This window comes from Oncorhynchus keta, chromosome 34 (genome assembly GCF_023373465.1).
Source record: "Oncorhynchus keta strain PuntledgeMale-10-30-2019 chromosome 34, Oket_V2, whole genome shotgun sequence".
Lineage (NCBI taxonomy): Eukaryota > Metazoa > Chordata > Actinopteri > Salmoniformes > Salmonidae > Oncorhynchus > Oncorhynchus keta.
Window position 1 is genome coordinate 53,978,051 of NC_068454.1, and position 72,089 is coordinate 54,050,139.

Here is a 72,089-nt window from a genome sequence, read left to right on the forward strand (position 1 = left end):
GTACATTTAAAACCAATTACTTTTAGACTTTTACTCAAGTAATATTTTAGTGGAGTCATTTTCTTTTAAAGGTATCTTTACTTTTACTCAAGTAAGAAAATTGCCAGCACTGAACGTTCCCAGTTTCATGAATTAGATTTGTCTGTGTTTTAATTACTGGCAGCCAGTCCGTGTACTCTGGGTCTCCCTAAACTGAACTGACAGAGGTGTTCTCCCGGCCGCCACATGTTGCAGTTAGAGTCCTTACGGTGTCTGGGTAATTTAAGGGCGGGAGTCTCAGCTGGATCCAGTGTGAGAAGCAAAAGCCTTTAGCCTCGCTGCTGCCCGTTTAATGAGGTCGCTTCTCTCCCGCTCGCTGGGAAATGGTTTAAGCAGACTGCTCTAGTGTTGCTGATTGCTCTGCTGTTGCTACTGGTGGGATAGAGTGGTGAGAGTGGCTGGGAGTCAATTACCATACATTCATAGAAGATTTTACCATTATCATAAAAGTAATGAATCCGCCGTTATCATTAACAGTTGTGTCAATGTACTGATAAGAAAGATTGGCCCTATACACAAAAACCTAATAGAACCCAGGAAAAACACAGAACACCAAACCCACTGAAATTAGAAAATTTGCTCCAGACCGCAAACAATTCAAGCCTTTATTAAGACATCTGGATGGACTGACAGAGAAAAAAACAATAGTTATGATAAAAACGTTTTATTTTTTTTCTCATTTACAGACATAAGGAAATGTTGGGAGGGCCTAGCTGCATACAGACGGACCTGTCTAAGCCCTCTCTTTATATTAGTATTTATTACAGCCTCTTCTCTACTCACATCTTAGTCCCTGACAATGCGGGATCTCAAATGTCACCCTATATCTCATATAGTGCATTATATTTGCTTAGATAGGGGTTAAAAGTACTGCACTATAAAGGACAGACCTGCTCTAAATCATCAAAAACAGAGGGAGGGGAGGTGGTGGTCGAGTCTGGGGGGTGCACAGCATTGAGCCAACAGAGCTGCCTTGTTGAGCCATGTAGAACGGGGGGTTGGGGGTTGGGGGGGGGGCCTAGGACATGGTGATCTGCATGGACTCCAGCATCTCCTCCACGGCCTTCACGGAGCATTTGTTCTCCTTCGTCCCGCGACCGGCCAGCTGCATGACAGAGAGAGGAGAGAGAAAACATCAGCTCATAACATCTTTAAAGAGGCCAAAGCACAGGGCTGGCTGAGGGAGAGCCAGCCAAGCCAAAACACTATCGCACACTCAGAATGTCACGATAACCGCATAGCCCCGTCTCACACTCCAACACATCAAGTCGAAACAGACTAAACTTCACAAAGTATACCAAACCTTCCTAATATTGAGTTGCCCTCAGAACAGCCTCAATTCGTCCGGGTGTGGACTTTACAAGGTGTTGAAAGCGTTCCACAGGGATGCTGACCCATGTTGACTCCAATGTTTACCACAGTTGTGTCAAATTGGCTGGATGTCCTTTGGGTGGTGGACCATTCTTGATACACACAGGAAACTGATGAGCGTGAAAAACCCAGCAGCGTAGCAGTTCCTGACACAGACCGGTGCGCCTGGCACCTACTACCATACCCCGTTCATAGGCACTTAAATCTTGTCTTGCACATTTACCCTCTGAATGACACACATCCACATGCTGTGGACTAATGGGGCCAAGAGAAGAGAAGCACCACCTGGAGTCAGGGATGTTCCTGGCCTGTTGCAAAAAAAGCTGTGTGTCTGTGTGAGGAGGGGGAGAGGTGAGAGAGAGAGGGAGGGCCAGGATGTCCTGATGACTCATTGTCTCAAGGCTCCTCACCTGGACAGCCCCAAACTAACCCATAAACTAGGGATGAACAATATATCGGTGAACATATCAGAATCGGACGATATTAGCTAAAAATGCCAACATCGGTATCATCCCGATGTCTAGTTTAACGCTGATGTCTAAGCTACCGTGCATACCTATATAACGTAGGTACATGACATAATGACGCCACATAAAATGTTGTGCTACACGTGCAACACAGCATTCCTAACCTAGTCCACATAACGTCTGCTGTGTGGATTGAGCAGACAACAAGTCGAGCAGCCAGCTAGCTTCATCTGGATAGTGAGGCTCGACCGGACCGGGTTAATGTGTTGTGAAGCTAGCCACAATAAGGATTTGGCACAATAGTGGAATTTGTGGTTTGCCTTCAAAATAAAAGTATGTCATTAAGAGTGATGCAAACAAATACAAATAGTAGAATTATGCCATATTTTTATTTTGAAGGCTAACCGCAAAGTCAACTATTGTAGCTAATCCTTACTGTGGCTAGCTTCACATAGATGGGTCCGAACACCATTAATCAAATAAGAACTCTCTTATAAATTAGGGTTATTTTAGATGACACCTAGCTAGCTAACTCTTGCTACTGAAACAGATTGTCGTTTTGCTATGTTTTTGGGGAAGAACATTGTTTACATCCATGAGCTAGCTATCTAGCTTTTATTATGACCAGCACTGTATGTGCGTGAGACAACTTTTCCAGCATCATAGCATATGTATCGATGAATCGTTGTGACATACGAAATACGAGTGAGTGTAATCAATATGTAATAACTACATTTTAAAAAATGAATGAACGCGTTAAATTATTATGTGACATGCTGTTATATTTCAGATCCTGATTGGTCAACAAATGGTGTTATTTGACATGTATCTTTTTTGACAAGCAAAGACCCAAACGGCGTTCCATAGAAATCCTGGTTGAGAATGAAGTGAAATAAAGAAGTTTTGATGATGTTTTACTGGTAATGGGGACATATGTAAATGCCAACAAAATTTTGGGTCAGTGTTGTGTGTATGTAACATTTATTTAACTAGGCAAGTCAGTTAATAACAAATTCTTATTTACAATGACGGCCCGGACGATGCTGGGCCAATTGTGCGCCGCCCTATGAGACTCCCAATCATGGCCGGATGTGATACAGCCTGGATTCGAACCAGGGACTGTTGTTACGCCTCTTGCACTGAGATGCAGTGCCTTTGACCGCTGCGTCCATGTGTGTATTAACTACTTAACTCTACTAGAATGCTTAAAAGGCTGTTAAAATGTTAAATTATCGGTATCAGGCTTTTTTTGGCAAGGAAAATATTGGATATTGGTATCGACCAAAAATGTTATATCGGTGCATCACGACCATAAACCACTGCTCCTAATCTCTTCCTCCCTCCCCCTCTCTCTGCCCCACTCTCTCCCTCTGTATATGTGTGTACACGGGCAAGACTGGACTTCCTCTGTGACTCACACACACAGCCCCTCAGACCTCTCTATCTCCCAATTAAACCACAATCAGCCCTGCTATTATCTGAACTCAGGAGGGGGTCCTCTCCTCTCGGCCCTGTCCCCAAACTACAGAGACTAACAGATAACCTAATTTAACCACGCTAGGAGCTACGAAATGTGCCCCCTGCAACAACACCCACAGGCACTTGGCATTAGTGAGTTGTACGGTAGACTACTCCTCGGTTCTCATTATAATAACTGCTATTTAGGCACAGGGACAGCAGCGTCGGGGCAAGCTTCCTAAGATTTGAGAGCAGGGTTGGTGTGTGTGTGTGTAAGGCCACATCTGTTGCTGGGTGGAGAGCACACAGACAAGTCAGAGCAACGCAGCGGAGGACATCTTTGGCCTTTTCTCAATAAAATCATTATGAAACCCACTATATAAACCCACTATAAACTGGGTGGTTCGAGCCCTGAATGCTGATTGGCTGAAAGTCGTGGTATATCAGACGGTATGATATGGGTATGACAAAACATTTATTTTTACTGCTCTAATTATGTTGGTAACCAGTTTATAATAGCAATAAGGCACCTTGGGGTTTGTGATATATAGCCAATATACCACGGCTAAGGGCTGTGCCCTAGCACTCCGGTATATTGCCGTGGTATATATTGGCCATATACCACACCCCCTCTGGCCTTATTGCTTAACTAACCCTCTGTGCTAAAACAGAGATTGTGTTTCTTTCTCCCACATACATGGCTGATGTGCCATTTCTGTCCGGACACAGAGAGGAGCATATTCGGCCTGTCCTCAGGAATGAGCGATAGGTCTCCGGAGATGCTCCGACTCCTCATTACAGACCAACATTCAATCCCAAACTAACCCTCTTCATCTGGCTTCTACCAGCTTGCTAAATAGCAGAAGGTTTTACAGTAAATGTGTATATTCCAACACAAATCCACATGATACAAGGTGACTTTCCCAACATACAAATGTAAAGCGCTGCTGCTTGGAGAACCTGGAAAAGCTATATAAATATATTCCATTATTATCGGGAATAGTGACGCAGGGCTTGCTGTCAACCATTTATGAACCTGTTCACATACAGTATACACACACATGCATAGCCAATATAATGTTTCCATATGGGGGGAAACTGTTTTCAGAGTGTCATAGAGAGGGCATTTGGTGAAAATGTACCTTTGGCAAAGAAGTAATTTCCGAGCGTGACTCATGCAGACGTATTAAAGCAGTGGTGTGGCGGCGGTGTGGTGTGGCTGAGGGGTCAGCGCGTTTCGCTGTGTGCTTCCCTAATTTCCCATTATCCCCAACCAAAGAGCCAGGCAACCAATTATCTCGCCTGCCTAAGGTGAGGGGACTGTATTAACTCCAGCCCAAAAACCGAACAATCCGACTCGAGAAAGACTAATCGACGAGCGGAAAAAAATAGACTAGATTCCATTAGTTTATGTAACTGTAGAGTAAATGTACAAACGAAAAAACACCACAATTCAAGTGTTAAAATCCATTAAATAAACACCACCACAAAGATCATTCATTATTCATTCGTTAAGGACAGATCATAAGGACCATGAATGTAAGAAAATGCATTTCAAAAGAACAGAATTACATATTTTGAGTTTAAATATATTACTGTGCGTTGATTGTTGAGAATGCACGCTAGGAATTAACATGGGTAAGCGGGATACTGGGACCGTCCCATATTGACTAATGAGGTGACACCAATGATGTGCCCTGTGTGCAAACGAGCTATACGTCCAAGCTCATAACATAAATGGAAAAACCAAAACCTGTAACACCTTCCCTCTTCAGACAACAAATATATCCTATAGTTGTCACCACCAAGAGAAAACAACTTCCATTGCACAACATAACCAACTTAAATGCATCGCTACTTAAAATGAGTCGCCTTCTCCAATATAAACATGGCGTCTACTGGCTGTCAACAACTAAATACAAGACAAAACAGAAAGCTCAATTTTTTTCCTTCATCTTTTTTCTATAGTTGCCAAAAACTCACAAGATTTCAAAAAACTCACATATGCTTCTATAACTCTCATCCCCTTCGAGCGCAACCAAAACAAAAAACTTGTCTCCAAAACGGCAAAATGTGCAGTCAAAATAAATTGTGAGGCAGGGCTACACACTGGCTAAACCAAAAACGTGTTGACTGCCCATCCTTGAAAAGACAAAATCAGCAACCACGGACATTTCAAGATGAAACTCCTGTAATATAGATACCAACTTTCATCTCGTGATTTTCCTTAGTGGAAAAGAGTGGCAGCACACATGATCAAAACAAAATGGATTTGCCACATGCTCTGAATACAACAGTGAAATGCTTACTTTACAAGCCCTTAACCAACAATGCAGTTCAAGAAATAGATGGTTGAGAGAAACTAGTTACCACTCTTTGCTTTGGGCAAAGGACCCACAAAAGACAATCTGGAACCTTTCTTTCTAAAATTATCTGCTGAAATTGTTGCCACCCCTATTACTAGCCTGTTCAACCACTCTTTCGTGTTGTCAGAGTCCCAACGATTGGAAAGCAGCTGCGGTCATCCCCCTCTTCAAAGGGGGGGGGGGGCACTCTTGACCCAAACTGCTACAGACCTATATCTATCCTACCCTGCCTTTCTAAGGTCTTCGAAAGCCAAGTCAACAAACAGATAACCGACCATTTCAAATCCCACCGCACCTTCTCCACTACCTCAGCCACGTTCAAGGTCCTAAACGATATCATAACCATCATCGATAAGAAACAATACTGTGCAGCCGTATTCATCGACCTGACCAAGGCTTTCGACTCTGTCAATCACCACATCCTCATCGGCAGACTCGATAGCCTTGGTTTCTCAAATGACTGCCTCTCCTGGTTCACCAACTACTTCTCTGATAGAGTTCAGTGTGTCAAATCGGAGGGCCTGTTGTCCGGGCCTCTGGCAGTCTCTATGGGGGTGCCACAGGGTTCAATTCTTGGGCCGACTCTCTTCTCTGTATACATCAATGATGTCGCTTTTGCTGCTGGTGAGTCTCTGATCCACCTCTACGCAGACCTCTACTTCTGGCCCTTCTTTGGACACTGTGTTAACAAGTGGTTGGCCCTCGCTTCATATTCGTCGCCAAACCCACTGGCTCCAGGTCATCTACAAGACCTAGGTAAAGTCCCCCCTTATCTCAGCTCGCTGGTCACCATAGCAGCAACCACCTGTAGCACATGCTCCAGCAGGTATCTCTCTGGTCACCCCCAAAACCAAGTGCTCTATTGGCCGCCTCCCCTTCCAGTTCTCTGCTGCCAATGACTGGAAAGAACTACAAAAATCTCTGAAACTGGAAACACTTATCTCCCTCACTCGCTTTAAGCACCAGCTGTCAGAGCAGCTCAGATTACTGCACCTGTACATAGCCCATCTATAATTTATCCCAAACAACTACCTCTTCCCCTACTGTAGTTATTTAGCTCCTTTGCACCCCATTATTTCTATTTCTACTTTGCACATTCTTCCACTGCAAATCTACCATTCCAGTGTTTTACTTGCTATATTGTATTTACCTCGCCACCATGGCCTTTTTCTTTGCCTTTACCTACCTTATCTCACCTCATTTGCTCACATAGTTTATAGACTTATTTTTCTATTGTATTATTGACTGTATGTTTGTTTTACTCCATGTGTAACTCTGTGCTGTTGTATGTGTCGAACTGCTTTGCTTTATCTTGGCCAGGTCGCAATTGTAAATGAGAACTTGTTCTCAACTTGCCTACCTGGTTAAATAAAGCTGAAATAAAATAAAAATACGCAAGACACATTTCGCTTGAATGCATTCAGTTGTGCAACTGACTAGAATTCAACAGAAATGTGTCTTGTGCATTTAAACCCAACCCCTCAAATCAGAGAGGTGCAGAGGGCTGCCTTAATTGAAGTTCATGTCAACTCAAGGGTAATTCTTTTTGTTGTTTGGCAAGGATAGGTGATTTGGAAACTGCATAATCTGCTCTTTTTGATACTACGTCGGAAGTTTACATGCATCTTAGCCAAATACATTTTCACAATTCCTGACATTTACTCCCCATAATAATTCCCTGTCTTGGGTCAGTTAGGATCACCACTTCATATTAAGAATGTGAAATGTCACACTAATAGTAGAGAGAATGATTTATTTCAGCTATTATTTCTTTCATCACAATCCCAGTGGGTCAGAAGTTTATACACTCAATTAGTATTTGGTAGGCCTTGAAATACGTCCACAGATACACCTCCAATTGACTCAATTGATGACAATAAGCCGATCAGAAGCTTGTAAAGCCATGGCATAATTTTCTGGAATTTTCCAAGCTGTTTAAAGGCACAGTCAACTTAGTGTATGTAAACTTCTGATCCACTGGAATTGTGGTACAGTGAATTATAAAGTTAAATAAATCTGTCTGTAAACAATTGTTGGAAAAATTACTTGTGTCATGCACAAAGTAGATGTCCTAACCGACTTGCCAAAACTATAGTTTGTTAACAAGACATTTGTGGAGTGGTTGAAAAACAAGTTTTAATGACTCCAACCTAAGTGTATGTAGACATCAAAACATCTGCTTGTGACTTTGTAGAATTTGCAAAAGTCACTTTCTGGCACTCACTTTCATTTCCCTGCCCCTTCCAAGCTGCACTGTTCCATCAATCTTCATATACAATTTAACAATTGATACTATTATCACACAGACTATATTCAATTTAACATGGTCTTTAAGGTAACTATTATTATATGTGTGAAATTAGTTTAGCTATATACTGAAAAAATATATAAAAGCAACATGCAACAATTTAAATGTTTTTACAGTTCATATAAGGAAATCAGTCAATTGAAATAAATTCATTAGGCCCTAATCTATGCATTTCACATGACTGGGCAGGGGCCTGCGAGGGCATAGGCAAACCCACTTGGGAGCAAGGCCCAGCCAATTAGAATGAGTATTTCAGTTTCATCAGCTGTATGGGTGGGTGGTCTTAGACGATCCTGCAGGTGAAGAAGCCAGTGGAGGTCCTGGGCTGGCATGGTTACAAGTGCTCTGCAATTGTGAGGCCGTTTTTTTTTTTTGTTGTTTTTTTTTTAACCTTTATTTAACCAGGCAAGTCAGTTAAGAACACATTCTTATTTACAATGACGGCCTGGGAACAGTGGGTTAACTGCCTGTTCAGGGGCAGAACGACAGATTTGTACCTTGTCAGCTCGGGGGTTTGAACTCACAACCTTACTAGTCCAACGCTCTAACCACTAGGCTACGCTGCCGCCCCCGGTTGGACGTACTGCCTAATTATCTTAAACGAAACGATGCTGGAGACGGCTTATGGTAGAGAAAATAACATTCAAATCTCTGGCAACAGCTCTAGTGGACATTCCTGCAGTCAGCATTGACAACTACACGCTCCCTCAAAACTTCAGACATCTGTGGCATTGTGTTGTGTGACAAAACTGCCTTTTATTCTCCCCAGCACAATGTGCACTTGTGTAATGATTGTACTGTTTAATCAGCTTCTTGATAATTCAACACCTGTCAGGTGGATGGATCATCTTGGTAAAGGAGAAATGCTCATTAACAGGGATGTAAACACATTTGTGCCCAAAATTTGAGAGAAATAAGCTTTCAGGGATCTTTTATTTCAGCTTATGAAACCAACATTTTACGTGGCGTTTATATTTTTGTTCAGTATAGTTTCGATGGGCCATCAGCTGTGCAGGCTGACTGCCAGTGAATGACGGGCGGTGAATGATGGGCAGTGCCTATAACACAAATTCTGTTTGCGATATTAAGATTCTAACAACGACAGAGTAATATAAAAAGTGATTTTGTTTTGAGTCATTATGACGCTATCAGGACTTCTCTTCTGGGTCATTAACATGTCAAAGTCGGGACCTTGCTTTCAGTAATAACATTTTTAACGGCCTTGCCCCAGTCGCTTTGACCCCATTGTGACGTCTGCTCCCACAACACCACTCACCTGTCGCCTTTTCTCGCACTGAGGTATGACAATCACCAGGTACAACGGGTCATAAAAGCGGGACGACTGACACGAGTAGCCCTTTAAAGCCCCCATCAATCAGTCAGCACAACCACACAGCAGCCAGGCCAGCCCTGCGGAGGCCCACAATGTTCCACAGCGGCTCCCTTTCAAATAGCCCAGCACCCATTTAAAAAGGAGGGGGAAAAAAGTCAGAATTAAGAGTCAAGTCAACCTTGCGCCCTGTCATTTTTCCTCTCACACGCAGGGTGGGGTCCCGCTGCTCTGCTGCCCCTGCCATTACTAGGCAACTTGAAACAAACACAGCCCAACAGGTTGCTGGCCGGGCCCACCGGGAGCCTCTTCCTGTTCCCTGGATAAGGGTGTGGCTCTGGCTCTGTCAGAGTGGAGACCAAAAACACATGATATTTTCCCTTGTGCATTTGCTCAAACACCAAATAGAAATACTTAAAATGTTACACTTTCCACAGCCACGTTGTTGAGCTTAACATTATAAAGTGTGCCTGATTGATTGACTAACACAGTTAAGTGTTCTTGATTAATCAACACCCAAAGCGTTAGATACCCAACACCCCTGCTACTACTACTAACAGAGCCATTCCGTGCCTCTGTGGTGGAAACCCTCCCAGCACTCCAGGAGGGAAAGACAGCGCTGAGTGTGTCAAGACGTGGGCTTTAGTGGCTCAGCGTGGTTCCACTCTCCCAATAGAGCCCGCACATGCAGAGCAAGGCACTGCTTATTGCATGTTTAACTGTCAACGCCTAAATAAGCAATGTATATCACCCCTTATGGCAGCAAAGAGTTATATTAAACACACATTTATGCTCAAGGTGCCATGGCAACAGCGTAAACCGGTTTAGTGATGCCATCTGAGCAGCTTTTCACTTTTTCCGCTCTTTCCCCACGTATCCCCTTCGCTCTTTGCCGCCCCTTTTCTCAGAAAGGTAGACCCATCATACCTCCCCGTGCCACCACTAGTCATCTTTGTTCCACTCAAATCATACATGATTCATCTGTGTGTGTGTGGGGGGGGGGAATCGATAGCCCAGCAGCACACTTAAAGGCACAGTAAAAAAAGAAAAATCAGAGCAGGCCTTGTGGTCTCAAGTCAACACATTAGCTGAAATCTACCCAAACAGTAAGACACTGAATTGAAGGCCTGGGTCTAGGACCTTTAGGTGGACAGGTCTGGAACTCAAGAGTATATGCAAGGCATTCGGTTCTTGCGTAGCAGGGGTAGGAAAACCTGGTCCTGAAGTGCCACTGCAGGATTTTGTCCCAAACAGTCATGCACCACTAGGGCTATGGTGGTCATGACATTTTGGCAGCTGGTTATTGCCTTAGGAACATCTACAAAAAAAAAATAAAAACAAAAGATAGTCTAATAGATCCATTTAATATACACCAACACAATATATCCATTATTTATTTGATGGCAGGTCTAAAAGAAACATTATGATATGGATAAAATGTATTTCAGAAGAACCGAGTCGGATAGGAGTCAGCCTACTGGATGATGTTCTGATTTTATTGTAAGTATAATTGAACTATAATTGAAAGGACAGTACGCATATGAAGTAGCTATGTTGGGCGTAAAAGTGATCATTTTAAAACAATCATTTTTATACTCTAGATTTAGAGTTATTTGGCTAATTTAGTTGTGAATGATTCAAACCTTAGAATGTCTTAGAAATTAAAAACATATATGGGCTGCATGATGCAACAATAGGCTATTGACTATTTGAAAAATGTGCTTTAAAAAAGCTTGAGCTCTGTTCCTTGCCTCAGGCTGCACACCCTGTTCTCTCATCAAGCGATCATATTTTACCTATCACTACTACTCTCAATTTAATCTTGTCTTTACTAATATGTCAAATTGTTTTTTGACCCAGAATGGCCCATTATCAAATGGGGGCAGCTCCTCACCGAAGAGCTATTTGATTGGTTCAGTTTAGTCGTTCAGAGCTGAGTAGTTGGTAGCCGTGATCACTGTAAGGTTCAATCAATCACTCAAATGTATTTATAAAGCCTTTTTTTACATTTATTTTTTACATCAGCCGATGTCACAAAGTGCTGTACAATGCAGATGCACTTGGATGGCGAATGGAGGACGCTTACCCGGAGTTAAATCCTGCCGGGTTGGCTACTCCAGTTCAACATTGGAGCAGCTGAGAAATAGGCCTAAATATAGTAGCAGCTGGGATCCTCCTCATTTCAGTGACAACCATCAAAACTCTGTTTTCACACAGGATTGCATATAGAAATGTCTGGACTAAAAGAACATATTTCACTTCACGCATCACTGTTTGAGGAGCACACAGCCTCTCGCTGCGCGACAGGTAATGCTCCGCCCAAACCCTGTATGCCATGGGCTCTCCAACACGTTGTTCCTGCAGCTACCAAGTGTTTCATTTGGGAAACCAAGTGAAATGTGTTCGGGGACATCGATAGTAACATGTTTCCGCAACGAAACATATTTAATTAAACTGTTGACAGCTCCCATCTCTGCTCACTCGAGAAAGGAATGAAGGAGATAGGAGGAAATGGAAATGCACAGTGGTGGGATATTCTGTAGCTAAAGGTAATGTACCAGCCTATTGATAATGGGGGAAAAAAATCTCTATTACTAGGCTATTCAAAATCAAATACAAATTCACTATAATTGTAGGCTAACTCTGTAAGCTGCCCTGCACAATCAATGAATCAACAGCATCACTTAGGCCTATAAATTCTCTCCCAGACTCGGAGCGTACCACCCCTTAAAATTCAAAAAACAAACAGGTAACCAGTCCATCCAGTATGAATAATAATAGTCCACACTCAAAGGCGATTACTAGAATTTGTTTAATTTGGGAATATCGGCAAGAAAAATGATGTACAAAATACATTAAATCCTTCGCTGTTTTATTCTGCCTTGCGTAATATGCGGTAGGCTATGTATTGTTTAACGGCACATTATTTTAATTCAGGGTTCTTTTCAGGCTTGGGCTCATACATCGGCAAATGTTTATGCATAAGCTGTAATATATGTATGGGTGTTCTACACACAACCTCTTAATGCTTTGAATTAATAATCACCTTAGAAAGCACTGTCCATTTCGTTGTGTTTGGCTTTGAAACAACATCAACAACAACCATGTTTTCACTCAGTTTCAGCCTGTTGTTAAACCAGGGCTGACTAGCCTTGTTGTATAGGAACAGTATAGAAACAGTTAAGTGGAAAATGCGGCTCAGTCGCTATAGCATGGCGCTTGCAACACCAGGGTTGTGGGTTCGATTACCACGGGGGACCAGTACGAAAGAAAGTAGGAAAATGTGTGCACTCTACTGTAAATCGCTCTGAATAAGAGCATCTGCTAAATGAATAAAATGTAAATAGTGTAGCTTTCATAATGAAAGTAGACACATGACTCACCTGATAGGCTCGGTTGATTTGATTGGTGGCCCAAGCAGCATACCTCACATTTGCCTTTTTCACCGTGGCGTTCACTTTGGGGCAGGCAGCAATGTGGCTTGCCGACTACACAGGGGAAGAAGAAGGGAGTGGAAAGCAAGGGAGAGAGGAAAGAAAGGTGTCGTCATATCAAAACAGCAATAAAAGCATAAATGAGATGAATGCGCAACCAACTCCGCCGTGGGCAGGACGAGAAAGAAATTGGCCCGACGACACAAAGAAAACTTTTACGGGAGAGGAAAAAGTGAGTGCTTTATTTAATGCCCCAGCTCCCCGAGTGCAGTGTCACTTAATGGGCCTTAATTTCTCCAACACCATAGATTGCCGGTGATGACAGGGCCCGGCATGTCTTCAGTGTGTCTTCAGAACCCGCGGTGCTGTGGCGAGCGAAGCGCGATGTGAATCATGCTCTCTGCCCGCCCCAGCTCCCCTCAGAACCACAAAACCCATGTATTTTCCATGCTACTGCCATCGTCTCCGAAGTGCAAACCCCACTAGGCTTAAATGGGCAGCACTTCAAAGACGTCCCTATGGACATGCTGAAACTTTAACTACACCCCAATCAACTTTGCCCCCCTATTTAAAAAAAAAAAAAAAAAATGTAAACGATTTTGCTTCTGGATTTCTTCTTCATAACCTCCGGCGTATGATGTCAGCTCTACCCCAGAATTATGTCGTCTTCCGTAAGGATCCCCGCTAGTGGAGTGACACAGCACTGACTAACACTAACTAGTGTTAGTGCTTCTACATCTGCATTGTACAGCACTTTATGACATCGGCTGATGTAATAAATACATTTGATTGATTGAACCTTACAGTGATCACGGCTACCAACTACTCAGCTGTACCAGGTACTCTGAACGACTAAACTGAACCAATCAAATAGCTCTTCGGTGAGGAGCTGCCCAACAGTGGTGTTCATGAAGCTTCACAGTCTCCCAGAATCAGATGAAATGGTCAAAGTCATCGCCTTGGCACAATCCCATGTCAGGAACGAACTTGCACTTGTCAAGGATTTCAACTTTGGACCTCATGCACACTAACTTTTTTACAATCAAATTTAAATCTGACACCCGCGTTAGGCCAATATACAAGTAGCAGTGGATGATTTGACAGAGGAACATAAAGTCCTCTATTTAACTATGTATGCCTTTCCTATGCACTTCTCAGTATTTGATATTCAGACTTACCTTATGCAGGTGGGTAACGGGCCTTGCAGGCGTGGTTCCCTTACGCGCGCTGAATACATTTAATTCAAACCACTGAAAACCCTCTCACTTGCTGGCCAACAGACTTTCTCATGGAGTTTTCATTCAATAGGATTTTCAGTGCATTTATCTAAAGCCATCCCCTTTAATTTGGCGTACCTTTTAATCTGAATTTTCTCGACAGACTCACTAAAATATATGGAAAGAACGGTTCAGAATATTAGGGATCAATGAAAGAAAGCCTTGTAGATCTAAACACACACCTATTTCTGATTTTGAACACCAATTGCTAGATTAAAAAAAATATTCTGATCTATATTATTTACGGTTAGGAAAGTATTTATGAATAAAAAAAATAAAAAAACAGGTTTGGAGAGCCTATACGCACAAACGATATTGGTCAATCAAAAATACAGTGGTTCGATTCATCCTGAAAGCTGACCTATTCAAATTGTTCAAGACATAAAATATTGGAAGGTGAGAATAGTGTACAGTAGTGGCTGAACAGTAGTCAATAAGTCCACACTAAATCATGGAACTGTGATGAGAACAGTCCAGTTGTCGTGAACAGTGTGCCAGTCTCCAGGTTTAACCTGCTACATGTACTGTATGTATGGTCTACAGTTCGTAATGGTTCCAATAGGCTACATGTCCCAAATGATTGCGCAACTTGTAATATGTTAGCCCGATATGATCCACTATTGCTAGCGATCCTCAGGAACAACCACACGAACGTGACAGAGTGAAGAAAGGTAAACTGACTGTAATGGAATGATGCAAAATGTAAGGAGAGGAACACTAAAGTGACCGTCGTAAATGTATGTGGGTATAACTGACAGTGGCATGGTAAAATAGACCTAGAACAATTGTCATTTATATTTACAATCCCCTTATCCAAATGGCTTACTCATTTACCTAGTGCTTATCAAATCGCTCTTATCAAATGTGTAGAGAGAAAAGTGCACACAAAGATAATTCCGTTCCGTTTAGGTGCTCTTAACAACAATAACTTTGGAGGTTAAGGGACCTGAAATTCTTAAATTGATGCTGCTTTTTATGCACGTTCTGTAGCTAGCTTAGACTTACCTCTTTTTCCATTTACCCTGAAAGTAGTCTACGGGCTGGGAGAGAGAGTCATTGACGGTTTGAATTTGTTTAAATAACGTTAGCTCATTTGAACCCCATGGACTACTTTTAGAAACATAAAAGTGAAGATACCTGTTCAAAGACCATGAACGGATCCAGTGGTTGTGCCCCTTTCCGGGTATGAGATGTTTTGACTGCTTGAACCCCTGTGGCAGTAGAGAGAAAACACTGGAAGGACTGTGTCGCTGCTTCTCTCTGCTCTGGCCATCCACCCACCCTTATTCCTGCACTCTCCATTTGTGTTCTTATGTCAGGACTCACTTACATATGATGCATTGGTGCTAACGGACAACTTCCTGTTTAAATGAATATGCAGATGAAAGGGGGGCATTTGGCGCAGACAAAATCAAAACGTTAACTTGGGCCGGAGCTGGAGGGCTGCCTGCGACTGACAGAACGCGGGAAGGAGGCAGTGGCCCTCTCTTCCCCGTTTTCTTACTGCCACTGCTCTTTATTTATTTGAGTCATTTTGGTCCTCAACATGATAAAAGGTCCCGTACGAAAGCCTAGAGGGGTAAAATTACCAAAATAGAGCGCTTGAAGGGGCAGACTTTTCCAAGCCAGGGGGGTTTACCCACTGGCCTATCTGAAAGCTGGGCTCTGTGGTCGCTACACAAAAGGCAGTAGCAGGCCTGCACATTTTGACAAACCACAGGAGAAAAAGGGATGAGTTGTTGCTCTTTCACCCCCCTCCCTCGCTCCTCTCATCATGCGACAGTTAGATGTGCGAACTCACCATATACAGACCGAACAAGGCCCTCATGTTCCTGTTGTTCAGCTTCAGAGCCTGGGCAAAATACTTTCTGGACAGCTCCAGGTTTTCCAGCCCCCCCTGGGTGTACTTCACCTGTGAGACAAGGCATTAAAATATGGGCATGAGGCGTGTCAACCTGGGGTGCTTACGCAATGCCTACATGGCATCTGGATAAGCACGACATGACAAGCCGTGTAAACATTTCGACATTCATGAGCGTGTATTCCCGTTGACGTTAAGTGCAGCGGCCCGCTCCTCCAGTGAGAGAGAGCATTCACGTGGAGGGCTGGGGGGAAACATTATTCCATAGTTAGGCCGCTTGATGACGGACATGCAGAGAGTTATACCTACCTCAGCGTACTGCTCACAGTACAAGTGATTGTGAGGATTGGTCATCATCAGCTCCTCCAGACAGAAGGCTGCTTTTCCATAGCTGTGGGAACAAGGGAACAATGAATAGATTGATGACTTAGAGCGATGGACAGTTCATCATCCAGCTTTAAAATAGTACGGGGGGGAAAATGTGCTCCATTTCATCTGTGACGTAATCCACCCATTCCAATCCGAGAGTGTCCATTTGTTCTGCAGAAAGTGCTATTGCCGATTGGTTTACTGTACATTTTGGCAAGTTTGGATCTAGGACGATGCATCCAACAAACTAAGTTTATGTTCACACTAAGGGGATCTGGTGGCCTACGTGGTTATGTCTATATTGGCGAAACTATTCCGTTTTGCAAAGTGGAACATTGAAAAGGAGAGGAGCGGGGGGGCTCCAGACACACAGGATCAATCTGTCCGGCGATGTGTTTTTCACTCTGGTAATGTGTAGTTAAATACCTTCCTGTGGTCAGCGTTACAGTAGGAACTGGCACACTGTGCCCTACTTCAGATGAGATCACTTCTCAGCAGACTGCTGGAGCTGTTGACCTCACGCTAATCTGCAGCCATTCCACATCTTAAAACACACAGTTTCCCCTTCAGGGGACCCGTCCAAGGGAAGGCAAGTTTATCTCTCCAGCACACACACTCAGAATTACACAGTCCACACACACTCAATTCCCACGCCTTGAAAGACTACATGAACTCAGAAAATCAAAACAGGGCCATTAAACAAAATTGGACAAAACACAAAACCCAGCATTCAATTCTAGTGTAGAGAGACTGTACGTGATCCAGCATATGCTGTATCAGCGCTTGGCAATGTGCAGAAAAACCAAAAATGGTGCTTGTGGTGGCTGGGGGGGGATCATAAATGACACAAGATAAGGATGCTAATCTGTAGCCATTTCACTGCCACAGAGGGAGAAAGGGTCGGGGGAAGAAAAAAAAAAGCTCTGACGCAAGCTGGGTGTTTTTGGCGGGAACAGACAGGACCAAATGCTGCCTCGCACGACATGAAGAGACGATCGGGCCCATTTAGAGTCTGTTTAAAGGACTTCAAAAGAAAGAGAGCAGCATTAGAGTGGTGGGGAGAGAGAGAGAGAGAGAGAGAGAGAGAGAGAGAGATCGGGGTATTCGGAAGGTTTGGGGGCTGCTTACAATTACCACTTCCTCCCCATAAAGACTTTCAGATGTGCTCCTGCAGTGGCCCCGGGCCTGCAGCGGAGAGGAGAGGCAGCCTCCATCAGCAGGCAGAGGCCTGGCTGACTGCAGTACCGCACCCTCCAATCTCCAACCATCATCATCACCACCACTCAGCTCCAACTCGCTACACCTGGGTTCAGAGACCACGCTGCTACCTCGTGGTGGTAGCACTGTTACTATGACTCACACATATGCTTTGTTCTCTTTGAACACCAAACCAGACAATGGTTGGTTTTTGGTGCTACCAATTGTAATACCACAGTTTGACTGAGTTCCACCCCAAAGCTTTTTCCCAACCAGACTTGGGCAAACGGATCAAGATTCCTCCATTAGACTGTGCAAACTGACCACAGTAAAAGTCATCATGCTCCATTGGATGACCAGGCCAATCTGAACCGTTAGACAGTAGTTAAATAACGGCTAATTCAACAGCACTACAAGCTCAGATGATTCCCAATGAGTCGAAGCATCTCAACGGTTCAACAATAAAAAGGCACAATCTCAATAATGTCCGACTATCACTCATTTTTTTTTTTTTTTTTTGTGTCTTTCTTTTTCAAAGTTTCCACTGCGTTAGGCTATTAATTACTGTCATAATGTTTGAACACTGATGCCTGTCGACATGTAACAATGGCAGGCCGTGAGTGATTTGTATATTTTTAGCTTGCGGGGCGCTACACACTGAGGGCGGAGCAGTTCATTGCTCTTCCTCTCTTCTCCATCAGCCTCTGTTTTTTCTGGCTCTGGAAACAAAGTGCCACCAACTTCTCCTGGGAATCTCTCTGCAGCCACTCTCCCTGCCTCTCGCTCTGTGGAAAAGAGAGGTGATAATGCCATGCTGTCCGGAAGAGAGGAGGGGGGGGGAAAGGGAGTTTGTAACCCAAAATAAAGAAAAAGAGAGAAAAGAAATGGACACGCCTGTAGATAAGGGGCTCGGGGAGTGAATGGGGTGATATTACAAAAGTTTGGCTAAGCTGGAAGATAATCCGCTCACCCCTGGATGTCCTCCCTCTACTACAGCAATAAAGCCCCTCGGGACAAAAACGTGAAATATCCAATAAGCAGCCCTCTCACTGCGCTAAACATTCCTGCAGACACTGCCCTCTTGCCAGGGTGACGGCAGAGCCGGTGTGCTGCTCACACACACACACAGAGCGCTTACACACACAAACACACCTCCGTGAAAGACGTCTGCTTCCCTGACTCCTAAGCCCCCAAGACAATTAAGGAGGGATAAAAAATAAAAAGTGACAAAACCAAACAAAAACATTTCTCACAATGCTCTTGTCTTGGGAGCCTGACAATTACCCCTGGCAACAGAGATATCAGTAGGGGGTTGTCTTACCCCCATATGTATGAGCGGGGGGCTTAGGGTCAAAATCCTATTACCCTCCTCTTCATGTGACAAACATAGACAGGGGCTCAATGCGGACCCCTGGCTGAGTTAGGCATTTCAACGCCCCTCTCCATTGTGCACATCCTAATACGTCCCCCCTCTGGGATCAAGCCGTCAGGTCAGTCACCGAGACTGGGAGAGAGGAGTTACTGCTTACAGACACTCCCCAGTCCGTCTCCCCCCTGAGTCTGAGAGAAGCTGACAGGTATGATAAGGTGCTGCCTCCAGTTCTTGACACCAGGGAGTGCTGGCAAAGCACGAGAGCGAGAATGACCCACACCACTCGAACCTGGAACGGTCACAGGTTATTCCTCAGCACTGGAATAATACGTCAGTCAAAACGTCACAAGTGATGTAGATGATGAGGTAAGCTAATGTGATGGAAGAAATGCGATGGTTACTCGTGCTCGTTGATGTAGAGTTCCGACAACTCGTGCCACGCTTCCTGGTCCCCGACGAACCTGTAAAAAAAAAAAACAGTGAGAAATTTAGGGAGTCTCCCGTTGAGGATGCAGTTCAGCAACGTCACACCATGCTTTTTAGAACCCCGATTAGCAAGAGGATCATCAACAATAACCTCTCTAATATATAGTACAATAGCTGAAATCTCAACGTTTCAAATCAATCAAAAACCGTGGCATTATATAACTAGGCTAACAGACGGACAGGGCAGAGAGGCAGAGCTCCCAAGATGGAGTCGAGATGAGGGGGTCTCATGGACAGGTTGTGGCCCAGCCCGGATCAAATCGAATGCAAACCCCCTTTTAATTAAAAAGGCCAGGGGGGGTGCGTGTGAGGAGATCGTCCAAATCCCCTTGTAAAACACTACTCACTGCTCCAGATACTCGTTGAGCTCACGGATGGCCTCGGCGCTCTTCCCCTGGGCCTTCAGAATCGAGATCTTCCTCTTCCTCGCCGCCTGTGGAGATCGGCATCAACAGAGGATTAGTAAGGTCTTAGCTCCTCAAGTGTTTGACTGAGGAGAGGGGGTCTCCTCAGAGCTCACACAAATAAAAGGGAGAGGAGAGAAAGGAGGGTGGGGGGGGGTGTATGTGTTAAATGAGTTTGGGAGTCTTGGAACTATGCTCAGGTGGAAGTTGGGGGGGGTGTATGAGAAGTTGGTCAACGCTACCCCCCTCTCTGCTTCTGGCCCGAGCCCCTTGGGAATAGGGAGCATCAGTTCAGAGAACGCCAAGTCGATGGAGAGTGGAGGACTGGGGTGGTGGGAATCGGGATTTGACATTTTCTCTACGGAATCATCAGCCAACAGCGTTGATGTGAAGTGGTGATTTTCAGTACCAAATCATTTCAGTTAAGAGATATCTTCATTTAGGAGAGATATTGACCGCATGAACCAGCCTTACTGAGCACTTCCCTGTTACAGTTCTTACACAGCAGTGAGAAGCCTCACTACTTAAAATGCTGATGTCCCTACTATTATTGATATTGTTATGGGGCAACTTTAAAATTGATGTGCCAGCATCTCATAAGAGGTAATGGTTAGCTAGGCTATATCTGTGGAAAGAAGAACACAAACCATGAGTCGATGTTTGAGTCGCCGTGTGTGAAAGTGTCTGAGATAAAGTGGTGAGTCATCCCCGTCTAAGTGGGGAAAACAGGGCCTTACCCCAAACTCGACGGCCAGCGCATTCAGAACGAGCTTCTGGAGCCATGCTAACTTACATCAGCCTCCAATTGCCTTTTCTTTCATTTTGATGTTGAAGTGACCTTAAAGTGGATTAGATTCTCATCAATCTGAATCAGAAAGTATTACGCTCGCTCCTCTGACTTTTCCAGGCAGCGTTTGCGAGGGTGTGTGTGTACCTAACAGCGGGCTGCTGTTGCCATTAGAATGGTGCTGCCCTGCCTGCCACGGCCCATTTTATTTATGGACTGGCATTTGATTAAGTGGGGCTTCCTTTCTCCCACACTCATAACCAAAGCCATTGAGGGCTGTGCATGAGTCATGTCTGAGCCGCCATAAATCTGGGAATCCACTGACACCGCCGTCACAATAAATCCACTTATCCATCACCCTGAAACAGGGACCTGCACTACAGCCTGGCTATAGTGCTTACTTACACAACCACACACTAATCTAAAGTCAGCCATTTTTTATAAATATCTAGATTGTTGACCTGTATCATTGCTTGCATTTGTTCTAAAAAATAAACACATACCATGTGAATTGCCGTTTGAGAGTGGTCCTCACACAATTAAACACAAGCTTCGAGAAAATGGGGGGTCGCACCAACTTCCTCTTCTCTCCCCCCCACTACCCATAAAACACATATCTCCTCAAAATATCAAACTATTCTACATGGACCATATTCTACTGGGGATTGATGCTATGTGAGATTAAGGAATTTTTACTCACTTCTAACCAAATTGCTAACATGTGTACTTTCCCTGTCCGATACCAAAAATCTGTCAGAACACCAACTTTCAGTGCGATTCTTGCAATTGTAGGCCTACCCCACACCCCTCTCTTTCCCCCTTCCTCTCTTCTCTCCCAGTCCTTCATTCCTGATAAAGAACCACTTGGGGCTCACTCAGAACACATGGAAGTTGGTAGCCCCGAAGGAGTCACACAGAACTTTATTAAATGCGGAGCTCTTCCAAACCGCTCCTCCTCTTGCGCTCTCCCCCTCTCCAAACTAATGATCCAGAAGAACCTGGCAGCAGGGATAATCCCACCGTTGTCATGATTCTTTTTTAATTAGGGTTCTCGAGGAGCATTTAGAGCACTGGATTTTTTTAAATCAACCCTGGCGCTAACTGAGAAGGACTCACCACAACCCAGGCTCTGACTGTGAGGACAACGCTGGACACCTAGATAGCACGTTATAATAATGTTAAATAACATACAGAGGGAGAGATAGAGGGGTCGAGATTGGAGGGAAAAGAGATGGAGAAGAATGCAGAGAAAAAGAAGGGGGGGCCATGAACGATGTTATGTGCCGCTGTTGTGAAATAGCAGGTAGATGAAGGTATTAACACATTAAAAGCAACACTAAAACATTCAGAGTAAAACATTTGTTTACAGTAAAAAATAAAAAATGTTACACAGATGTTTCAAATGCCTAAGAGCTTAGGGAGTTTTACTTTTATTACTTGGAATCAAAAGTATACTAAGGCATCCAGAAATCAAATACAGAAGCATTGTCTAAATAGTGCCGAAATCATATGGTTGCAAAGAGCCAATATTTTCAATTTCAACAGGATCTGGTTTCAGCTCCGTAGAAATCTGAGTGCATCTTTACCGCTGTAAAAGCTATCTTGTCCTACACTCTAACTGCATACAATTCCCATTCAACCTCAGTAAGGGATTCTTAGTGACCTCAATTACTTCTACACAATAACGATAAGATAAGGGTCGGAATTCCATTTAACAGATGAATCATCCAGTGTCATTTGGACTCTGAATTAATAATTAATGAAGTTACCTTTTGTATGAAATTGTGGTAGACAGACACTAGGCTAGGCTCTAGCTTTTTAGCCAAAGTTCTTAAAGAAAAAAAGATGAGAAGCACAAAAATGCATTTACGCAAGCAGACGAGAAATTCTCCAGATCATTGCTGTAGGTATTGGAACACAATAAAACTATGGAAGGGCTAAGAGTTCGACACATTCTTTGGACACCGCCATGGCAAAGAAACCTTGAGCAATTTCTGTTGATTCAACAATTTTGGTTAATGGGTACCACATCTATTCCACAGCCTGTAATTACAACAGCTCAGTTTCCAATCTCCAGCTCGGCATGCTGGGATGCCTCACAAGTCCTTGCTGTGGTCGCCAATTTTCCGCCATTTCTTTGAGCTCCATCCCCTCCCTCATTGTACAGAACATGTTAGAGAACATGCTGGACTGGGAGCAGTGGAGATCCTTCATTCAAAGACAGGTGACCGAAATGATGTCAGCCCCTGTCCACACCACACCCTCACCAGCCAAGAAGGGTTGGTGGGAAAAAATCTGGTCTGGAAGACACCAGGGGACAGTGAGGACCTGTTTCCATTCCCGCCCTCAGGCTTAACCGAAAGGGCGTTGGTGTTACGGATGGCAACCACCCAGCCTTGAGATCAGGAAACGGACTGATCACATCCCCAGGACATCACCTGGGTGGTGCTCTGATTGGCTAGCGAGTACTTAGTACCTACCATTCCCACAAGGGTACTATTCCCAAGGCACCTCCCATTGGAGAAGATCTCACAACCCAAAGAATGATTAGGGCAATGGATGTTTGAACTAGTTTACCCATTAAGTAAACTATTATGTGTCATAAGTAAAGCTTCTAGAAAGCCTTTGATAACTCAGAACCCGGTAGACTTTCAGCGAAGTCAACCTAAAACATTGTACTTTGCGAAGGCTGATTTTACGCTCTGCCTTTCCAAATTCAGATTAGGGAAACATTTTTGACGGTATACCAGGGTATTTGGAAATGGCCACAGGATTTATTTGACTTTTTTTTTTTATACATTTGAATATTTGCAGGTACTTTTTAAGTAAATACCTGCAGCCAACTTGTGTAATATGTTAGGGGAAAAAAAGATTGCGTTCTTCATTTCACCTGCAACATCCTTTTTTATTATAGAGCTTACCGGTAGTCCACAGTCACGTGGAGACTACAAGCAGACGAGAGACCGGAGCCTTGTGAGTCACTCACCGTTGTGCAGCACACACCAGGTGATCTAGTTTCAGGAATTCACAACTAAATGTTTGCTTGCTGGATATCTTATAATTATTAAGTTAACTGCCTAGAATGTGCTAAATGCTCTGCAGTTGTGCATGTGGTTTTCTAATTTCGTGGCTAGCTAGCTACAGTGGCTTGCGAAAGCATTCACCCCCGTGGCATTTTTCCTATTTTGTTGCTTACAACCTATTATTTTGGGGGGGTTTGTACCATTTGGTTTACACAACATGCCTACTACCACTTTGAAGATGCAAAATATTTTTGGGGTGAAACAAACAAGAAATAAGACACAAAAAAATGGAAAAATTGAGTGTGCATAACTATTCACCCCCTAAAAGTCAATACTTTGTAGAGCCACCTTTTGCAGCAATTACAGCTGCAAGTCCCTTGGGGTATGTCTCTATAAGCTTGGCACATCTAGCCACTGGGATTTTTGCCCATTCTTCAAGGCAGAACTGCTCCAGCTCCTTCAAGTTGGATGGGTTCCGCTGGTGTACAGCAATCTATAAGTCATACCACAGATTCTCAATTGGATTGAGGTCTGGGCTTTGACGAGACCATTCCAAGACATTTAAATGTTTCCCCTTAAACCAGTCGAGTGTTGCTTTAGCAGTATGCTTAGGGTCATTTTCCTGCTGGAAGGTGAACCTCCATCCCAGTCTCAAAACTTTGGAAGACTGAAACAGGTTTCTCTCAAGAATTTCCCTGTATTTAGCGCCATCCATCATGCTTTCCATTCTGACCATTTTCCCAGTCCCTGCCGATGAAAAACATCCCCACAGCATGATGCAGCCACCACCATGGTGTTCTCGGGGTAATGAGAGGTGTTGGCTTTGCGCCAGACATAGCGTTTTCCTTGATGGCCAAAAAGCTCAATTTTACCAGAATACCTTCTTCCATATATTTGGGGAGACTCCCATATGCCTTTTGGCGAACACCAAACTTGTTTGCTTATTTTCTTCCTTTAAGCAATGTTTTTTCTTTTGGCCACTCTTCCGTAAAGCCCAGCACTGTGGAGTGTGTGGTTTAAAAGCGGTCCTTTGGACAGATACTCCCATTTCCGCTGTGGAGCTTTGTAGCTCCTTCGAGGTTATCTTTGGTCTCTTTTTTGCCCCTCTGATTAAATGCCCTCCTTGTGACTGGTCCGTGAGTTTTGGTGGACGGCCCTCTCTTGGCATGTTTGTTGTGGTGCCATAGTCTTTCCATTTTTTAAATAATGGATTTAATGGTGCTCCGTGGGATATTCAAAGTTCCTGATATATTTTTTTAGAATTTTGGGGGGATATTTTGAAACTCTATTTTTTCCATTTTACTTCACCAATTTGGACTATTTTGTGTATGTCCATTACATGAACTCCAAATAAATCCCCTTAAAATCACAGGATGTAATGCAACAAAATAGGAAAAACTCCAAGGGGGATGAATACTTTTGCAAGGCACTGTATCTAGCTAAGTGGTTAGCTTCTTCCAAAATCAAGCTTCGCCTGTTAACTGCAGAGAATCCCTTCCTGGATCATGAGCCTTGCTGTCTAAAATTTGTTTTGTGTGTGCAGCAAACTGTGAGTAGCAGTTTTTTGTTACTTGTATATTTTAGGTCAGAGACTGTATAAAATGTTTGCATTGTGCTCGTTAGCATTTAGTTATTATTCTCTATGAGATTTTACATGTAGTTATTAGCATGGCTAACCTTCGGATTGTAAGTCACAAGGTCGGTATAAAAAGGTATGACAATTTGGATACATCATTTACACACTGTGAGACATATGTGGCATTGTGTTGTGACAAAACTGCACATTGTAGAGTGCCGTTTTATTGTAATGATCATGCTGTTTAATCAGATTTTGCCACACCTGTCAGGTTGATGTATTATCTAGGCAAAGGAGAAATGCTCACTAACAGGGATGTCAACACATTGGAAAGAAATAAGCTTTTTGTGCGTATGGAACATTTCTGGGACCTTTTATTTCAGCTCATGAAACCAGCAATTTACATGTCGCGTTTATATTTTTGTTAAGTATATTTATTGCTGAGGTTGTGGAAGTGCCTACACTGGCAACTTGACGACCAAAAGCAGTTGCTCTGGAGGCATCATGGCCTATACAAACTAACTTGTGCTCCCCTTCCCACCACCTGTCTTGTCTTCCATGACAGAGTATTCAATGTGCTTATAATTGAAATAGGACATGGTGGATCTAACCTGTGTAAAACATTTTAATAGAAGAATGAACAGTGTGACTGGTTTTGTCCCAACAGAAACAGAGAGTAAAATAAAGAATGACGGTAAATGACAAAGTGAAGAAGGTGTAAAGGGGTCTGAACGAGGGGGGAACAGACAGTTACATGCCAGGGAACCGATAGAGATGAGGGGGGCAATTCTTCCACACCAGAAAGATGGGGAGGCGACTGAATCAGAGCATACCCAAGTTTATTGATTTTGTCAGCAAGGCCTCCGTTTGTTTGAAACAGACAGTCGGTGAGGTGCAGAATCCTCACATGGTGTCCAAAGGACAAATGTTTATGCTTCGTCTCTCACACTTTGCCAGCCAAGAGAAAATGTTTAATATATCTAAGCAAGTCCATGTGTCGGGGCAACGCAAAAGCTTGTTGAACGTCTACAGGAGGACTGCCAAAACAAATGAAGGTCATGGTTTCTTTTGAAAACCCTTTAAAACATGTATTTTCTTGCGTGGCCACATGTCCCTATGGAAACAATTAACAGCAGGTACAATGTGTTTTGGGTTGGTGGTCAGGGATTGGCAGAACACTGGATAGACATGGTCCTGCAAGTCATTCAGCTGAAATTCAATATAAATTGAGAGAAGACTGTATGGAACTTAAGGCAACAATTGTGTATATCTAAAGGCTATAGCCATTTACGGACTCAAATGGTTAACTGCTGTGTAAACCAGAGCGCTGCATTTGTTGGAATTGTTTTGTGGGAAAATCAGTTTTGCTACATCATGATGATAATGCAGACTAATTGGCAGATACAGTTATACATATGACACACAAAAGACAACATGTGGATAGAACTGATACAGCAAGTGGCGATCAAGATAGTGGGAAAGTAGCAGCTTTGTCAGAGCCAAAATGCTCTACAAATCTCACAGTGCATTGTGCATGGGCCTAAGATATAATATAACAAAGAACTTGAGTAAATGTCAAACTGCTTCCTGTATCTCTTTAGAAGTGAACGCTGGGCTTCACACCTGAAGAAGGGATGCACATTTCGATTAATTTTGCTGTCGATTAACCGACCCTAATTAAACCGGTCAACAAATTGTAAAAAAAAAAAGAAAATCCAAAATATCCAGACAGTAAAATTGTGACTAACAGAAAATACTATGCATGAATACAAGAAATTGCCATTTTTCAGTAAGAGAACCATGCAACAATAGCAAGCCTATTGTATTTTAGTCAAAAGACTATAGCCTATTATTGAACATGGTCCTCCAGTAATGAAGCAGCTAATAAAACTGCATTTTCAAAATTCAATTTGCGGAAAACCCGTTCTGCACAGCACACCTAATGTGAGCGGTCCCACATGTGACAGATCTCAGTTAGAAACATAGAACGAGGGGGACTCTAATAGCAACAACTAGGATGGTCTCTGGCTTCTGGACAACAAAAGAAAGTTATGAAAATCAATAGAATAGGAGAGAAATGCTGGTTAATGGCATGAGGAAGTCAATAATAGCTTCCATGTTTATATGGATGGATTTTGGCTACTTTGAAGCAAGGTAAGACATGCCTCATTATTTGAAGTAAACCGTTCAGGTTTCAAACAATTATACTGACTCATGCTTACATTGCAAAATGGTGGGTGACAGGGCTGATAACCTGTCTACCGTTGACTAGAGCCTATGCACTCAAATGACGAAAGGGAGGCGCGTTTTAATTATGAGTTGAGATAGAAACGAAAATATTAGCTCTTTTTAATCATAGCCATCAAAATAAAATCGTAGCCGAAGGCTTACAAAAGCATGTTTCACTCAAGCTCCCGCAGTCTCAGTGCATAATTAAACATTTATCCACGTTTCTCCAAACACTAAATTTTGAAGTTGCCCCCCAACCCCATCCACAACACCCTAGCAAAACCAAAACATGGTAATAGCGCTCACTGTTGCCCCAAGGACATGGATAGACGTCCAATTTCGAAGTCAAACTTGAACGATCTCCCTGGTTTCACTCCAGTACCAGCTCTTTGAGGAGCTACTCTCGTTTTACAGGTGATTGGCTATTCCGCTCCTCAAACAAGGTAATGTATGCTGTGCACGTGTGATAAATAATGTACATGATGACTAACCAAAAAAATACACAAGCGCCAATTTAATACCACTAAATGATGAAAACGTACTCGGACTGATGGGCATTTTCACGACAGTAATGGAGGATGTAATACAGGAGCACAGTCCTGCTCACCCCAGAGGGGGTCTAAAAACTACCTATATATCAGTCTTCAAAGAGCAGGCATTTAGTTTAGCCTTAGTTCCACCCAACATGTCCAACACTGCCTAAGACCAGGAACCACCCCCCCCATCAAACACTTGTCATTTGTGTGGGTGAGAGCCTGATCAGCAATGTGGTTGAGGTCAAAAAAGGCCAAGGGGAGTTTAACTAAGCAAACTCGCACCACTAATACCAAAACTTTACAGCAGATTCAAAAGCTGTCCAAAAAGTTTGGACAACAACTGTAACTAAATAAGAATAAGTGTTTTTCCTCACTTACCGTATTGGTGGGATCGTCTTGCAGTATTGAATCATACTGCTTGCTGGCATCCTCGTACCTTCAAAAAGGCAGAAAAAAAAGGACTCACCAGTCAAGACAAATTAGGTGGTGGGGAAATCAAACAGAGTTCAAGGCAATCAAGTTTCTGTACACAATGCAGCTGGTCTCTATGGTTACACTGTGAACCCTTGCCAAAATCAGCAGTGACCTAAAAGAGGAAATAAACAGTCATTACTGTTGCTGCTCAAATAGCTTGCGTTGTGAGAGGCTTACGCCACTTAACAATGAGTTAAGAAAGCAGTACATAATGGTAGGGAAGTACACTGATTTGAAGAGTGTATACACAATTATTGCCTTTGATTTCTTTAAAGGTGAATCAAATCAATCTGTTCAGTTTCGTTTTAAAGGCCTTTATTTTGAGCCGTGTAGAATAATAAGCTACCTTCCATTACATACAAGTCTGATCAGAGTTATATTCAACACAATGTGTTTTAAAGTTACGAGGCAAAGGGGGAATCCATACGATTCTGTTTAAAATGAGTGAGTTATGAACTGTAAACATCAAACCATGCAGAAATTTCCTGGCAACAGGGAGGTGGGGAGGCGTGTTCACTTCACTTGTCATGTCAAATCATGGGTCCGCAGGGATGATTTTGAACTTGTTTCTTTTATTAGAGGCGAACTGCAATGCTAACGGTTTAGCAGCCAAAAAGCCGGGGCTCCATGATCAAAACCTGTTCTGCCCACCACAACCTACAACAGAAGCAACTCTGTTTCCCATTTGTAGTGAGCAGCCCCACTTCCAGTGCCACTCCTTCACTCACATCCACTTTATTACTCAACTGCACTCTGGGAGATTTCAGATGGCACCAGGCAACCACTCCTGAGCCACTTTGATATGCTTTATTTACTGGGGGGGGGGCTCAATGAGACACAGTGCGTGTTTGTGTGTCGGGGGTGGGGGGATAGTTAGTTGTTTGAAGCTGTGTCATTCCAGTGTACCTCCGCCTGAAGCCAATTAGAGGCCAGTGTGCCATTTATTTAATCTGACAGTGCAGGAGCAATCAATCTCAATTATCACATCAACTCTGACATAACCAATAAACGAGTCATGGTGATCAGGGGTGGTAAACAGATTGAATTACCCTTACTCCAGTTCCAGTCAAAAATACTGTGTTTATCTTAATCCCTTTCTGTTTTTATGAATCACATTTGCAGATTTAAAAATAAACAGTGCTTAGAAGAAACAAAGCTGAAACTGTGGTGGCATGTCAATATTTACAGGCAGGCAAGGCCTTGCCTCTCAGCTCGGAGACGAAAAGCACAACAAGAGAATTTTTTTATTTTTTATTTATTTTTTAAACAGAAGATTGAGGGACCCCCAGAATAGCAGTGGGAGCAAACCACTTCCTTCCCGGGGAATCCCTCGCTCAGGCTAAAAAGGGCAGAGCACTGAAACATTCACTTATTTTTTCTCCCCCTTTTTGCCAGTGGAATGGTTGTTTCCAACACAAACAGAGAGCCCACCACACACACACCATCGTACCACTTAGGATCTACCATAACCCCCCTTTACCACAGGCCTATAGGGTAAATTCTGTTGAATTCAATTCCTTTTTGACAGCATCCCTTTTGATTTAAACTAAACTTTCCATACATTTGCCCATGGAAAAAGTGGTCAGAAAGTGACTTTTTGGACCTGAATGCCAAAACATTCAGGAGATAAAAGGTGCTCAAAGTACAACCATTTTCCATACCATGCAACATCCATGTCTTCATCACTGGAAAAGATCAGTTGAGTTTGAGAATTTAAAAGCTTACAAAAAGTGGTCAAACTTTAATTATTTATTGAAAAAAAGGTTTTGTAATAAAAAAAAAATAAACCTTTAACGTCAATTATCTAAAAACACAAACTCCAGATTTCTATCCATATTCACAAATATTGTAGCTTAGAGCTGAGGTTTTTGTGTTGTGCCCGCTATTGGTTGAGACACAACATGCTCTTGAATACAGGGTGAGCGCCATTTAGGGCTGACCCCATTTAGTCGACAGGTCGATTGTTTGTACTTCAGGGGTACCGCGGGCAGAGAAACATGCAATTGTTGGTTCAGTAAGTGAACAAGCTTGGGAACCACTGCTCTAAGACATATAGTGCCTTCAGAAAGTAGTCATACCCCATGACTTATTCCACATTTTGTTGTGTTTCAGCCTGAATTCAACATGGTTTAAATCGATTTCTCACCCATCTACACACAATAGCAAGGTGAAAACTAGTTTTTAGACATTTTTGCAAATTGGCTGAAAATGAAATACAGAAATATTACAGTCAATGCTTTGTAGAAGCACCTTTCAGGGCGATTACAGCTTTAAGTCGTCTTGGGTATGTCTATCAGCTTTGCACATCTGTATTTATTTTTACCATTCTTTCTTGCAGATTCTCTCAAGTTCTGTTAAGTTAGATGGGGGGTGGCAGTGAACAGCAATCTTCAAGTCTTTCCACAGATTTTCAAATGGGATTCAAGTCTGGACATTGGCTGGGACACTTAAGGACTTTCACATTCTTGTTCTGAAGCCATTCCAGCGTTGCTTTGGCTCTATGCTTAGGGCCATTGTCCTGTTGGAATATAAATCTTTGCCACAATGGCTTTTTCCTCTGGAGTGGCTTACGTCTGGCCACTCTCCCATAAAGCCCAGATTGGTGAAGTGCTATTGAGACTGTTGTCCTATCGACAGGCTCAGCCAAAGAGCTCTGTCATTGGGTTCTTGGTCACTTCCCACATGCTTCAAGAGGGCCACCATTGTTCCTGTTCCCATGAAAGCTAAGGTAACGGAGCAAAACGACTAACACTCACTTCCGTCATCATGAAGTGCTTTGAGAGACTAGTCAAGGACCATATCACCTCCACCCTACCGGACACCCTAAACCCACTATAATTTGCTTACCGCACCAATAGGACCACAGACGACGCAATCACACTGCCCTGACCAATCTGAATACCTATGTGAGAATGCTGTTCTACAGCTCAGCACTTAACACCATACTACCCTTCAAATTCGTCATCAAGCTCGAGACCCTAGGTCTCGACCCCACCCTGTGCAACTGGGTCCTGGACTTCCTGACGGGCCGCCCCCAGGTGGTGAGGGTAGGTAACCACATCTCAACCCCGTTGATCCTCAACACTGGGGCATGTTCTCAGCCCTCTCCTGTACTCCTTGTTCACCCACGACTGCGTGGCCATGCACGCCTCCAACTCAATCATCAAGTTCGCAGGCAATACTACAGTGGTAGGCTTGATTACCAACAACGACCAGGCGGCCTACAGGGAGGAGTTGAGGGCCCTCGGAGTGTGGTGTCATGAAAATAACCTCACACTCAACGCCAACAAAACAAAGGAGATGATAGTGGACTTCAGGAAACAGCAGAGGGAGCACCCCCCTATCCACATCGACGGGACAGTAGTGGAGAGGGTAGAACATTAAGTTCCTCTGCGTACACATCACAGACAAACTGAAATGGTCCAACCACACAGACAGCGTGGTGAAGAAAGCGCAACAGCACCTCTTCAAGGGGCGGCAGCGTAGCCTAGTGGTTAGAGCGTTGGACTAGTAACCGGAAGGTTGTGAGTTCAAACCCCCGAGCTGACAAGGTACAAATCTGTCGTTCTGCCCCTGAACAGGCAGTTAACCCACTGTTCCCAGGCCGTCATTGAAAATAAGAATGTGTTCTTAACTGACTTGCCTGGTTAAATAAAGGTTACATTTTTTTATTTATTTTTTAAACCTAAGGAGGCTGAAGAAATTCAGCTTGTCACCAAAAGCACTCAAACTTCTACAGATGCACAATCGAGAGCATCCTGTCGGGCTGTATCACCGCCTGGTACAGCAACTGCTCCGCCCATAACTGTAAGGCTCTCCAGGGGGTAGTGAGGTCTGCACATTGCATCACCGGGGGCAAACTACCTGCCCTCCAGGACACCTACACCACCCGATGTCACAGGAAGTACAAAAAGATCAAGGACAACAACCACCCGAGCCACTGCCGAGCCACTGCCTGTTCCCCCGCTATCATCCAGAAGGCGAGGTCAGTACAGGTGCATCAAAGCAGGGACCGAGAGACTGAAACAGCTTCTATCTCAAGGCCATCAGACTGTTAAACAGCCATCATTAACATTGAGTGGCTGCTGCCAACATACTGACTCAACTCCAGCCACTGGCAAAATTGATGAACTCCAGAACTCCAAAAAGTTCTGGGACACTGTGAAGTCCATGGAGAACAAGAGCACCTCCTCCCAGCTGCCCACTGCACTGAGGCTAGGTAACACGGTCTCCACCGATAAATCCATGATTATCGAAAACTTCAATAAGCACTTCTCAACGGCTGGCCATGCCTTCCGCCTGGATACTCCAACCTCGGCCAACAGCTCCGCCCCCCACCCCCCCCGCAGCTCCTCGCCCAAGCCTCTCCAGGTTCTCCTTTACCCAAATCCAGATAGCAGATGTTCTGAAAGAGCTGCAAAACCTGGACCCGTACAAAACAGCTGGGCTTGACAATCTGGACCCTCTATTTCTGAAACTATCTGCCGCCATTGTCGCAACCCCTATTACCAGCCTGTTCAACCTCTCTTTCATATCGTCTGAGATCCCCAAGGATTGGAAAGCTGCCGCAGTCATCCCCCTCTTCAAAGGGGGAGACACCCTGGACCCAAACTGTTATAGACCTATATCCATCCTGCCCTGCCTAGCTAAGGTCTTCGAAAGCCAAGTCAACAAACAGGTCACTGACCATCTCGAATCCCACCGTACCTTCTCCGCTGTGCAATCTGGTTTCCGACATCGGGCTGGCCCTCAGCCGGTCACGGGTGCACCTCAGCCACACTCAAGGTACTAAACGATATCATAACCGCCATCGATAAAAGACAGTACTGTGCAGCAGTCTTCATCGACCTCGCCAAGGCTTTTGGCGACTCTGTCAATCACCATATTCTTATCGGCAGACTCAATAGCCTCGGTTTTTCGGATGACTGCCTTGCCTGGTTCACCAATTACTTTGCAGACAGAGTTCAGTGTGTCAAATCGGAGGGCATGCTGTCCGGTCCTCTGGCAGTCTCTATGGGGGTGCCACAGGGTTCAATTCCTCATTCCGACTCTTTTCTCTGTATATATCAATGATGTTGCTCTTGCTGCTCGATTCCCTGATCCACCTCTACGCAGACGACACCATTCTTCTATATACTTTCGGCCCGTCATTGGACACTGTGCTATCTAACCTCCAAACGAGCTTCAATGCCATACAGCACTCCTTCCGTGGCCTCCAACTGCTCTTAAACGCGAGTAAAACCAAATGCATGCTTTTCAACCGATCGCTGCCTGCACCCGCATGCCCGACTAGCATCACCACCCTGGATGGTTCCGACCTTGAATATGTGGACATCTATAAGTACCTAGGTGTCTGGCTAGACTGCAAACTCTCCTTCCAGACTCACATCAAACATCTCCAATCGAAAATCAAATCAAGAGTCGGCTTTCTATTCCGCAACAAAGCCTCCTTCACTCACGCCGCCAAGCTTACCCTAGTAAAACTGACTATCCTACCGATCCTTACTTCATGTCATCTACAAAATGGCTTCCAACACTCTACTCAGCAAACTGGATGCAGTCCATCACAGTGCCATCCATTTTGTCACTAAAGCACCTTATACTACCCACCACTGCGACTTGTATGCTCTAGTCGGCTGGCCCTCACTACATATTCGTCGCCAGACCCACTGGCTCCAGGTCATCTACAAGTCCATGCTAGGTAAAGCTCCGCCTTATCTCAGTTCACTGGTCACGATGGCAACACCCATCCGTAGCACGCGCTCCAGCAGGTGTATCTCACTGATCATCCCTAAAGCCAACACCTCATTTGGCCGCCTTTCGTTCCAGTACTCTGCTGCCTGTGACTGGAACGAACTGCAAAATCGCTGAAGTTGGAGACTTTTATCTCCTCACCAACTTCAAACATCAGCTATCCGAGCAGCTAACCGATCGCTGCAGCTGTACATAGTCTATTGGTAAATAGCCCACCCATTTTCACCTACCTCATTCCCATACTGTTTTTATACTGTTTTTTATTTATTTACTTTTCTGCTCTTTTGCACACCAATATTCTAAACATTAATGTGTAAGTGTGGCCCATTCCTCCTGGTCATACACACGCTTTTTCAGTTCTGCCCACAATTGTTCTATAGGATTGATGGCCACTATACAGTTCCCCATTTGATTTGGGAACTTGAGAACTTGTTTAACTTCCTAACTGATGTCTTGAGATGTTACTTAAATATTTCAGTGCCATCTATTTTGTGAATGCACAGTCCCTTTCTGCCACCCCACATTTCTTCACAATTGTGTTCTTCAGCTCTAAACATAATGATGGTCATCATGGCCAAACAGTTCTATTTTTGTTTCATCAGACCAGAGGACATTTCTCCAAAATCTACGATCTTTGTCCCCATGTGCAGTTGCAAACTGTTGTCTGGCTTTTTTAATGGCGGATGTGGAGCAGTGGCTTCTTCCTTACTGAGCAGCTTTTCAGGTTATGTCGATATAGAACTCGTTTTACTGTGGATATAGATACCTTTGTGCCCGTTTCCTCCAGCATCTTCACAAGGTCCTTTGCTGTTGTTCTTGGATTGATTTGCACATTTCGCACCAAAGTACGTTCATCTCTAGGAGACAGAACGCGTCTCCTTCCTGAGCTGTATGGCGGCTGCGTAGTCCCATGGTGTTATTATTATTATATATTATTTATACTTGTGTACCATTGTTTGTTTGTACAGATGAACGTGGTACCTTCAGGCGTTTGGAAATTGCTCCCAAGGATGAACCAGACTTGTGGAGGTCTACAATTTTTTTTCTGAGGTCTTGGCTAATTTCTTTTGATTTTCTCATGATGTCAAGCAAAGAGGCACTGAGTTTTAAGGTAGGCCTTGAAATACATCCACAGCTACACCTCCAATTGACTCAAATGATGTCAATTAGCCTATCAGAAGCTTTTAAAGCGACATCTTTTTCTGGAATTTTACAAGCTGTTTAAAGGCACAGCCAACTTAGTGTATGTAAACTTCTGAGAAGACATTTGTTGAGCGGTTGAAAAACTAGTTCAATGACTCCAACCTAAGTGTATGTAAACTTCCAACTTCAACTGTATGTATGGAATGTTTCGTTCAAATCAAAAGGGAAGCTGTCAAAAAGTGATTGGATTTACCCTTTCGTCTTTCGGCCATGTTACAGTGAGAGACTGAAGCTTACTTTTCCAAAGCCTCCAGCCGCATGCCTGCTAATCGCTTCACTCGTTGGCTACCTGGAAACTGCCTCTTCAGTTCCTGTAGACAAGTCTGCAAGGGAAGTGGGCAGAGGGGAGGTGCAATTAGAATTGGCTGGTTGCAACATGTTACAAAACGTACAGGACACATACACTTTCTACTACTTAAAAGCCCCCATGCAGTCTTTGTAATTTTATTTTTAAAATCTGTTTATTTCATGAAAATAACATTTTACATTTACATTCTAGTCATTTAGCAGATGCTCTTATCCAGAGCGACTTACAGTTACTGCACTTAGAGATTCTCCAGTACTTTTGTCAACTTTCTTGCCAGTAGTTCTGAAACTAGCACTCACGAGCCAAAAGTGGTACCCTGAAAATTGCGTACTACGTCACATATGTACACCACGGCATTGCTCTCCCTATCGGTCTCTCTCTGATGTTTTCACTGTGCCGTTGGGTCCGCCCCGCAGATAACACTGGGTGGGCCACTTGATAGCGGTCACTCAAATGAGAGGGGCTGAAGCTCATTGACGAGAACTTGAATTGCTAAGGGGCTGGCCCACATGGGGGGAAATGTAGGGAAAAATGCACAGCACATCTTCAAGAAAACGGTTGCTTTCAAACTAGGGATTTCATGACTACCCCTAAGTAAAATGTATGTGCATGACTTTGGATAAAAACATCTGCTAAATGGCATATATTATTATATCATGGCTAATTGAGGTAAAACAGTAATTCTCCTTAGATTATGCATGTATGAACTACACATTGACACATCCAGCCCGTAGACACCAAAATGGCGAAGCATGTCTTATTGGCTGACTACACCGCTCGCGTCACATGCAGGAGCGTTGCGAAATACATTTTGAAATATATATTATTCAATTATTGCGCGCACGCCAACGAGCGTCGAGGGCCAAGGGCTAAAATAGAAGTCAGTTCTACTTCTGACGCAAATCGTGCTGCAAGTCCTGCCTCTCCCATCTCCTCATTGGTTTATAGAAGCAGGTACCCACGTGCCATCTCGTCATTGGTTATACCCACGAGTGACTGAAAGACAAACGAGGTCAGTGGCGGTAATGCACCTAATTTATGAAAGTTGCCAATCGCAATCTAAAGTCAAGAGAAGAAAAGGCCTGGAAGGAGGAGATATGACTAGAAATGATTTGGTTAACCGTTTTATGTGTGGATGAATTGGTGGAGTAGAGGACCTTGTGCATTTCAGGTAAAATAACAACTCAATGTTTATATCCGAGGACAAATTAGCTAGCAACAGCAAGCTAGCTAAATAGGACAAATTAACTAGCAAGTGCAAGCTAGCTAGCTAAATTGGCATAAATGATTAATGCTTTTCGACCTGTCCCCAAATTAATATAATTGGTTCAGAGTTTCTTTTGATTTCAACCGGCGTGTGGTGATCGCGTTTAGTGTGGGGGGGACAAAATACATTTATGTACGATGGCGCACGCGCGCAGCCAGTTTGGGTTCCGTGTTTCAGATAGGTGAGAAATGTTTTACATTTGAGTCATTTAGCAGACTCTTATCCAGAACGACTTAGTAGGGCCCTATAAAATCTGTTATATTTTCTGCCCGATTCCATTACATTTCTTTCAATTAAATTTTCTCTTCCAGGTTTCAGTTTTTTTTTTATAAAATAAAAAAACAAGTCCACAACAATGCTTAAACCACATCAGGACACCACTTTAGAACTGGGAGAGGAGAAATAAAAAGAATATAGAAGAAATGTTGTATTTTGGGTGTAGTTAGCCTTTGTTACAAGTGTGCATTTGGTAAATCCGACCACAACTATATCCTCCCGATTCCTGCTTATAAGCTAAATTTAAAGCAGGAAGCACCAGTGACTCGGTCTATAAAAAAATTTGAGGAATACACCACATCAGTCACTGGCTTTATCAATAAGTGCATTGAGGACGTCGTCCCCACAGTGACTGTACATACATACCCCAACCAGAAGCCATGGATTACAGGCAACATTCGCACTGAGCTAAAGGGTAGAGCTGCTGCTTTCAAGTTGCGGGACTCTAAACTGGAAGCTTACAAGAAATCCCGCTATGCTCTGCGACGAACCATCAAAGAGGCAAAGTGTCAAAGATTGAATCATACTACACCGGCTCTGCCACTCGTTGGATGTGGCAGGGCTTGCAAACTATTGCAGATTACAAAGGGAAGCTGCCCAGTGACACAAGCCTACCAGACGAGCTAAATCACAGCCTGACTAACAGGTGCCTGTATATAGCCCTGCTGCTCTTTTTTTCACCTGTCTTTTTACAAATGTTTTATTTCTTTACTTGCACGCACCTTTTTTTTTTTACGCACCATTGGTTAGAGCCTGTAAGTAAGCATTTCACTGTATTCGGTGCACGTGACACAAACTTTGATTTGCACCACCCAGAGACAGTTGTTTGGTTAGCTGTGTTTCTGTAGCGCTCATGTGATTGCAGAATTTACAAAACAAACGGCCACTGGATTGATGCAAATAATAATGGCATTCTGCCAGGTAGGCTACTTTGCAGTTATCATTTAATTTAGAAGATTCTAGGGAAAGTCTTTCCATCTACCAGCAGACGATTATCATTAGCATTAACGCTAACGGCTACAAAGTGTAGACTAGACATACATGCACTGCACACAGAGGCATTCCTGTGCCTTTTCAGAAAGTTGCTGGAAAATAAGTATCACTTGATGCATGTTCATATCTTATGATTAACTTCAGCAAATTAATACATGTTCTAATAAGTTTAATACATTTAGTTTATTTTCTAATAAGTTAAATACATTTTTCAATATTGCTGAATTCCATTTTAAAAATCTGGATTCCGTCTGCGTTTTCCGCAACGGAAATGTTATATGCCCTACAGAAAAAAAACCAGATTAAGACCTTTCGGTTACCGGCCCACGCGTAACGGCTAGGCTACCTGCCGGCCAATATATTTGTAATAATTTATTTCCCCGAGCCTCCTTTTGCCACTCAAATGCTCAGCTTGATTGTCTGGGCATGTTAATAAAAATTTAAATATATTAACATACACAGCCTGAGTGACGTGGAGTCAGGGCCTACTCTGTGAAATGAATAAAAATAGAACTAATAAAAAAATATATATACATTTGACCAATCAGTTTGTCATGTTTTTTTCTGCATGATAAAAATCGATTCCTGAACATGTACGTACTTCCCGAATTTGCGCAAGGAGGCTAAGGGAAAGGCAGCCTCGCTGTGCCTTTCTCCCTCCATTCAAACTCCTTGACATGACTTGGGTATTTGAGTTTCTACCATATGCTGCCAGCTAACGGACTTCGAAAGGCAGTCAGAGAGCAACAATGAGCAACAAATCGAGCTGAAATGCGATGAACTGGGCCTGGCAGAAAGTGAAACTCGAAGTAAACAGCTGATCAGAGTAGAGTGGGACAATCAACTACAATATCAATGTTCAGGTGAGAGCCCGGTTTGACCACGTCGGTACAATTCATTTCTTTGGCTTAGTGGACTGCAACAATTGTTAAAACAATGTCACAAAAGTTAAACACCAGCAACTGGTCTTTGTTCAGAATAATCAGATCAGATTTTGTCATGCTGTGGGAAAAAACTCCGCATCTTAAAGTGCTGACACTCAGAGTTTTTTTCAAAAAGCTCTTACACTAAAGGGCATTATCATAAATTCACAATTTGAGTGTTATTTCAACCTCATAGTGAGGAAATATCATACAAAAAAAGAAATTGACTTTGACCGCACTGCCCCTTTAAACACAAACAAATATACTGTATCCATGTAAAACATATGTGGTTTTGAGATGTCATATGCAGTGTATTTTTTTGTGTTTTTTTTTTTTAAGTGACGCAATCCAGTCCACCCAGACCATTGAGAGGGATAGCTGGTTTCCATTCATGGGATCCATGATATAAGAGCAACAACACGGTCCTGAAGAAATTATGTGAAAATCAGCAGTTGACGTGGTTGAAGACCATGTTGCCTTGTGGCTACCCACAATTCACCACTCGCTACCATAAAAAGGAGAGGCAGGATGCTCTTTTGGTGAGTTTTTTTCCCCTCCAGTCTCTGAGGGAACTGGAGTTTGTTTTTTTCCACACACTCATGACAGAGGTGAGGAATGGTTATCGTCACGTCCAACGATATTCTGGATGAGATGGAAAATCTGTTCTGCAGCCCGGATCATTTGACCTATCCAACTACAGTCATGGTCTTTCTCACTGGGAGCAGGTGATTGGACAACTTCACGTAATCTCGTTTCGTCTTCGGCAATATTCTTTGCAATGCATAGGGAATCCTTGCAAAACATCCTTATATACTATTTCCGCATCACCCATAAAATATATATATTTTTTAAAAATTATCACTCAATTTTAAGCAGGTAGGAGCAAAACAACTGAGAGGACATTAACTAGACTTCAATAGTACATTTAGCCAGTTCAAAGCAGTCCAGAATAGTGGGAAAATGCCATAGGTTCCTGTTCTTTGCAGTGAAAATGCACGTTTTGATTTAAATCAAGCTAAGCAAGAACACTTATACAGTGGGGCAAAAAAGTATTTTGTCAGCCACCAATTGTGCAAGTTCTCCCACTTAAAAATATGAGGCCTGTAATTTTCATCATAGGTACACTTCAACTATGACAGACAAAATGAGAAGAAAAAAAATCCAGAAAATCACATTGTAGGATTTTTAATGAATTTATTTGCAAATTATGGTGGAAAATAAGTATTTGGTCACCTACAAACAAGCAAGATTTCTGGCTCTCACAGACCTGTAACTTCTTCTTTAAGGGGCTCCTCTGTCCTCCACTCGTTACCTGTATTAATGGCACCTGTTTGAACTTGTTATCAGTATAAACGACCTGTCCACAACCTCAAACAGTCACACTCCAAACTCCACTATGGCCAAGACCAAAGAGCTGTCAAAGGACACCAGAAACAAAACTGTAGACCTGCACCAGGCTGGGAAGACTGAATCTGCAATAGGTAAGCAGCTTTTTTTGAAGAAATCAACTGTGGGAGCAATTATTAGGAAATGGAAGACATACAAGACCACTGATAATCTCCCTCGATCTGGGGCTCCACGCAAGATCTCACCCCGTGGGGTCAAAATGATCACAAGAACGGTGACAAAAATCCCAGAACCACACGGAGGGGACCTAGTGAATGACCTGCAGAGAGCTGGGACCAAAGTAACAAAGCCTACCATCAGTAACACACTACGCCGCCAGGGACTCAAATCCTGCAGTGCCAGACGTGTCCCCCTGCTTAAGCCAGTACATGTCCAGGTCCGTCTGAAGTTTGCTAGGGGCTGTTTTTCTGCAAAGGGACCAGGACGACTGATCCGTGTAAAGGAAAGAAGGAATGGGGCCATGTATCGTGAGATTTTGAGTGAAAACTTCCTTCCATCAGCAAGGGCATTGAAGATGAAACGTGGCTGGGTCTTTCAGCATGACAATGATCCCAAACACACCGCACTGGCAACGAAGGAGTGGCTTCGTAAGAAGCATTTCAAGGTCCCGGAGTGGCCTAGCCAGTCTCCAGAGCTCAACCCCTTAGAAAATCTTTGGAGGGAGTTGAAAGTCCGTGTGGCCCAGCAACAGCCCCAAAACATCACTGCTCTCGAGGAGATCTGCATGGAGGAATGGGCCAAAATACCAGCAACAGTGTGTGAAAACCTGAAGACTTACAGAAAAAGTTTGACCTCTGTCATTGCCAACAAAGGGTATATAACAAAGTATTGAAATAAACTTTTGTTATTGACCAAATACTTATTTTACACCATAATTTGCAAATAAATTCATTAAAAATCCTACAATGTGATTTTCTGGATTTTTTTTCCCTCATTTTGTCTGTCATAGTTGAAGTGTACCTATGATGAAATTTACAGGCCTCTCTCATCTTTTTAAGTGGAAGAACTTGCACAATTGGTGGCTGACTAAATACTTTTTTGCCCCACTGTGTATCCACAATGCAAATTTGATTTTATTCCAATCCAAACGCACAGGGTAATGCCATTGGTTCCTGCTCTTTGCAGTGAAAAGGGATCTTTTGATTCATATCAAAATAAGCAGGAACAATGTTATATATTCCACAATGCGAATTTGATTGAATTCCAATCCAAAACGTATCGGAAAATCAAAACATGATACATTGACTGTTAATACAGTATTAGTTCTGACTAACACAAGGTGCTTTCTTCTTGTTCTACTGGATCATAGGAAGGACAGGAGATGGCCCAAAGTGATGCCTCAACAGGAATCGGCCCCATGCTTATTTTCAACTGTGGGCATTCACTTCAAACTTTTCACCTGCATTTGCATATGAGAATATCTTGAACAGGAAAATGATGAATTCTGCTATCTAGGCATGGTTTCCTATCAACCCAGAGACTCATAACCCGCTCAATCACCATTCGGTCCAAAAATAATGTCTGTTTGCTATCTAGGCATGGTTTGTCATCAACCCAGAACTCACAATTCAGTCCTAAAATGAGTAAAACAGAATAATCTCATTCTATCACGTGCTGGATTTACAAATATTCAATCAGATCTTAAAAATAAACTGGATTAAACACTAATTAGAAATAACTGTGGTTTTAAATTCCCAATGTATATTAGAAAAGTGTAGTGATCTTAACTTTTTGCTCTTGTCATATTAAATGTAATACATTTTCATAAAGCCCTTGAATCCTGAGAGTGTAATTTCTCTCCTCAAGCCTCACACTTGTATTATTAAGAATAATCAATATGTGCGGCATATAAATAAAACAATGTATTTAATGTACAAGGGACAATTTATTTATTTTTCAAATATAAAATAATCATCCTTTTGTATCAATCTCTCTCCTGTATGCTTTGTTGTTCAATCCAAAAATATGTGGGAGGAAAAAATCATAGTGCCTTCAGAAAGAATTCACACCCCTTGATCTCTCCCTGGGATGGCAGATGAATCAACAAGGAAATTGAAGTTCAACTCCATAAAGGTTTCCAGCTAACACTAACACAGGTGTTCATCTATAGTGAGTTTTCTACACTCCCTTATTCCAACACTGCTCAGCAAATGGTTTTTCCAAAGTACAGACAGATGGGGTAATATTTTTGGCCAAATAAAAATATTTTCACATTTGGCAGGTGGGGTGACAAAGCAGCAATGACTGTGAGAGATGGATTTTGAAGTCGTTGGGCGTGTGTGGCAGCTGTCGGTAGTTCACTTACCCAAGCCAAATCATCCCGACTGCAGTCCAACGCAGCCATCATCACCTGCTCATAAATAATCCATACTGGGCACAGGAGACAAAGAGAAAAAGCACTGTTTTAATATTGCAGTACAGTGTCAAGTGGAACATCAAAACATGATCAATTGACACAGACTGTCATTACAGTATTAGTTCTGACTAACACAAGGTGCTTTCTTCTTGTTCTACTGGATCATAGGAAGGACAGGAGATGGCCCTAAGTGATGCCTCAACAGGAATCGGGATTAGGCCCCATCTGCTCTCCTAGCATGCTTCTTTTCAACTGTGGGGCATTCACTTCAAAACTTTTTCACCTGCATTTGCATATGACAATATCTTGAACAGGGAAAATAATGTCTGCCTGCTATCTTGGCATGGTTTCCTACCAACCCAGAAACTCGTTAACACCATCCAGTCCTACAATGTCTGCTCTCTTAGCCCTTCAGTCCTGGGGAATTGCTTTCAAGTATAATTTCTCTCCTCAATCCTCACACTTTTAGTATTAATAATCATCAATATATGCTGCATAGAAATAAAGCCATGTATTTAAAGGACTGGATGGACAGTTCAATACAACAACAAAACAAACCGCTCGATTAGCCTTAATTTAGAGGATCAATCATGGTGAATGACCGTTGACCAAATTCTGCTGGTATTCCAAGATTTTGTTCTTCACGGAAAATGTCCTAAAACTCATAAGATATTGGGCAACTACATACAAAAGACAACGCTTCGCAGCCCCTTCCAAAAGCACAAAGAAAGAAAGCTTACACAGCGGTCATCCAGGGCAACAGAATATTATGTCATTTCCCTTCATTTCGCTGTTACGGTGTGACGCCTTATTCACAAGGCTTATCAATATAGCCAGATACATTTCATCCAGTGTTTTAGAAATAAAGATTAAATGTTTATTGAAGTGTTTATTCAATCACTCAACTGTAACAGTAAAAGACAGTGATTAATAATATGCTTGGCCAATGGATCCAATTAATGGAATTAATGCTAAATGTCAGACAAGTCTGTTTTGACAAGCACGCCAGACGTCCTCTGCCAAACGCTGTCTAACTGTTAATTGAGAAAGAACAATAAAACCCAACTCAACAAGAAAACTGATATGCCAAAACAAACAAACTCCTGGAGTTTTTCCTTGCCTGTTTATGATTCCAGCTCTTGTTTTGATAATTGCCATCTTGTTTCACAGCCAATTTAAGAACTGGCTGTGGTTTCAATAAAACCGGGGCGTGTTAAGTGTTTACCCTGCTCTTTAAAGACTATGAATCATAACGACTACAAGGAAAAGAGACTTCCACAGAGTCGTTCAGCAAGACTACCTAGTGAGAAAGGAGCAGACTATTATGTAGCCTAAAGGCAAAACCGAGTGTGCCGCTACCAACTATCACATATGGGTTCTTTTTTTTAAATCAAGAAGAGGCTTACCAAGCTTCTGCATCATTCAATTCAAAAGTTGAGTCACATTGGTGAGCCTACTAAAAATATTGACTAGGCCTAGGCTTCTGAGAACTTGTGACACATTAAAGCTCGAATTGGAAGAAGGTGAAACACCACTGTTTGACCCAGCATCTTTGTTATTGTTTTGTTGATGAAACGGAAGAGGGGAACAACCAGCATCGTTGCAAAAAAAAAAATTCTAAAATGTTGCAGTACATATTCTGCTGAGGGGTATACTACAAAGTCGGACCAAGGACTTAGCCAGCTAACGAGACTAAATATTCTGATACGTTTCTTTCAAAAAATGTAAAGTTAAAATGGGCATGGTCTAATTGATTCAACGGACAAAAACACATCCAATTTTTTTAAATGAACGAGAAATTAGCTATTTCTGGTTGCCTAGCAAAGATAGCTGGCTAACTTATTGATCCTGCTTTGTAGTATACCGCTCTGTTCTAACATTGTCTGAAGTGACTATTTGTTATTATAACCCAAACTAACATGGCAGTAACACCAAAAGGAGTCCAGCTTTAAAAGATACTAGCCTATACGGTTTGCCTTTTGAGGTGGGAATATATTATTTTGGATTTTAAAAAGTCTTCAGGCTACACTAGTGCCTTCACAGATTAATCATAACCTTTGAATTAATTCCACATTTTGTTGTGTTACTGCATGAATTCAAAATGGATTAAATAGATGTTTTTCCTTATCCATCTACTGTACACACAATACCCCATAAAGATATTTACATAAGTGTTCACAACCCTGAGTCAATACTTTGTAGAATCACCTTTGGCAGAGATTACAGCTATGAGTATGTCTGGGTAAGTCTAAGAGATTTCCACACCTGGATTTCTCAAAATTGGCAAATTATTATTTTCAAAAATCTTCAAGCTCTGTCAAAATGGTTGTTGATCATTGCTCGACAACACTTTTCAGATCTTTTCAGATTTCCAAGTAGGTTTAAGTCAAAACTGCAACTCGGTCACTCAGGAACATTCACTGCCTTCTTGGTAAGCAACGTCAGTGTAGATTTGGCCAAGTGTTTAAGGTTATTATCCTGCTGAAAAGGTGAATTAATCTCCCAGTGTTTGGTGGAAAGCAGACTGTGCCAGGTTTTGATTTGGGATTTTGCCTGTGCTTAGCTTCATTCCGTTATTTTTTTTCTCCTGAAAAACTCCCCAGGCCTTAAAAAGCATTCCCATAACGTGATGCAGCCACCACTATGCTTGAAAATATGGAGTGTTACTCGGTTATGTGTTGTATTGCATTTGCCCCCAACATAACACTCTGTATTCAGGATATAAAGTTAATTTCATTTTTTGCAGTGTTACTTTAGTGCCCTGTTGCAAACAGGATGCATGTTTTGGAATATTTTTTATTCTGTACAGGCTTCATTTTTTCACTTTGGCAATTAGATTAGTATTGTGGAGTAAATACAATGTTGTGGATCCATCCTCAGTGTTCTATCACAGCCATTAAACTCTGTCACGGTTTTAAAGTCACCATTGGCCTCATGGTAAAAATCTCTGAGCAGTTTAATTCCTCTCCGGCGACTGAGTTAAGAAGGACGCCTGTATTTTTGTAGTGACTGGGTGTATTGATACAATATCCAAAGTTGAATTAATAACTCCAACATGCTCAAAGGGATAATCAATATCTACTTAAAAATGTTTTACCCTTCTATCAATAGGTGCCCTTCTTTGGGGAGGCAAAGAAAACCATGGCCTTTGTGATTGAATCTGTGTTTGAAATACACTGTTTGACTGAGGGATCTTACAGATAATTGTGTGTGGGGTAGTGGTGCTGTTTGTTCAATAACCCATCCACAACCGCCCGACTATATGATAAAGTGAAAATCTGAGGCCCATACCCAACGCTAACCCGCAAATGTAGAAAATGCAATAGGCTACAGTCAGACAGTAGAACGAATTTGACAGGGGTTGCAGAATTTTGTGTTGCCTGATTTAGATATGTTTCTGCTTATAATTTCCAACATTTTGGTGGGCTATTTGTTAGTCAACTTGTCTATAATAAGATACATGTAGCTTCTCTTTTGTCATGATATATTGCCTTAGAAGACTAAATAAACCTTGGCTCAACAGAATAATGTAATAGATCGATAGAATACTGTTGTCAACTAGATTGAAGCATTCAAAGTTCTCTTTGTCATTCGCGGAGCAAAGACGTTTACGGACGGGGGAGATAATACAATAACGCAACAACAAAAAAATACAATAACCCCAAACATTGTCCAAAATGACATCAGTTTGACCGGTAAGGAAAAAGAAAGCTGTGAAAACGACCTAAGGTGTTTCTGATAAGATTTCAGTTCAGCTTGCATATTTTAGGTGGTTGAAATACTATCAGCTTTTATGATAAAGACATACCATCTGTAGAGGTGCTAACTGAGCATTGCATTCTCTCAAGATGTAGAAAGAAAGAAATCATATTTCTCACTCCTGTGCCCAAGATCAAATTTTGCCAACATTTGGTGTATCATTTTACTGCAAGAAATGATTAATTCTGCAAGAGTTATAAATAAGGCTGTGTGAGAGGTTATAGACCTACAGTCAGTGTCCAGATTTCAGTTTCCATTCAACACATCTAAACAGTGGGCAGTTCTTGACATGCCATAGGCCTATTTAAAGTCCCGTCTTGTGACCATCTCACAACACAACATAGCTGGCACTGCTATCATCCTCTTACCACATCACCAAATCTTTTCCAAACATTACATTTCTAGCCCTCCCTTTTCTTAATCTTCTTTTAACCTGTTAGTCCACTAGGGGCATTATTTCATTTTTGGATAAAAAGAGTGAGTCCATGCAACTTACAGTGCCATATTTTGAAAAAGATGCTGAAACCTTGGAATTGACCTAGTTTTGCATAAAGACACTTGAATTTTCCAGAACTGCAAAGATTTTCACTGTGAGTGCCGGTTGAACAAAATGGCAAAACCAAGATGTTTGGCGCCCAGGAAATGCTAACAGGATTTCTGAAGCTAACCTGGAGTCCAATCAATGAGATGAGAGTAGAGCTGTCCTGCCCTATAAAAACTCACAAAATTTGAGTTTGCAATTCACAAGAAGCATTACCTGATGTAAACCATGCCTCGAACAAAAGAGATCTCAGAAGACCTAAGATTAAGAATTTTGACTTGCATAAAGCTGGAAAGGGTTACAAAAGTATCTCTAAAAGCCTTGATGTTCATCAGTCCACGTAAGACAAATTGTCTATAAATGGAGAATGTTCAACACTGTTGATACTCTCCCTCAGAGAAGAATGAGGCTTCCAGGGACCATTTCAAAGAAGAGATATGACAAAACACCTTGAATTGCTTCAATGAGGTTAAGAAGAATCCATGTTTCAGCAAATTATGGAGTTACAGAAGTCTCTGGAAAAAAGTTCATCTCTGTCGACGGTGACTGATATTTCCTTCTGTTCAGTTGGTAGCCAAATACATAGTAACAAACGGAATGGGTTGTGTCCTACACAAGAATCTTTCAGGAAAAACTGGACACTGCATGAACTGAAGTCTCCTCATTGGAAATCTGAAGTTCTTCAAATGGTAAATTATTTTATTTGATCCCTAAACTGGTTTTTGTGAAGGACACCACAGTTGCGGCAGGGCTAGCGTAGTGGTTAGAGCGTTGCTAGTAACCAGAAGATTTGTCTTCAACGACAAATCTGTCGTTCAGCCCTAGGCCGTCAATTGAAAATAAGAATTAGTTCTTAACTGACTTGCCTGGTTAAATAAAGGTAAAATAAATAAATAAAAAATCAAGCCACTGCTGTCCAAAATTAAAAACATTGCTGCACATCCGATATTTTGCAAAATCTGCACATGGATGTTCCAAAGTGCTATGGCAACATTCTGTGGACAGATGAAACTAAAGTAGAATTGTTTGGAGGGAACACAACACTATGTATGGAGAAAAAGCACAGCAGGCCATGGTGGAGGGAGCATCATGGTTTGGGGCTGATTTGCTGAGGTCAAAATAAATATCATGTTAAACACTATTATTGCACACATTAGTTGGGTGATGCAACACAGTGCAAGAAAAAGTATGTGAAACAACAGAATGGCTTCAAAATAAGAAAATATGCATAAATTGGCCCAGTTGATCCTGATCTCAACCCGTTTGAGATATTGTGGCATGACCTCAAGAGAGCGGTTCAAACTAATTGGACATCCCAAGAATATTGCTGAACTGAAACAAAAATTTGTAAAGACGATTGACAAACACAGTGTGTTTAAACAATACACGCTTAGAATGGTCCAAAATTTCTCCAGACCGTTGTGTCAAGTCTGATCTGCAACCTGGAGTCCAATCGTTTGAGATGAGGTTACTGTCTGACAAAAAAGGGTCACAAAATGTTATTAAATCTAAACATAAGCTTTTCCCACCCTGCACTGTAATGTTTACAAATGTGTTCAAAAAGAGAATGAAAACATATAACTGTTTGTGAATTATTGAGTTTAAGCAGACTGTGTTTGTCTATTGTTGTGACAAAATGAAGGTAAGAGCAGATTGTATGACCAATTTATGCAGAAATTCAGGTCCAAGGGTTCACAAACTTTTCCTTGCAAATGTAGAATTTTTTTTTTTTAACATGTATGATTATATTTCACCTTTATTTAACCAGGTAGGCAAAGATGAGACAAGTTCTCATTTACACAGCATCCTGGCAAGATAAAGAATCCTAGTGGTTGCGGCGCAAACAACAACAGAAGGTTGCAAGTTCAAATAAACAAAACGCTGACAATGAAAAAAAAAAAGAGTCTATATACAGTGTGCGCAAATGAGGTAAGATTAGGGAGGTAAGGCAATGGTTAGGCCGTTGGCGAGTAATTACAATTTAGCAATTAAACACTGGAGTGATAGATGTACAGAAGATGAATGTGCAAGTAGATACTTCAAAGGAAAAAAGAAAGTTCAATATGACTTGCCTGGTTAAATAAAGGTAAAATAAATAAATAAATAAATAAATAAATAAAAAGAAGCCACTGCTGTCCAAAATTAAAAAACATTGCTGCACATCCGAAGTTCGCAAAACTGCACATGGATGTTCCACAGTGCTACTGGCAACATTCTGTGGACAGATGAAACTAAAGTAGAATTGTTTGGAGGGAACACAACACTATGTATGGAGAAAAAAAGGCACAGCACACCATGGTGGAGGGAGCATCATGGTTTGGGGCTGATTTGCTGCCTCAGTCAAAATAAAGGCATACCTCCAGGTCGCAGTGGTGGGTATATGGGGCTTTGGTGACAAAACTGATGGCACGGTGATAGACTGCATCCAATTTTCTGAGTAGAGTGTTGGATGCAACAGTAAACAACACAGAAGTAAAACAACAGAATGGTCAAAATAAGAAAATATGTTTAGAGTGGCCCAGTCAAAGTCCTTGACCTCAAAATAGGAAGCCGTTTGAGATATTGTGGCATGACCTCAAGAGAGCGGTCTAACCAGACATCCCAAGAATATTGCTGAACTGAAACAATTTTGTAAAGAGGAATGGTCCAAAATTTCTCCAGACCGTTGGGCAAGTCTGATCTGCAACTCAGAAAACGTTGCATTGAGTTTACTGCATTTAAGACAAAGGAGGCCAACCTGTTATTAAATCTAAGGGTTCACATACTTTTCCCACCCTGCACTGTGAATGTTTACACGGTGTGTTCAATAAAGACATGAAAACATATAACTGTTTGTGTGTTATTAGTTTAAGCAGACTGTGTTTGTCTATTGTTGTGACTTAAATGAAGGTAAGATCAGATTGTATGACCAATTTATGCAGAAATTCAGGTAATTCCAAAGGGTTCACATACTTTTCCTTGCAACTGTATGTGACTTTTTTTTAAATGTATTATTATATTTCACCTTTATTTAACCAGGTAGGCCAAGTGAGACGAGGCAGTCATTTGAGAAACCAAGGCTGTTGAGTCTGCCAATAAGAATGTGGTGAGTGACAGAGTTGAAAGCCTTTGCCAGGTCGATGAATACGGCTGCACAGTATTGTCTTTTATCGATGACGGTTATGATATAATATAGGACCTTGAGCGTGGCTGAGGTGCACCCATGACCAGCTCTGAAACCAGATTGCATAGCGGAGAAGGTACGGTGGGATTCGAAATGGTTGGGGATCTGTTTGTTAAGTTGGCCTTAGAAAGGCAGGGTAGAATAGATATTGGTCTAACAGTTTGGTCTAGAGTGTCTCCCCATTTGAAGAGGGGGATGACCGCAGCAGCTTTCCAATCTTTGGAGATCTCAGACCATATGAAAGAGAGGTTAAACAGGCTAGTAATAGGGGTTGCAACAATTGCAGTGGATAACTTTAGAAAGAGAGGGTCCAGATTGTCTAGCCCAGCTGATTTGTAGGGGTCCAGATTTTGCAACTCTTTTAGAACATCAGCTATCTGGATTTGGGTGAAGGAGAAATGGGGGAGGTTTGGGCAAGTTGCTGTGGGGGGGTACAGGGCTGTTGACCGGGGTATGGGTAGCCAGGTAGAAAGCATGGCCAGCCGTGGAAAAATGCTTACTTAAATTCTCAATTATCATGGATTTATCGGTGGTGACAGTGTTTACTAGCCTCAGTGCAGTGGGCAGCTGGGAGGAGGTTATCTTATTCACCATGGACTTCACAGTGTCCCAGAACATTTTGGAGATTGTGCTACAGGATGCAAATTTCTGCTTGAAAAAGCTGGCCTTTGCTTTCCTGCCTGTGTATATTGGTTCCTAACTTCCCTGAAAAGTTGCATATCGCGGGGGCTATTCGATGCTAATGCAGTACGCCACAGTTTTTGTGCTGGTCAAGGGCAGTCAGGTCTGGAGTGAACCAAGGGCTATATTTGTTCCTGGTTCTATATTTTTTTTTAATGGGCATGCTTAGTTAAGGGTGCCCGTGTTTACAGATTTGGGGTTGTACTGGTTCATTGATAATTTGTATGAGATTGAGGGCATCTAGCATGGATAGTATAACGGCCGGGGTGTTAAGCATGTCCCAGTTTAGGTCACCTAACAGTATGAGCTCTGAAGATAGATGGGGGGGGCAATAAATTCACATATGGTGTCCAGGGCACAGCATATGGTGTCCAGGGCACAGTCTATAACAAGCGTCTATAACAAGCGGCAACGGTGAGAGACTTGTTTCTGGAATTTTTAGAAGCAGAAGCTCAAATTGTTTGGGCACAGACCTGGATAGTATGACAGAACTCTGCAGGTTATCTCTGCAGTAGATTGCAACTCCGCCCCCTTTGGCAGTTCTATCTTGTCGGAAAATGTTATAGTTAGGGATGGAAATTTCAGGATTTTCGGTGGCCTTCCTAAGCAGTGAGTAAAACAAACTTAGGGAGGAGGCTTCTAATGTTAACATGCATGAAACCAAGGCTTTTACAGTTACAGAAGTCAACAAATGAGAGCGCCTGGGGAGTAGGAGTGGAGCTAGGCACTGCGGGTCCTGGATTAACCTCTACATCACCAGAGGAACAGAGGAGAAGTAGGTTAAGGGTACGGCTAAAGGCTATGAGACCAGGCTATTTAGACCAGGTGAGGTCACCACGTGTGGGAGGTGAAACAAAAGGGCTAGCTAAGGCATATTGAGCAGGGCTGGAGGCTCTACAGTCAAATAAGACAATAATCACTAACCAAAACAGCAATGGACGAGACAGGCATGCGTAGCCGAGTAATCATAGGGACCAGTGGGAAGCTCGGCGAGCTGGAGACATGGCGATTCAGACAGCTAGCAGGCTGGGGCTAGCAGAAGGGCCTTAGGGGTACATCGCGATGGAAGAAGACTGTTGTAGCCCGTTCGGACGGTTACGTCGGCACACCAGAATTGTTGGATTGACAGGGCTCCGTGTAGGCAGTAAAAGGGTCCAGGTCAATTGGCAAAATAGGTATTGTAACCCAAGAAAATGGCTTCAGCTAACAGTCCGATATGCTCTAGACAGCTAGCGGATGGGTCTTCAGGGGACGTCGCAACGGAGGAGCCTGTTGAAACCCCTCGGGCGAATTACGTCGGTAGACCAGTCGTGATGGAATTGGCGGGGCTCCGTGTCGGAAGTAAAAGGGGTCCAGGCCAATTGACAAAATATGTATTGTAGCCCAAGGAGTGGCTGACGGACCTCTTCAGCTAATCAGGAGATTGGCCTAGCACGGGGCTAGTTCCAGGCTCACTGGTGCTTGCTTCGGGACAGAGATGTTATTGCCAGGGGATAGCCACTGAACCTTTTTCACCTAGCTGCTATCTGTCCCCTGTCATCCGATCGCAAAGCAGTACAGAGGTTAGTGGGTATGACCCAGTACATCACTGGGACTGAGCTCACTGCCATCCAGGACCTCTATACCAGGTGATGTAAGTGGAAGGCCCTACAAAGATTCCAGAGATTCTATATTACCGCACGGCAAGCAGTACTGATGCACCAAGTCTGGAACCAACAGGACCCTGAACAGCTTCTACGCCTAAGCCATAAGACAAATATAAATATACTGAACATAAATATACACAAAACATGTAAAGTTTCATGAGCTGAAATAAAAGCTCCCAGAAATGTTCCATACACACAAAAGCTTATTTCTTCAAATGTGTTTATGTCCCTGTTAGTAAACATTTCTCCTTTGCAAAGATAATTCATCCACCTGACAGGTGTGGCATATCGAGAAGCAGATTGAACAGCAAGATCATTACACAGGTGCACCTTGTGCTTGGGGAAAATAAAAGGTCACACTAAAATGTTACAGTTTTGTCACACAACACCACAGATCTCAGGTTGAGGGAGTTCGTCCTACCGGCCTCACAACCGCGTGTAACCACGCCAGCCCATGACCTCAACATCGGACGTATTTACCTGCAGGATCGTCTGAGGGGGGGTGGGGTTGCTGAGGAGTATTTTTGTTTGTAATAAAGCCCTTTTGTGAGGGAAAACGCAGGCCGATTGGCTTGGCCTGGCCCACCCATGGCTGGTCTCTCTGACAGACCTCCAGAGTCCATCTGTGGAGATGGGAGAACTTTGCAAAAAGTCAACCATCTCTGCAGCATTCCACCAATCAGACCTTTATGGTAGAGTGGCCAGGAGGAGGCCAGTCCTTAGTAAAAGGCACATGACAGCTCGCTTGGAGTTTGCCAAAAGGCGCCTAAAGACTCTCAGACCATGAGAAACAAGATTCTCTGATCTGATGAAACCAATATCGAAGTCTTTGGCCTGAATGCTAAGTATCATGTCTGGAGGAAACCTGGCAGGGACTAGTCAGGATCGAGGGAAAGATGAACGGAGCAAAGTACAGAGAGATCCTTGATGAAAACCTGCTCCAGAGCGCTCAGGACCTCAGACTGGGGCGAAGGTTCATCTTCCAACAGGACAACAACCCTAAGAACACATCCAAAACAATGCAGGAGTGGCTTCGGGACAAGTCTCTGAATGTCCTTGAGTGGCCCAACCAGAGCCCAGACTTGAACCCTGATTAAACATCTCTGGAAAGACCTGACAGAGCTTGAGAGGATCTGCAGAGAAGAATGGGAGAAATTCCACAAATACAGGTGTGGCAAGCTTGTAGCGTCATAACCAAAAAGACTTGATGCTGTAATCGCTGCCAAAGGTGCTTCAACAAAGTACTGGGTGAAGGGTCTGAATACTTATGTAAATGTGGTATTTCAGTTTTTAATAAATCAGCCAAAAATTTGAAGAAAAAAAAACAGTTTTTCCTTTGTCATTATGCGGTATTGTATGTAGATTGATGAGGTAAAAACAAATGTGGAAATAGTCAAGGGATACTGAATACTTTCCAAAGGCACTGTATGTTTGAGTGGACAGTCTCCCATTGGACTACCAGTGAAAAGGGTGTAAACTGAACAGGAAGGTGTTAACAAGTGTATGGTCGCTCTCCTTCTAAGTAACATGTATTCAATGTCTTCGCAGCATAACACAGGCCTAATCATATCTCCTGCGGTATCCATATGAGCGCAGGTTGGTTCCCTGTTATTCTATGCCTGTACAAAGGAAGTCGGTACTCCTTGATTCCACACTGAATTAATTCACCATTGGGAGAACCAATCATTTTCTGAGAGATTGATGCCCTTCCTTGCTTTCATGAGCAGAGAACTGTGACAAGACCAAATCAGTCATAGGCCTACTGTACAACCTGTTCTAGCAATCATGTTGCAGAGAAACTACAAACTATAGCAGTCCATATAAAATCTAGATTGGAGTATTTGCATGTTTTCTGCCAGACTGAGAATACAGTATATTAATTAATGTCCCCTTCTGCCACTAAATGTAGTCAAAATGGAACATGCTGCCTAACTGTAAATGTTGGCTTTGTGTATATCTATGATGCCTGAAAACACTATACACCTCCATCATCAAAATGTCTTGCCTCAAAGTTGACATCCTTCATATTATAATGCTACTTTTTCTTCAATTAATAAAAATAAGTCAAGAATGAAACCAAATTGACAAATCAAGTCCTTGGCTCCCAAACATCTTGTGATGGATGGCTAGTGTTTTGGATCATTGTGTACAAACAGATTCTGCCTACTACAGCAGCACCAGAAATTAGTCTGATGTGAATCTTGATTTAATACATATGTACTTACTGTCATCTCCAAGTTTGGATGCATGCTCATTTATCAATTCTTCACCAACATCCACGATTTGCTCACTGTTTCTGTGGTTATCCTCCCTCCACTTCCGCAGCTTGTCTCTCATTTCTGTGAACACAATTATCAAAACATTCCAATTATCAAAACTTGCTAAATAGCACAACAGTAGTGGATGGTAATGATCATGAACCAGCAGCCCTCTACTCGAGTAGGCAGTTCAGTGCACACTTTTTCTGGTTATTGGTCCAACTCTCTAAAAATCTGGGCTACCTACTGGTTCCTGACATACAGTGCCTTCAGAAAGTGTTCACACCCCTTTCTCCACATTTTGTTGTGTGGAATTAAAATGGATTTGTCATTTGTCTAACACTAATATATCTTGATTACATAAGTATTCAACCCCCTGAGTCAATACATATTAGAATTACATTTGGCAGCAATTACAGGTGTGAGTCTTTCTGGGTAAGTCTCTAGAGCTTTGCACACCTGGATTGTACAATTAGTTTGGCTGAGATAATGGATGGGCTAGACATGCCAGGAGAGGAGTTTGGATCGGTCTGCCATGTAGCATGCGTCTGTCTAAGTATGTGTCTGTTCAGTATGTGATGACAGTCCTTTCTACCGCAACGTTTTTGAAAGATATAACATTAGCGAGAACTACAAAAGTTGTTACTTTTCTCAACATCATTGATGACCCCAATTTAGCAGGCGCTATCGACAGATCAGTTGGATAAAGTAATGGGCTACTTCCTGCACACGCCACAGTCAGTGTGAACCGGAGTGACTTGACTCAACGCTGGCCAGACAAGGGGTGTGCTCGTAAACTCACTCTGGCTATGTACTCCGACAGAATAACTGATTAATTTACTAACACTCAACACTCGTTGAATATTGCCGGAATAAGTAAACCTTCCTAAAAAAACAATTGAATTGTTGCCAGCAGCACAGTTAGTCACCAACGCTCTGGATAACATGAAAACAGCCTAACCAGGTCTGCTAGGGCGAGTAAAATTGTCAGAGTGAGATTCTCTCTCATTTGTGTCCGGAAGTAGTCGATGTTAGCTTGGGTGCTTGACTGCCGTTGTAAGGACAGAACGCTCGGACCAACCCTACTGAACAAACCCTCTGAATTTACGAACGGACAATCTGACAACGCTCTGAATTTACAAACGCCCAGAGGTCACTCTGGCACTCCATATTGAATTTACGAACACACCCAAGATGTAGCTACAAACAAAACTTAGTTAAATGGTTCCAGTCTGCCGTGAAGCGTTCATCCATGTATACAGTTAACCCACTTCACTGTACCATTTACGCCTTGTGTATCCTATGCATGTGACAAATAAACTCAGATTTTATTTGATATTGCGTGTATACCACATGGCCTCACATGTGAATCCTTAAAGAGATGGGTGGGGCTAAGGCTTAAGAGGGTGTGAACGATGCTGAATGGGTGTAAAGACCTCGCCAGAAGGTGTAACAAAACATTCAAGGACCATTAACTCAAAAGTGGGTTTACAAGTTTATCAACTTTCAAAGCAGAAGAACTTTCCCATTGTTCCTCAACTGCAGTGTATGATATACAATTTTCTAGCTCTGAGTCTACTTTAGACAATGTAAAAAACACCATTTCAAATTTTGCTACATAAGACCGAATCGAGGTGATCGGTCACATATTTGGCCTTAGATTTTGCCTGTGCTTAAGCTCCATTCTGTTTCTTTAACACCCATAACATGATGCAGCCACCACTATGCTTGAAAGTATGGAGAGTGGTACTCAGTAATCTTTTGTATTGGATTTGCCTCAAACATAACACTTCATATTCAGGACAAGAAGTTAATTGCTTTGCCAAAAGTTTTGCAGTATAACTTTAGTGCCTTGTTAAAAACAGGATGCATGTTTTGGAATAATTTTATTCTGTGCAGGCTTCCTTTTCACTCTGTCAATTAGCTTAGTATTGTGGAGTAATTGCAATGTTGTTGATCCATCCTCAAGTGTTCTTTCACAGCCCTTAAACTCTGTTTTAAAAAGTCACCACTTGCCTCACGGTGAGCGGTTTCCTTTCTCTCCAGGAACTGAGATCGGAAGGATGCCTGTCTTTGTAGTGACTGGGTGTACTGATACACGATTCAGAAGTGTAATAAATTCACCATGCTCAAAAGATATTCAATGTCTGCTTTTTTCTCATCAATCAATAGGTCCCGTTCTTTGCGAGGCATTGAGAAACCTCCCTGGACTTTGTGGTTGAATCTGTAAGATAATTATATATGTGGGGTACAGAGATGAGGTAGTCATCAGGATGTCATCCATTTTTACCTCATAATGTCTATAGCCAACACGATGACAAGATCAATTGCTTAAAACAGATCAAAATCTTTGGGTTTGTACTATTGATTTTGTCATATGCGCTGGGGGTCGCAGGTCTTAGAATGCAGTTACCCCAAACGTTTGCCCCCTATTCTATTTATTTAAGTGTTATCGATGGATGTGATAAACAAAACGTGTTGCATGGCTGTGTGCTTAGGGTCATTGTCTTGTTGGAAGGTGAACCGTCACCCCATTCTGAGGTCCTGAGCGCTTTGGAGCAGATTTTCATCAAGGATCTCTCTGTACTTTGCTACGTTCATCTTTGCCTAGATCCTGACTAGTGTCCCAGTTTCTGCCGCTGCAAAACATCCCCAAAGCATGATGCTTCCACCACCATGCTTCACCATAGAGATGGTACCAGCTTTCCTCCAGACATGACACTCATGGTCTGAGAGTCCTTTAGGAGCCTTCTGGCAAACTCCAAGCGGGCTGTCATGTGCCTTTTACTGACAGGTGTGTGCCTTTCCAAATCATGTCCAATCAATTGAATTTACCACAGGTGGACTCCAAGTTGTATTAACATCAAGGCTGATCAATGGACACAGGATGCACCTGAGCTCAATTTCAAGTCCCATAGCAAAGGGTCTGAATACTTATTTACATAAGGTATTTCTGTTATTTTAAAATTGACTAAAATTTCTAAATGTGTTTTCACTTTGTCATTATGGGGTATTGAGTGTAGATTGCTGAGGAATTTGTTTAATTTTATCAATTTCAGAATAAAGCTGTAACATAACAAAATGTGGAAAAGGTCAAGGGGTCTGAATACTTTCCGATTTGGACACTTTAAAACGGTATTTTGGCATTGTGCTATTTATCAATGTCTTGTCAACAGGAATCAGCATCCTTTTAAATGTCAGTTTTAGTCATTCAATTACATTTACATTACATTACATTACAACATTAACGGCCAATGGTATTGTACAAAACTAATCAGTTAACTGTTGAGACCAAAAACGTGCTGTGATTTATTTTGATGTTAGACAAGAAATCACCTGAACGGGTTTTCCCTGCCTATTAGTAGGTTCCATTGCAAGACCGTGTGTTTTAGCAAGCCAACTAGAGGCAGAACGACAACAGACTGCTAGCTAACTTAGTTATAATCAGATGACAGGCGTAAGGTACTTAAACTGGCTAGCTAGTTTAGCCTGCTGTGTATCCTTACAAACTCACACATGCTGTGGACTGTTAGCTACGACAACAAAAACAGATTAATCAATTCTTAACGTTAGCTAGCTAACTTCGAAATAAGAAATCCAGGCAGAAATAATGTGCTAGCTAAGTAGCTGTCTCGTGTTAGCCAGCCGAATTTAGCTAGCGAACAAGTCAGCAGCTGGCGTGATGAGATGGCACAGCTACATCCGCCGAACGACGGCTAAAATGCACTACGTCGAATTAGACAAGGATTTAGCAACACACCTTCGGCCATACAGTACATTAAAACGTTTAATCGTCTGTCTGTGTTTACCTTCCCAGGTTACGTCGTACATTTCTGACACCGACGCCATCGTTCTTGGCAGCACAGGTTTAACGTCATTGAACTGGGTGTGGTTTGTCTCTGCTGACCCTTTTGAGCACCGAGTAGTGTCACCACAAGTGACCATCAGTCGACAAGCTCGACACTAGTCAAACATCTTTTTGAGACATGTTCAATGTCTTTTGTTCATTTCTATGGACTTAAATATTTCTGCTGCTTCCGTAGTTTTTTCCCCTGCTATTAATATGAGTGTAATACAAATGGTCAGAGACTCCAACGGTACCGGGAGCATCAAGTCGAGGTCCAAGAGGCTTCTAAACAGCTTCTACCCCCAAGCCATAAGTCTCCTGAACACCTAATCAAATGGCTACCCAGACTATTTTAATTAAATTATGATTGAGTGGTGGTGCGTAAACTGTCCCATTTTTATTGACATGAGAAGATTCATGGAAGTCAAATAATTTATGATTAACGGGAATGGTAAGAGAGGTAAGGACAAAATTGTACTTTTAGCATGGCTTGCTCAAAGGCTGTGTTTTAATTGAGCAGGCAAAGCTATCATGGATGTTCACTTTGAGGCAGTTGTTCAATCATTGGGGTAATTGAATCCTACTATCTGATGCATAGATTGCTTAAATTTAACAATTGACACTCAGAGCAGACCACAGTTTCAACGCCTGCAAAATCGCACTTTAAGAGGATCATAACAGACTGGTTAGCATAAGAGTTATGACTGCGCTAGATGTAAACAAAAGCAATGCATGCACCCTTTCCCCCATCACACCCAGGTATTAAATCTGACAACGCTGATTTACACACTGCTTCCAGTTATTATTCATGTAACTGGGCCTAAAATTAACCTGTTTCAACCCACCACAAAACAGGGCTTGAACCGTAACGCTAGCCCTCTCCAGAGGTTTAGGTCTCCGAGCTCTGCAATGCTGCTCACACTAAATGTATATTAATTTGACACCTAGCTTTCACGAGGCCTGGTTAGATTTGTGGTTGTTACCAGGGAGGGCTGGAAAGGGGTCAGAGATGCTATATAGTCTCACGCTTAGTTTTGTAATTCATTTTCTTCTGAGGTAGGTTAAGCAGAATGTCAGCAGTAGAAGACTTGTGTGTTGAAAGCACATTTGAGATGCTGTGTTGTCCCTTTCTTGCCTTGATTTCCCTCTCAAGGGGCCTCTGACTGTCCCATGTCTCTGACTTTGTAAGTTACACGCCACACTCCACTACCACATTACACACTTGTTGAGGTGGACTCAGCACAAACTCACTTACAGAAACATTTCAGAATCCTGATGTCATCCCTAGTACCGCTCACTGCACTGTAGATACTTTGTTAATGTTCTATTGTCTGAGGTCAACAGGACTATGTTTTTTTTACAGGACACTGCCATTGTAAAAAGGCAGAGCATGGTCATTATTGGGCAAGTACAAGTGTACAAGAGGACTATAAAATGTCATCATCTCTGTCAGGGATACAAAAAATAACATTATGTGCGGTTGAACTTACGTTCAGCTCAAACGATCCGTGGACTTGTAATTTTCAAGTCTGCACATGGCAGTCAGTTGATATGTGGTCGGGTTTTGCTGGAAACCAAAATACTGAGGCGACCACATTAAAACAAGCAAACACTGTCCTTCAGGGTAAAGGGCTTTCCCTTCTCTGCCAGGGTGTTGTTAAAGGCCAGGGCCCTGCTCTCTTCCCGACCTGCACCAACGACCAGAAAAGACAGTGGGGCCAGACTCAGAGGACGAGGCCATGATGGTAAAGGCCCTCTGTACCATGTACATATTTAACAAGCGGTCTTTAACGTTGTCAGCATGAGATGCAGCTGTATCTGGAGTGAAACAAAGTAGTGAAAGAAAAAAAAACATCTCAACATACGGCTGCTGTTTAACTTGGAGAGGGTCAAGCCAGAATGTCCCGATGAGGAGAGATCAATAGCAACCGTCTTGAAAACCCAAATTGTACTCCTTGACTGCTGCTTACGTAGGTTTTCATGCTGCGAGAGCCCCACATATTGCACATGAGACAGGCAATACACTGAGTGTACAAAACATAAGAACAACTTCCTAATATTGAGTTGCACCTCACCTCATCCACTTTTGCCCTCAGAACAGCCTCAATTCGTCGGGGCATGGACTCTACGCTGTGTTGAAAGTGTTCTACGGGGATTCTGGCCCATGCTCACTCCAATGCTTAACACAGTTGTGTCAAGTTAGCTGGATGTCCTTCGGGTGGTGGACCATTCTTGATACACACAGGAAACTATTGAGTGTGAAAACTCCAGCAGCGTAGCAGTTCTGTACCCCCCTGTATATAGTCTCGCAATTGTTATTTTTCTGCTGGTCTTTTCATACTTGTTAATTTTATTTCTTATTCTTAACTGTATTTTTTTTTAACTGCATTTTTGTTTGGGACTTGTAAGTAAGAAATGTATTCGGCGCGTGTGACTAACAAACACGGGAAACTGTTGAGTGTGAAAAACCCAGCAGCGTTGCAGTTCTTGACTCAAACCGGTGTGCCTGGCACCTATTACCATACCCTGTTCAAAAGCACTTAAATATTCTGTCTTGCCCATTCACCCACTGAATGGCACACATACACAATCCATGTCTCAATTGTCTCAAGGCTAAAAATCCTTCTTTAACCTGTCTCCTCCCCTTAGTCTACACTGATTGAAGTAGATGTAACAAGTGACATTAATAAGGAATCAAAGCTTTCACCTGGATTCACCTTCATCTATGTCATGGAAAGAGCAGATGTTCACAATGTTTTGTCCACTGTATATATATTTTTTTCCTTTCAGTCTCTTTTCCTTGTCTTCAAAAAGGCAGGCTTACAGTAGAAACACTGCACAGGCATTATATTTTGATTTCTGACAGAAGCAATCAGAGTTGGCAATCACTAAAATGAACAGTTACGAATGAACAGTGCTCTGCGGTTTTGAAACAGTTCCTTTTAGTTTCCAGCCTTTTCTTTATTTTTCACCGGTGTTATACGGTTGCGGAAAATGAAGACAGATGCAATTAGCAACAATGTTTGGGCTGAACCCTCTGGAGCCAGCTGTGCTGTGTCTGCTTTGAAAGCTGACTACAACCCCTGTCTGACCAAGTTGCTTTCAGCTCACCGCGAATCACTCTCTACAGATGACTTCAGCACACGTTGCCTCTGATGATCTCCTCTCCGTAGCACCCTTTCACCTTACCCTTAGCCTGTGTGAGAGGCCCAGAGCGGGAACACTGTGGCCCATCACAATTTAGCTACCTCACTCTCTCACTCACTCTCCCTAGGTTTCAATGCCAAGAACAATATTCAGCTCAATGTCAGCCCCCGCACAAGTAATTGACATTACTCACACAGTTAGAAGCTCAGGATGTATGGCTCCCCTGACACCTAGTGTAGTAGCGTGATTGCTCATAGTAGAGTAGTGTATTACCACATGCAGTACATGATGTGTTGCTGGATTGGATTAATGTCCACCGTTCTTTCTCATTAAATTCATTTTAAACAAGTTTAACATCACCAGGCAAGAGAAGAATCTTAAAAGACTCATTCTCCATGTGTGTTCAGATGTGTTCACCCACAAGTAACCCACTGCAATTTAGGCATGCATGAAATGTCCCATCAAGATATGGGTTGATTTTATAGGCACAAGATCAACTAAATCCCTAATTAAGTATGAGCCTTGTAGCTGAATTCAGATTTCCTTGACTTTATCCTAGTAGTTGAGCAGTCTATTCAACAATAGTGTGTGAGAAATGTTTGATCTTTCCATGCCAATCTTTATTTATTTTTATTTTTTTAAAGGTACTTGATATGATGCTGCAACATGGAACATTATTTCTTCTGTATCAGTTACTGTAATCTTTATGAAAGGATACAGATTCAGTCTTTGAATTTTGACTTCTCGCGCACATATGATACGCCACACAGTGACCAATCTGTCATCTACTGTAGAGAGCCTCTTTAATGTTTGGATGTTGATTTCCTCGCATAACTTTATACTGGCACTGACTAAGATCAGGAAAAAAAAGTTTACTCTTGAGTAGAGCCTACATTTGAGTATCCTTTAAGAGCGACCCTCACAGATGGTGGCCCTTCTCAGTAACGGTATCCTGAGCAGTAGTGGTCTGACCTTTAGCCCAAAGCTATTGCTACAGCTTGAAACATGGAACACTTCTACATCCTCCCGGGGGTCAGAGTTGAGGTTTACCATTTAGAGGAGTTATGGCCCTTTTCACTCTCATAATTACTTTCCTCCAATTGTTTTGAGGCTGGTTTTCTTCTGAGCCTTCAACTAAGTTACATAAATACATGCAACTGCAATCATTCCAGAAATTCAGAATCCAGATGAAGAAGTATAAATGAATCCCATCCCAACTTCGGCAGAAGCCATTGCTAAATAGTATGTTCGTGGAGTTATTGGATTTCACATTTCTTTTCCAGTAAGAATGTCCATGACCACACATTTGGAGATAACACGGTATTCCCTGTAATGTCATGTTTTCAGAGAAAATTGCAGAGGGGAAATCAAGCTATGCATATCATGAGGAGTTAGCATGGGAACAGAATTTAGTGAGGTACTGTAGAGTTGGGGCCGAGCGAGTCAAATATTCTCTCTCTTTTTCTGAGTGGATAATATTACTGAGGTGTACCAACTACAGGATTCCAGCAACACATGAACATACAGTGCCTTGCGAAAGTATTCGGCCCCCTTGAACTTTGCAACCTTTTGCCACATTTCAGGCTTCAAACATAAAGATATAAAACTGTATTTTTTTGTGAAGATTTTTGTGAAATTATTCAGCCCCCTTAAGTTAATACTTTGTAGCGCCACCTTTTTTTTACTTTGTAGCGCCACCTTTTGCTGCGATTACAGCTGAATGTCTCTTGGGGTATGTCTCTATCAGTTTTGCACATCGAGAGACTGAAATTTTTTCCCATTCCTCCTTGCAAAACAGCTCGAGCTCAGTGAGGTTGGATGGAGAGCATTTGTGAACAGCAGTTTTCAGTTCTTTCAACAGATTCTCGATTGGATTCAGGTCTGGACATTGACTTGGCCATTCTAACACCTGGATATGTTTATTTTTGAACCATTCCATTGTAGATTTTGCTTTATGTTTTGGATCATTGTCTTGTTGGAAGACAAATCTCTGTCCCAGTCTCAGGTCTTTTGCAGACTCCATCAGGTTTTCTTCCAGAATGGTCCTGTATTTGGCTCCATCCATCTACCCATCAATTTTAACCATCTTCCCTGTCCCTGCTGAAGAAAAGCAGGCCCAAACCATGATGCTGCCACCACCATGTTTAACAGTGGGGATGGTGCGTTCAGGGTGATGAGCTGTGTTGCTTTTACGCCAAACATAACGTTTTGCATTGTTGCCAAAAAGTTCAATTTTGGTTTTATCTGACCAGAGCACCTTCTTCCACATGTTTGGTGTGTCTCCCAGGTGGCTTGTGGCAAACTTTAAACAACACTTTTTATGGATATCTTTAAGAAATGGCTTTCTTCTTGCCACTCTTCCATAAATGCCAGATTTGTGCAATATACGACTGATTGTTGTCCTATGGACAGAGTCTCCCGCCTCAGCTGTAGATCTCTGCAGTTCATCCAGAGTGATCATGGGCCTCTTGGCTGCATCTCTGATCAGTCTTCTCCTTGTATGAGCTGAAAGTTTAGAGGGACGGCCAGGTCTTGGTAGATTTGCAGTGGTCTGATACTCCTTCCATTTCAATATTTTCGCTTGCACAGTGCTCCTTGGGATGTTTAAAGCTTGGGAAATCTTTTTGTATCCAAATCCGGCTTTAAACTTCTTCACAACAGTATCTCGGACCTGCCTGGTGTGTTCCTTGTTCTTCATGATGCTCTCTGCGCTTTTAACGGACCTCTGAGACTATCACAGTGCAGGTGAATTTATACGGAGACTTGATTACACACAGGTGGATTGTATTTATCATCATTAGTCATTTAGGTCAACATTGGATCATTCAGAGATCCTCACTGAACTTCTGGAGAGAGTTTGCTGCAATGAAAGTAAAGGGGCTGAATAATTTTGCACGCGCAATTTTTCAGTTTTTGACTCATCCAATAAATGTCGTTCCACTTCATGATTGTGTCCCACTTGTTGTTGATTCTTCACAAAAAAATACAGTTTTATATCTTTATGTTTGAAGCCTGAAATGTTGCAAAAGGTCGCAAAGTTCAAGGGGGCCGAATACTTTCGCAAGGCACTGTACATCCTTACAACACACACACACACACAGCTTCTCCTCTGTCTTTCCTAAGACATGATATGACACATGGCCACGTGAGGATTCTCCGGGGTTAGAAAAGTATTTACATGTTACTCTTGGTGTAAAAAGTGGACATGTGCTGTGCAGATGCTCTGCCATGCTTGGTGCAACCGGGTGCCTTTTGCCTGAGAGTTTGTATTGTTTTCTAGCCCCCTGGCTCGGTCGATAGCCCCGATCCCACTGCCATCGAATCGGACGCTGCCGATGTCAGCATTGGGCTCTGGATCAGGAGTGTGGGCTGCTGATTTATAACTTGACACAGACCGCGCGCGAGGTGATGCATATCTAAAAGAATAATTGAAATTCATATGAGACACTGGCATTCAGATTGAGAGGAGATACTTGGCTTTGCAACATCCAGCACAGAGACATTTGTCTTCAGATCGTTTTGATTTAGTTTTTGATAGATATTAGAGAGAAGAGAGGCTGGTGGTGGGGGTCTTTGGCACTGTCTGCCTTCATCCCTCTCTTGGAATCGTTGACTGAGGAGGTTTTCAGAGAACTACAGAGCTGAGGTTTTTCATGGAATCCCTGGCTTATCACTATTAGCCCTTTAAGTTGATCCAGTTAGGAAAAGCTGCAAAGTATTTATCCTCTGAAAGACACACACATCAAGAGCTGGATAATTTTTCTGCATGCTGAAATATGTTGTTGTTTCTGACAGCATCCTTTTATTGGACTGGGATATACTGACTGATGGATCTTGTGTGGCCACAAACCCACACAGTCTCCAAAGGCCTCCGCCTATAGCGTTCACAACATTTTCATTTTCATTCAAGGAAACAGAAATGAGCATGTGGATCTGTGTATTTACGGCAGTTATCGGTGTAGTGTTTTACAAGGCTCCACTCTGGATCACTTTCTTCATTAGAATGGCTGTGTGATATTGTTGTGTCTTGCTGGGATCTCCTCATTAGTTATGTGTTTTTGCCTTTCCTACATGGTTTGGTTGACCGAGAAGCACCTTGGCAGTGGTCAACTAGACTAAGATACAGTCAGAAATATAGCCCAGCTTATATCGCTGATTTGGAGACCACCCTGCCTCCCCCACAGAGATTGAGTGTGATGCAGAACAAGGGGGAGCCTTGCAAAACATAGAGAGAGTGTGGTCTCAGGCCCTCCAGCTGGAAAGGTCTGCTTTGGGTTGACCCCAACGTCCTGGTGCTGTCTCCAGAGTCTGGCTCCAAGGTTCCAGTTTCTATCCTAGTCTGTCAAGATCTTGGACTAGGCCCTCCAGTTCTGGACGGTCCAGACTGGAAGCCATCTAATGAGAGAACAAAATAAATGAGGCGTAAATACTTGTGTGTGCACATTTATTTTAAATGCTAGTAAAACTAAGTGCATGCTCTTTAACCGATTGCTGCCTCCCGCCCGACGAGCATACCTACTCTGCACGGTTCTGACCTAGAATATGTGGAGAATTACAAATACCTAGGTGTCTGGTTAGACTGTAAACTCTCCTTCCAGACTCACATTAAGCATCTCCAATCCAAAATGAAATCTAGAATCGGCTTCCAATTTCGCATCAAAGCCTCCTTCACTCATGCCGCCAAATTTACCCTTGTAAAACTGACTATCCTACCAGTCTTTGACTTCGGCGATGTTATTTACCTGTATCAGGCCCTCACTACATATCCATCGCCAAACCCACTGGCTCCAGGTCATCTATAAGTCTTTGCTAGGTAAAGCCCTTATCTTAGCTCACTGGTCACCATAGCAACACCCGCCCGTAGCACGCGCTCCAGCAGGTATATTGCACTGGTCATCCCCAAAGCCAACACTTCCTTTGGCCGCCTTTCCTTCCAGTTCGCTGCTGCCAATGACTGGAACAAATTGCAAAAATCACTGAAACTGGAGTCTTTTATCTCCCTCTCTAACTTTAAGCATCAGCTGTCTGAGCAGCTTACCGATCACTGTACATGTACACAGCCAATCTGTAAATAGCACACCATCCCAATATTATTACTCACCCTCTTGCTCTTTTGCACCCCAGTATCTCTACTTGCACATCATCATCTACACATGTATCACGCCAGTATTAATGCTAAATTGTAATTATTTTTGCCTCTAGGGCCTATTTATTGCCAACCTCCCTACTCTTCTACATTTGCACACACTGTACATAGATTTGTCTATTTTTCTTTTATTTTGTTTTATTTACCACATTTGTTTATGTGTAACACTGTGTTGTTGTTTTTGTCGCACTGCTTTGCTTTATCTTGGCCAGGTCGCAGTTCAAAATGAGAACTTGTTCTCAACTGGCCTACCTGGTTAAATAAAGTTTAAAATAAAAAGAACGCATGCTAACACCTCTCAGTGTGAAAAAGGGGCAGAGTGCGTAGGCGTGCATTCTGCATTCACAAGTACATTCTGAGGAGTCTGTATCACAAAGATTCCACACAGAAGTAGTAATCGGTACTACTAGGGCTACTATTGAGAATAGTTCTGCCTTCCGCAGTCACGTTACCACCCATTTCCATACACAGTGAGTAAACACAACATTCAAGAAGATTCCAATATGATAGGCTAGACCACCTTAGTTTTGGGTAGTACAGCACTTTTAACCTTTGTCGCAGCCGGCCCGCCAGTGAGGGTATATATCTTTGGATGTCAACTGTGCACACATGAGCATGGGCTGTGAGCTATGAGCTCACTCAGCGCATCAGTAAAGTACAGTAGCCCTATAAAATAATAACATTCAAAATGTGGTCTGCCCTGAAGTCGATAGACCTCAGAGCAGTGTTCAGGTCCAAGAAAGGCTCAGGTTCAGTAACCACAAATGACTAACGCGGGCAGGTCCCCTTTTGCTGTGTAAGTGTTTCCCTCTTGTTGGAACCTCGATGTGTTAATCACCTTAGCTCTCACAGTTTCCTAAAACTTCCACCAAGCCACAATTGGGTATGATTCACTGTAAAACACATAGGCCTAATTCTTATTTTCAGAGTAAAGAAATAACCCGCTGAAAAAATCCAGCAAGGGAAGGTGATCACAGCTTTTTGCGTGACTCTGAAACCTGATAGATGTTTATTTGGTATAAATTGTGTAGTTTGTGTGATGACTTCTATCAAATGAAATTTGCATACCACATAATTCAAATCCAGCACAGTATCTATCCTCTTAGGGTCCTACTAGGGGGAAATGTGAATAGCTTCTGAAATAAAAAATGTTCCCTTCAACAGAAAACTGATTCCATCTTAAGAGAGAGTAATCCCTTGCTTGAATTTTTCCAACATACTCCCCAGGGCACCTTCATTAAAATCACTGGCTGGTTGAAATAAGAGAAAACAAAACAATTTAGTGTTTGAATCACTCTTTCAAACACAATATTTGTTGTCAATTATAATTTAGCTTGTGCAATTTAACCTATGGTTAAAACATATTTATTGGCTGTTGTTTGCAAATGTTAGGTTTTGCCTTCTCCAGATTAATTTGTAAATGTATGTACCATGGTGTGTTTTGTTGGGTATGTTTAATAAAATAGGTAAAATACAAAATCTGCAATCAAAGTTGGAAGAGAAGAACCAATCATATCAGGGTTGGTTGTCATAAGATTTACACTTTCACTTTGCAAAAATATATCCCTATATCCTACGATTTCAAAAACTGAGGAAGACAAATCTTAACATAAAAAAATATAAAAGACTAAACAGTGCACTTCTTCTGAGTAAAACCAAACCACTTAGTAATAGCTGTTAATTTCTTCATAATAAACCATGAATAATTTGCCAGTTTTACTACTTGGACTCCCAAGTAGTAAAACTGGCAAATAAGTGAATATGCAGAATTTGTCAAGGCACTAAGCAAATTTGGCACCATTTTCACAAAAGGAATGCTGTTCAGTCAGTGGTGATCCAAATGATAAAAAAGATTAGGCTATGTCATAAAACAAAAAAAGCTATTTTTAGAGTAAAGTCACTGCTTGGCCTACAAGTATGTGAGCCAAATGGAAGTATGGCTGCCAAATTGAGGCATGTTTGAAAGATGGGTCTATTCTTTGGGCAAATATTTTGTCCACCTCAGAGCTGGCTGGGTAAATATAGTTTACCATTGGCCAACATAATGCAAAATGATCAGTGTGTCAGTTATTGATGATTGTGAGAACTCAACATGCAATGTTGAGGGAAATGAAAGGTTTATATCGCTCCCTGAAAAAAAATAACAAACTAGCGAGCATCTAGAGATCAAATTACAGGGACATTTGTTAAATTTGTGCAAAAACAATAACAAGACAATGAAAAGATCTGAAATATATTTTACTCAAAAAAACCTTATACTCAGAACTCTTTGGGCAGAGGACACAAAGGATCAGTGCTGGTGTTATACTTACCTTTTTCTTCTTCTTCAAGTTTTAAAGATCACTGACTTTAAGTCAGGGCTGGCTGTGTCTGAAGCACCCAGTAAAACAGCATCGGCCATGGTGAGTGGTGTCTGTTTATGACTAATTTCTAGCTGCAGTCGGAGGGCAGAGAGAGAGAGAGCTTCCTTGTAACAAGGGGGCAATTGTTTGGTGCTGTAGGACAGTGCCATGTGGTTGTCAAGCAAACAAGGTAGTAGTGGAACCTATTAGAGATGGACCATTTAGTATCTGATATTGGCTCTTCACTGCTGGGTATGGCCAACACATGGGCATTTTTATGAGGCATCTGCTGAAGTGAGGAAAAAAGAGTTTGCTTTTGCTGGGTAGTCAAGACCCTAATAACTGCGTAGGCAGGCAGAAAACCAAAATGTTTAATTAGCCTTATTATTATTATTTAATCATGTCTATGTTTATTTACATCTCTGTGTTTTCCCATGTGCCTTATTTCATTGTGAAGAGTCAGTCTTTGAGCTTGGTGAACTCTATTAGACACTTCTCTTGTTGGAGAAATATTGGTGGGTTCTGGGGAGGCCCAATGTTTTCAATTTCAACAAGTTCACTTGGCAAAGAACTCCCTCTTCATAAATGACATGTTTCATTGTATCAACACTACAGTGAAATGATGGTAGTCTTGAAAGGTTTACCACATAGCCATGCTTCCTTTTGAGTGGGCCTATGCAGGAGAAAAGCTGAATACACATTTCCATATGAGCAGACCACATTATAAAATATCTTCATGAGACAGCCCTGCAAGTCACAAGAGAAGGAGTTGTACACTCACAACACAAGTTCAACCATATTAACTAATTGGTTGCCAAAGGGACAACTTAATAATACTCTAATTGCAAAGTCTAATTAGAAGAAAATGTCTTCATGCACATGCCATTATCGGGAACAATAATAAAAATAATAAACTAAATTAGGACTGGAAAATTGTTAGACACTATTTGCACTTACACGCAAGGTACTTTATCAGTGTTGTACATTTGGTTTATTAGTTGAAGGCTACTCAATCCACTCATTTGTTGTATCTTGTCAACAAAACTGTCAAAGAAAAAAATAACATTTTGAATATGAATCTTGAACGATACAATGTGCCCCCAATTCGCTTTTTTGGAACAGCCAGTTAAAATAATGTACAGTATAATTAGACATGGTCATTATCGTTGTTATTAAAATAGTAGTTAATAATAGTTAATCATCAATATGGCCAATCCATGCAGGTACTGATGCTGAAAGTGACGCTGATTGGTCAAATGACGTAACACGTTCTCGCGTCTACTTCCTCCTCTCTCGTGGTGAAAATGGCGGAGTACGACCTCACCACCAAAATTGCCCATTTTTTGGACCGACATCTCGTCTTTCCTTTGCTGGAATTCCTTTCTGTCAAAGAGGTAAATGCGTGTGTTATGTTAAGTTGTACACACAATCTAAGTTTTCGGTAGAAGTGTGTAAATAACTCATGTAAATAATGTAAACGCCACGTGCGTGAAAGAGTCACCCATGAATTTTGGGCCTCGCTTGCTAGCAAGCTATATTGGTTATTTAGTAAACTCTATGTTGGTGTTAGTTTGCTGTATATTAACGTATTGTATGACCTTAACTTCAGCACACTTGCTAACGTTAGCTAATTAAAAAAAAAACAGGCTAACAATAGTTAGCTAACGTTAACCGGCACTGGCGGCTGCTGATAATTTAATTAAGCTAACGTTAGTTATCTGGCTAGCCTAGTGAACAAACATTTGCTACGTTCATTGAGCTTTTGTTTTTCAACATTACTATCTGCTGATCTTGGTAACATGACTTCTAGATGCTAGCGAGATCATCGTCTCAATGTATATAACTATAGTAGTGTGTCCTTGTCAACTAGGTAACGCGTTAACTGTTATTGTTAGTTAGCTAGCTAGAAAGGTTGATGACTAGTTGACTATAAACACTAGGTATGCATTTAAAGTAACGTTCCCACAAGGCAATACCATACATTCACGATGCCCAGATCTTACCCGTGACGTTGCACAACGATTGAAGTTAATAAAGGGCCATCCACACCAAGGTCCATAACTAAAAATTATACACAACTCGAAACCTTGGCGAGCATCCACACCAGCGGTAGGCTGGAAAATAGAACGAGTCAAAATTCACCCAAGGCTGAAAAATGGCAAAAGAACTTTGGCTAAGCTGGAACACCAGCGTGAGTCCATAGCAAATAAATGGAATCGAACGTTTTTGATTCGAGTGACGCTTAGAATCCCATTTAGCCTATGCCCTTTTTATTTTACCACCAGTCTGTTCTTAGGACTAAACTGAAAAAGAACTTGTGTAGAAAGTGAACATCAGCACCTCGATGGTGCCAAGTGTGATTTATGTCTGCATTGTTTATTTTATTGAACCTTTTGTTGGACTTGCCTAATTAAATAATCTTATTTAAAATGATGGCCTACCAAAGACAAAAGGCCTCCTGCGGGGTCTGGGATTTAAAAAAAAATATATATATTATATATATATGCCCTCCCACCTATCTGTTTCATGTCTCAGGTAGACCAAGTTATCTGGATAGAATGCAATATTTGACCAATATTTGCCGTAGTCTTTTTAAAATATATGTATGTATGTATATGACATGACTAAACACATCACAACAAGAGACAACACCACCATAGAGAGACCTGAGATGACAACATGGCAAGGCAGCAACTCATGACAACACAA

At 42.3% G+C, this 72,089-nt stretch overlaps 2 protein-coding genes across 3 annotated transcripts in view; one reads left to right on the forward strand and one right to left on the reverse strand.

The window, feature by feature from the left end:
- Positions 1-630: 630 nt before the first annotated feature.
- On the reverse strand, positions 631-58,865 carry LOC118367290 (ER membrane protein complex subunit 2). Of its 2 annotated transcripts, XM_035750606.2 has the most exons (11): positions 58,708-58,865; positions 54,866-54,979; positions 42,800-42,864; positions 35,559-35,644; positions 28,269-28,326; positions 19,683-19,768; positions 19,251-19,310; positions 16,221-16,302; positions 15,852-15,962; positions 12,723-12,827; positions 631-1,144 (listed from the first exon to the last, which is right to left on the reverse strand). In XM_035750606.2, exons 1-11 carry the CDS (start codon positions 58,841-58,843, stop codon positions 1,058-1,060), a joined length of 990 nt encoding a protein of 329 aa, XP_035606499.1. In that variant the 5' UTR covers positions 58,844-58,865; the 3' UTR covers positions 631-1,057. The 2 variants fall into 2 exon arrangements, with proteins under 2 accessions (XP_035606499.1, XP_035606501.1); XM_035750608.2 differs by lacking the exon at positions 12,723-12,827.
- Positions 58,866-70,611: 11,746 nt separating this feature from the next.
- LOC118367291 (eukaryotic translation initiation factor 3 subunit E) overlaps positions 70,612-72,089 on the forward strand; it is a 44,629-nt gene continuing 43,151 nt past the window's right edge. Inside the window, exon 1 of the mRNA XM_035750609.2 lies at positions 70,612-70,774. Coding sequence (XP_035606502.2) covers positions 70,685-70,774 — 90 coding nt within the window. The 5' untranslated portion in view covers positions 70,612-70,684. The remainder of the gene's footprint in view (positions 70,775-72,089) is intronic.

Bases quoted from the DNA above. Each gene is read 5' to 3' on its own strand.
- LOC118367290 (XM_035750606.2), bottom strand. From the start codon at position 58,843: ATGGTCACTTGTGGTGACACTACTCGGTGCTCAAAAGGGTCAGCAGAG. The intron at 42,865-54,865 runs GTAAGTACATAT...TCCTGTGCCCAG, and splicing joins ATCCAAACTTGGAGATGACA to TATGGATTATTTATGAGCAG. The intron at 28,327-35,558 runs GTAAGCTTCAGT...GCCTTTTTGAAG, and splicing joins CGGCTGGAGGCTTTGGAAAA to GTACGAGGATGCCAGCAAGC.